At 45.8% G+C, this 72,089-nt stretch overlaps 1 protein-coding gene and 1 long non-coding RNA gene across 2 annotated transcripts; one reads left to right on the top strand and one right to left on the bottom strand.

Moving 5' to 3' along the window:
* Positions 1 to 12,368: 12,368 nt before the first annotated feature.
* On the top strand, positions 12,369 to 28,470 carry LOC140189071 (uncharacterized). Its single transcript, XR_011883440.1, has 3 exons — positions 12,369 to 12,409; positions 24,508 to 24,722; positions 28,256 to 28,470. It is a non-coding gene; the product is annotated as an uncharacterized lncRNA (long non-coding RNA).
* On the bottom strand, positions 24,107 to 43,276 carry LOC140189070 (zinc-binding protein A33-like). Its single transcript, XM_072245776.1, has 6 exons — positions 42,866 to 43,276; positions 40,326 to 40,421; positions 39,796 to 40,029; positions 38,421 to 38,443; positions 38,215 to 38,333; positions 24,107 to 24,732 (listed from the first exon to the last, which is right to left on the bottom strand). Exons 1-6 carry the CDS (start codon positions 43,274 to 43,276, stop codon positions 24,203 to 24,205), a joined length of 1,413 nt encoding a protein of 470 aa, XP_072101877.1. The 3' UTR covers positions 24,107 to 24,202.
* Between the last annotated feature and the right edge of the window lie 28,813 nt (positions 43,277 to 72,089).

The following is a 72,089-nucleotide window of genomic DNA, read 5'->3' as shown; positions in this document are numbered from 1 at the left end:
CCACAATGGGCTTCCTAAAAGGTGTAAATACCAGATACCAGGTAGTTTGACCTGATAATGTAGTTTCGAAGGCAGTATCACCACACCTATACATTATAAATATTAATTGTATTAATTGTCTTCTATGTTAGCACTGGAAATGTCAAATAAATGTATCGAAGACTTAATTTACATTTCAAAAGGCTGTAGATACCAACTCAGACATGTTGGCGTCGGGAGGAAAGGATAGTGTGAGATTTTGTATGTAGCTTCAATAAGAAGCATTGTCTATGCATTGTCTGTAACTTTTTTAAATAGCGATTGCCTTTGTGTTTAGCATATAAATGTCGAGCCCACATTTAGCTAGCAGACCTTTCTGCGGATAGCGTCTCGAGATGCCTGCTGTACCTTGTTGTGTCGAATAAAGAAGCTGCTTTGTATCTACCATTGACTCTGTCTCTCCGGTAATTTCATCCACGCTACAACATTTGGTGTCAGGAGTGGGATACCTTCGTGACCCATCGTGTGGCCTGCGTTCTTAGCAGTCTCAGTTGGTGAGTATTTTTCCAAAATCACACTCACACTTGGATCTGTTCGGTCGGTGGACACACGGGAACACGAGGTATCACGAGCGCGGAGAGCTGAACTGGTAGATATTAAAGTAGTGTGTGCGTGTGCATGTCTGTTTATATAAGTGAGGAATCTTTCCATGTTAACTTAGTTAACTTGGTGAGAGTTGGACCACCAGTTAGGAAAGGTGGTAACCAACGGTACGGTTCGAGACACCGGAGGGGCGTGTATACTCGTTCGGCAAGCTGCATTTTAGTGTATGCGTGAGCAAGTGTGATGCGAGGGAATACAGCAGGCATCATGAGTTCGGGTACCCAAAATTGGCAGATTGTGGAATACATACTGCATGGTTTTAAGTATGTACTGTTTAACTGCTGCCCATCTATGATATTTTGCGTAGTTTTGGGAATTAGTGTGGGGATATCTCAGGGAGAGGTTTCACCCAGAGAGATCTACCAGAATGGCACCTATTGAGGTCAGGCAACATCAGGTTGAGAACACTGAGGATCCGAGCCAGCCCTTGACTTGATTACGACTATTCATAAGCCCTTCACCCCCGGGGAGAAACAGAGCATTTTGTCCGAGTTGCCCTCGCTTAAAGTCGCCTGTGGGAATTTAGAATTCTCGACGAAATGGTTGAAATTCACCAGATGCCCCCTAAAGATATACGTGTGTTAGTGAAAGCCAAGTGCCCGAGGAATATGTGGGACAGGATGGCCCAGAGGGTGCAGGATGGTACATGGACAACTACTGGGAGTGCCAGTAATGAAGAAAGGGGAAGTGAGGCAGCGCCTGGAGGGAGGCGAGAGTAGCTGGGGAACGATAATGGCAGTGATTCAGAAGGCTGACGAGACAGCCATGGATTACGCAGAACGTAAATACCTAGTGTACGAGGAGTATTCAGGGTTGGATAATGCAGGGAGGGACATCCCAGTGTTCCTAATAATGCTGAAGGAAGGCCTGAGCTCAGCCCACCAGGAAGTTTTCGATTTAGGCATAACAGTAGGGTCCAACTACTCTGAGATAGTTTCGTGGGCCAGTGAGATAGACCAAAGAAAAGGGAAGAGAAATCGTAAAGAGGGTATAGTGGATGCAGCTGCTGTGATGTCCCGGAGGGCTTGTTTTGCTTCTTGCCAGCAGACAGGGCCCTTTGCAAAGAACTACCGGACCAGGTATAAGGCAGTGAAGGAGTTGATATGCTCCAGCTGTGGCCTATCGGGACATGGCTGGAGAGAGTGTCCAAAAGGGAGGGGAAAAACCCAGGCGAAGGTCACAGCAGATACCCAGTCACTCACCCCATTAGCAACCTGTCCGACTGTCGATCAGATCAAAGAGTTAGTGACAGCGCCTCTTAAGGCAGAGAAGGATGTGGCGGCGGGTTCTACGGCCAGCTCTGATGACTCACAGATGTAAATAACGGCATTGTTAGGGGGACGGCAATGCAATATGTTAGTGGACACAGGAGCATCGGTATCGATAACAGACTTACCCTTACCAACAACCGGACAGGCCAGTTATATCAGGAGTGTAGGAAGAAAAACAGTAAAAGCAGAAAGAAGCGAGAAAAAAATAATAGAAATCCGGGGGGTGCAGCTTCCAGGGTATTTCTGGGTATGACCAAATAATGAAGGCACGATCCTTGGAATAGACATACTAAGGGAAGCAGGAGCCATTATAGATTCGGGAAAGGGAGAAATAATATGGACGAGTCAGGGGCAGTATAACCAACAGAATACATGGCCTGGCTGGCATAGGCGCAGCTGCCCCGATCATTAGAGACTGGAGCCAGGATGGTGTCTATGGGTTACCTTGTCAGTAGTTCCCAGCTGTGAGGGCTACACACAAGCAAGATTGTGGGCAGGTGAAGATAAACCCAGTTAAAATAGAGGAGGGTCTGTATAAACCCCCTAAGCAGGACCTTATACAAACTGACATACTGACCGCTGTTCAGGGTATAGCGAAGGAATGAAAACACCAGGGAATACTCAGAGAGACTGCTGCCACTCCAGATCATAAAGTTTTCCCAGATCCTCTGAGGGTAGACAATACTGCGAATAAGGCAAGAGAGGAACAACAGGCAACTGAAATTGCAAGTGTACAGGAGGAAACGACATAAGCCAGCTTAATAAAATTATATGAAGAGGTAGAGGTAGCAGAGAAGGGAAAATGGAGGAGAAAAGGAGCAAAGAAGGGACCAGGCGGGTGCTGGACACATGGGGATTTTGAGAAATTCTGCCACCGTTGTATCATTTGTGCCCAGCATAACCCTGGTAAGGGCAGAAAGCTACAGCTGGCAAATTAGCCTTGGCCGAGGGGACCCAGGGAAAACATCCAGATAGACTTCACAGGGCCCCTGCACAAAAAGCAGGGCGAAAGGTGACTGTCAATTTAAAGTATTAAAGGACTGAGCGAAACAACAACAGCGAATCACTGATCAGAAGGAGCCAGAGAGAGAGGGGATAGTTGTTCCACAGCCCGGCGACCAAGTTATGGTGAGGGTGCTGCCAGAAAGGCCGGGGTTTGCCCCCAGGTGGATAGGACCACAGACGGTACTCTTAACGAATGATACGTGCAGACTCGGCAGGGCAGCCAGTGGAAAAACAGGACTTAGGTTAAAGCATACAACTCACCCTCTTGTTGCTCCCACAGACGGAGTGGGGAACCAAGTGTACCTGGTAACCATGTAATTACAGAGAACCTAAGAGAGCAACACCAGCCGGCCATGCCAGACCTGACCACAGCTGATGAAAACATACCCGGAGAAAACACAAAGGCAGAAAACGCTGAGAGCGTGGCAGAGGACACTGATAACGTGTTGGAAAACCATGAATATCCTGCTAAAGTATGATGATGATGGTAATCTGTAAAGAAGGCTGGTTGCTGAAGGTGGATGATTAATTTTATAGCATAGTATAGAAAATTATTTGGGAAATAGAGGGGGAGGGATTTTTGATTAAAGCAGAGATGGCAAATTCCACCACCTCGATGACATTTCAGACTGCTAAAATGTTTACTAAGATGTTACTTGGGTTTCATCACCTAAGTTACAGAGAAATGTTGAGTAAGTTAGGTCTTTATTCTTTGAAGCGTAGAAGGTTGAGAGGGAACTTGATAGAGGTATTTAAAATTATGAGAGTGGATTGATAGAGTTCACGTGGATGGGCTTTTTCCACTGAAAATGGGGAAGATTCAAACAAGAGGACATGAGCTGAGAGTTAAAGGACAAAAGCTTAGAGGTAACATGAGGGGACACTTCTTTACTCAGAGAGTAGTAGCTGTGTGGAACGACCTTACAGCAGAAGTGGCTGAGGCAGGTTCGATGTTGTCATTTAAACTTAAATTGGATAGATGTATGGACAGGAAAGGCATCGAGGGTTATGGGCTGAGTGCAAGTGGGTGGGACTAGGTGAGAGTAAGAGTTCAGCACGGACTAGAAGGGCCGAGATGGCCTGTTTCTGTGCTGTAACTGCTATATGGTTATATGGCTAAACAAAAGGATAGGTATGTTCCTTGTGGGAGAGATTTCGACAAGAACTAAGAAGCTTAAACTGGGAACACATATTCTTTGGCAGCTTCACATTAAACATGCGCGGCATGAATTGCACATTAAAAATAAATTGCACAGAATACGGGAAATAAATGTTCTTGTGAAAAAAAAGAATAACGGGGGTGGATAGATAAGAGAAAATTGGACATCGAAAGTTATCCAAAGGAGAGGTGATTGATTTAGTCAAGAAAGATCAGGAAATGTATGTAAATAGTCACACTTTATTGACCCCGGGGGAAATTGGTTTTCATTACAGTTGCTCCATAAATAATAAATAGTAATAGAACCATAAATAGCAATATGTAAACTATGCCAGTAAATTATGAAATGAGTCCAGGACCAGCCTATTGGCTCAGGCTGTCTGACCCTCCAAGGGAGGAGTTGTAAAGTTTGATGGCCACAGGCAGGAATGACTTCCTATGATGCTCTGTGCTGCATTTGGGAGGAATGAGTCTCTGGCTGAATGTACTCCTGTGCCCACCCAGTACATTATGTAGTGGATGGGAGACATTGACCAAGATGGCATGCAACTTAGACAGCATCCACTTTTCAGACACCACCGTCAGAGAGTCCAGTTCCATCCCCACAACATCACTGGCCTTACGAATGAGTTTGTTGATTCTGTTGGTGTCTGCTACCCTCAGCCTGCTGCAATTCAGAGGTTTGGATGAAACGAAGCACACTAGGGATATAAAGAAGCCGGAAAAGATCTAAAAAAGAGATTGGAGATAGGATGACGCCTTGGCAGACGCCGCGATGCTGGTGCACCCCAGAATCGACATTCCAACCGCACTCACAGTGGACGCATCCAACACAGCAGTTGGTGGGGTGCTGGAGCAACTTATCGAGGGGCGCTGACAACCCCTGGCATTCTTCAGGAGGCACCTTCGGCCACCCGTACTCAAGTACGGTGCCTTCGACCGGGAGCTGTTGGCACTACATCTGGCAATCCGGCATTTCAGGGACCTCTTAGAAGGTTTGTTCATGGACCACAAACCGCTGACCTTCGTGTTCGCGAAGGTGTCCAATCCCTGGTCGGACCGACAGCAGCGACATCTGTTCTACGTCTCCGAGTACAAGACATACATATAGTATGTCTCGGGAAAGGACAAAGTCATGGCGGACGAACTCTCCAGACCAGCTACCCAGGCCCTCTCCCGGGGGTGGACTATGCAGCACTGGTGGACGCGCAGCAGGCAGACGACGTATCTGATGCCCAGTTAAAATACCGCAGTCTCAGGTTTGAAGCTGCAACACTTCCTTGTAGGCCCAGGTGAGAGGACCCTCCTGTGTGACGTGGATACCAGCCAACCTCGTCCCGGCAGCATGGCGGCGGCAAGCTTTCAACTCCATACACGGCTTAGCGCACCCATCTATCAGGACAACCGTCCGGTTGGTCTCCAGCAAGTTCGTGTGGCACGGACTTCGCAAACAGGTCAGCGAATGGGCCAAAACGTGCACGCTGTGCCAAACAGGCAATGTGCAGCGGCACACCAAAGCCCCGCCACAGCAGTTCGAACCAACCTGCCGGAGGTTCGACCACATTCATGTGGATATCGTGTGGCCCCTGCTAGTGTCGCGAGGAGCGCGGTGCCTCCTAATTATGGTAGACCGGTTCACGAGATGGACAGAGGCAGTCCCGCTCACCAGCACCACCGCCGATTCCTGCGCCCGAGCGCTGATTACAGCCTGGGTAGCACGCTTCGGGATACTGGCCCACATTACCTCCGACATAGGCACCAAGTTCATCTCCAGCCTGTGGTCGGTTGTGGCCAGCCTGTTGGGAACACAATTACACCACAGAGCTGCCTAGCCCCACAGTCGAACGGACTAGCGGAACGCTTCCACCGTCACTTAAAGTCGGCTCTCATGGCCCGCCTGAAAGGGCCTAACTGTGTGGACGAGCTTCCCTGGGCCCTTCTTGGAAGCCGCACAGCACCCAAAGAAGATCTGCACACCTCGTCAGCCGAGCTGGTGTACGGCACACCCCTTGTCGTCCCAGGAGAAATCATACCAGCCTCAAGGGAGCAAGAGGCAGAACCTGCAGCAGTTTCGAACAGACTACACAAAGGCTCGGCAACCTGATCCCCGTACCGACTTCGTAGCATGGTTATATCCCGACCTGCATACCCAAAGACCTGCAGAACTGTAAGTTTCTTTTTGTACGACGGGGCGGACACCGGCTACCGCTACTGCGGCCGTACGAGGGGCCGTTCAAGTTGATCAGGAACAACGGGTCCACGTACGTTCTGGACACTGGGGGGAAAGAGGAGGTTTTCAGTGTGGACCGACTCAAACCGGCCCATGTGGACTTGGCGCAGTCGGATGAGGTTCAGGCACCGCGGCGCAGAGGCAGAACGCCCAAACAGAGACGATGCTGAGGATGTTCTACGAGTCTGTGGCGGCCAGTGCGATCATGTTTGCTGTTGTGTGCTGGGGCAGCAGGCTGAGGGTGGCAGACACTAACAGAATCAACAAACTGATTCGTAAGGCCAGTGATGTTGTGGGGATGGAACTGGACTCTCTGACGGTGGTGTCTGAAAAGCGGATGCTGTCTAAGTTGCATGCCATCTTGGACAATGCCTCCCATCCACTACATAATGTACTGGGTGGGCACAGGAGTACATTCAGTCAGAGACTCATTCCACCGAGATGCAACACTGAGCGTCATAGAAAGTCATTCCTGCCTGTGGCCATCAAACTTTACAACTCCTCCCTTGGAGGGTCAGACACCCTGAGCCAATAGGCTGGTCCTGGACTTATTTCATAATTTACTGGCATAATTTACATATTGCTATTTAACTATTTATGGTTCTATTACTATTTAATATTTATGGAGCAACTGTAATGAAAACTAATTTCCCCCGGTATTTATAAAGTATGACTATGACTATGACTATCCAGACTGTGGACATTGAGAGGTCCATCGCCCATTCTGGGGGCGAGCGGTGTTATGTGGCGACCCACTTTCTACGCTGGCGAAACGGCTCAAAAATGGCGCGCGTCGGCAGAGAGGCCAGCCCCAAAACAGCGCTGGGCCTTCTTCTTCACCAGCAAGGGGAGAAAGCCCACGCGTGGGAAGAGACTTCTGTAATGCACCTCTCACGTCATTTCCGCCCGGAGAGGGCGGGAACGGAACTGCAGTAAAACCCAGTGCCACAAAGTTGGAATAAACTAGTCTTGAGTGCAACTTACAGACTGCGTGTTCAGGGGGTCAGTGTGGGCATGGTGGAGGATTACAAATACCTGGGGATAAGAATTGACAATAAATTGGACGGGGCTGGAGACTACTGAGACGATATTTGAGGTGTCGCTCCTCCAACCTGAGTTTAGCCTCGTCATGGCAGTAAAGGAGGCCATGTACGGACATATCTGAATGTTAGTGGGAAGCAGAGTTGAAGTGGGTAGCTACTGGGAGATCCTACCTGTTTTGGCAGACGGAGCGGAGGTGCTCGACGAAATGGTCCCCCAATCTGCGTCGGGTTTCACCAATGTAGAGGAGGCCGCACCGGGAGCACCGAGTGCAATAGCTGACCCCAACAGACTCACAAGTGAAGTGTTGCCTCACTTGGAAGTACTGTTTGGGGCCCTGAATGGTGGCAAAAGATAATCTCCAGCCCCTTGGTGTGAACATAGAATTACTTCCAGTAATTCCCTCCCCCTCCCTTCCCCTATCCCTATGTCACTACCCCCTCCCCCAGCTGCCTATCACTTCCCTCATGATTCCGCCTCCTTCTGCTACCCATTGTGTTTTCCCCTATTCCTTCTTCACCTTTCCTGCCTATCCCCTCCCTGCTTCCCTTCCCCCACCCCTTTATTTTTCCCCTCACTGGTTTCTCAGCTGGAACCTACCAGCCTTCTCCTTCCCACCCTCCCCCCACCTTCTTCATAGGACCCCTATCCCTTCCCCCTACAGTCCTGACGAAGGGTTCCCGCCTGAAACGTCGACTGATCGTTTCCATGGATGCTGCCCGACCTGTTGATTTCCTGCATCGTGTTGTGAGTGTTGCTTTGACCCCAGCATCTGCAAATTATTTTGTGTTTACGATGTTGAGGATGTTCTACGAGTCTGTGGTGGCCAGTGCGATCGTGTTTGCTGTTGTGTGCTGGGGCAGAGGCTGACGGTAGCAGACACCAACAGAATCAACAAACTCATTCGTAAGGCCAGTGATGTTGTCGGGATGGAACTGGACTCTCTGACGGTGGTGTCTGAAAAGAGGATGCTGTCTAAGTTGCATGCCATCTTGGACAATGTCTGCCATCCACTACATAACGTACTGGGTGGGCACAGGAGTACATGCAGCCAGAGACTCATTCCACCGAGATGCAGCACGGAGCATCATAGGAAGTCATTCCTGCCTGTGGCCATCAAACTTTACAACTCCTCCCTTGGAGGGTCAGGCACGCTGAGCCAATAGGCTGGTCCTGGACTTATTTCCTGGCATAATTTACGTATTACTATTTAACTATTTATGGTTTTATTACTATTTAATTATTTATGGTGCAACTGTAATGAAAACCAATTTCCCCCGGGATCAATAAAGTATGACTATGACTATGACTATGATTTATAGCTCTGTGTGTAGCACATCGCTACAACATAACTTTTCATTATAAAATATACACATTTTCCTCAAGATTCTGTAGCAGGTCCTTCCAGAACTACTATGAACATTAAATCTCATAACCATTCAGACAGACAAGTTGAGGACAATCAAACCGTTAACAGCATTCCACAAACAACCCCACAGTGAACTATGTGCGTTAAAATCCCCACACCATACAATCTGTAGTGAGCGAGATCTACATATACTTTCTCACAAATCAGTTGAAAGTTTTCCACAAGGGTTGTAAAAGCTAACCACTTTTGTACACCTACCTGCTGAATCAAATATTTCTACTACAAGTTACTCATACGTTTCATTTACTTTCACAACTCTACACCCTGCCCCTTCCATTATAAATCTGGCAACACCACTTCTCTATCAACTAACCCATCACAACCACTGACAACATAACCCTATACAGAAAAACACTGATATGTGCAAATATCAGGATTCCTCAATACATATAACATCGGGAGAATCTGACTGACAAATCAGAAATAAACTTGTTAAAGTCTTGAACGTTATAAACCTGGCTTCTCGCATCGCACTGCAATATCGTTCATCCCATTATGTACCTCCACAAGGTAGACGGGGATATAGGAACCCCACCCAGCAGAGCTTTACTTACAGCTTCACACAGAACACCGGTTACACCGAGATACATTTCTGCAGCTTTCAAAATAATTTTAATTTCCTCAGTGGGATGAGATGTCTGATCAGTACAATTCATCCCATCCGTTATAAACATCGGAAGCTTCATTTTATCCAGCAGTAAAGTATCCTTAGTGAGATAACTGTGATGACGATGTATATATGCACTAACATCACAGTCTGTTCTCTGAGTGGGAACAGTTTATCCAGTTTACCTGTTCTGCTTGCTGTACTTGTCCTTAAACTGGCCCTTCTGCTCACTGTGGTGTTCTGAACCAACTGATCTGGTCATTTCATGCCTAACTAAACCAATCCCTCTGCCTACATCAGGTCCACATCCCTCCACTCTCCACATATTGATGTGATACCTCATGGTCTCTATCACATCTGCCTCCAGCACCACCCCTGACATTCATTCCAGACACTCAGCACGATGGATATGAAAAACGTAACTTGCAATGCGAATCTCCTTTACAGATTCTGAAACAGGTTTTTAACATCATTGTCTATTCTAAGTTGTTTTTCTAAAAGCGACTGTGCAGAGAAAAGATCCAAAATTATACTAAATTACAAAATCCATAAATAGTGAAAACAGGACCAGTGATGTGATGTCCTGAGTGCATGCCCTGCGGCAGTGGACATTTCCTCCTTGGAGAAAAAATACCGGCTGTGGCTCTTACGTTCCTGTAAAGGTCTATCAGACCTCCCTGAGCCTCTGCAGCTCCAGTGAAAATTACCCGAGATTGTCCAGTCTCACTTTATCCAGGCAGCATCCTGTTAAGCCTCTTCCACTTACCATCCAAAACCTCCGCATTAGTCCTACATTAGGACGCAGTTCTCCAGATGTACCATAACTGCCTGACACTGGATCCAGTATCTGGAGCTGTGAACTCGGATTCCAGGATCCCTTTGTAGATCAACACTGTCCAGTCTTGCCCCATGAATATAACTGCAAGGGGATAATGCTTAGCCTTTAGAAGACGCTAGTCAGACCACACTTGTAGTATTGTCAGTAGTGTTGTTTCCCCATATCTCAGAAATAATGTGTTGTCATTGGAGAGAGTCAAAGGACGTTCAGAAGGATGATTTTGGGAATGAAGGGGTTAACATATGAGGAGCATTTGGCAGCTTTGATCCTGTACTCACTGGAATTCTGAAAAATGCAGAGGGGATCTCATTGAAACCTGTTGAATGTTGGAAGGACCAGATAAGGTGGATGTGGAGAGGATGTTTCCGATGGTGGGGCTATCAAGATCCGGAGGGCATATCTACAAAAAAGAGGGGCCACCTTTTCGAACAGAAGTAAAGTGGATTTTTTTTTATTAGCCAGGGAGTACTGGATCTGTGGAATGCTCTGCCACAGACTGCAGTAGGGGCCCAGTATGTGTGTATATTTAAGGCGGAAGTTGATTGCTTCCAGACCAGTCAGGGCATCAAAGGACACGGCGAGAGGTCAGGCGTATGGGATTGAGTACTATCCGGGATCAGCCTTGGCAGAAAGGCAGCAGATTCAATGGGCTGAATGGCCTAATACTGTTCCTATCACGTATGGTCTTATGGACACAAGCCCCCCAATCATGGAGGATCTCCTCTGCAGTCTTCCAGCACAAACATTCCTTTGTATAGAATGCTAAGCAGAACTGAATGCAATTTTTCAAGAACTTTGGCAAGTCCGGAAGCATCTATTGAGGGGAATAGAGTCGATATTTGGGACCGAACTCCTCCCTTACAGCACTGACACAGGCCCTTCGGCTCAACCGTTCCATGATGTCCTGGTGTCCATTGAAACTAATTCCTCTGCCTGCCTTTGACATAGAACAGAAAAATCTACAGCACATTACAGGCCCTTCAGCCCAAAATGCTGTGTCGACCATGTAACCTACTCTAGAAATACCTCGTATTTCCATCTCGTATAGCCGTCTATTTTCCTAAGCTCCATGTACCTATCTATGAGTCTCTTAGAATATCCTATTGTATCTGCGTCTGCCACTGTCGCTGGCAGCGCATTCCAGACACCATCCACTCTCTGTGTGAAAAACTTACCCCTGACATCCCCCTTGTACTGACTTCCAAGCACCTTAAAACTATGTCCCCTCGTGTTAGTCATTTCATTCCCTCTTTCGTATCCACATTCGTCTTGTAGTGAGGTGACCAGAACTGAACACAGTACTGCCAGTGGGGACTAAATGGCTCCTAATATAGCTTCAACATTACCTCAGAGCTCTTGAACTCAGTCCCGTGGTTGATGAATGCCATCACACCAGACGCCTTCTTAACAACACTGCCAACCTGCGCAGCAGCTTTGAGTGTCGTATGGACACGGACCACAAGATCTCTCAGACCCTCCAAGCTGCCCAACAGTCTTGTCATTAATGTTATATTCTGTGTTCGAAATTAACCTGTCGAAATGAACCTCTTCACACGTATCTGCGTTGAACTCCATCTGCGACTTCTCAACCCGGTTCTACATCCTATCTATCTCCTGCTGAAATCTCTGACAATCCTCCAGACTCTCCACAAAACCCACGACTTTTGTGCCACTTCTCAGCCTGGTTCTGCATCTATCTATTTCCCGCTGTAAATTCTGCCAATCCTTCAGACTCCCCACAAAATCTGCAACTTTTGTGTCATCAGCGGGGCCTTCTGGGAGTTGTAGTCTATTTCCTCCCTCCCCTTCGATCCGTATAAAAAAAAGAAAATTCTCAGCCACCACAGACTTCGCCTGAATGGACTCACGGAGGCGTCGAAGGAGAACCGCCCACGTCCTTGTGGACGCCGAGCAGTGAGTCGCTTAAATCCGCCATGGCGCTGAGGTGGAAAAGGAGGGGCTGAACATGGGGCAGATTTGCACCAGCCTATAGTCAGTCAGACACACCGCTGACCCATACTGTCTTTGGCTTCAGTGCCTGTTGGTAAAATGAGATTTCACACGGTGATTAGTTAATGCGAACGTCAGTTAACCTTCCTGTCTTCATGAGCTTGAGTTTGGATTTATATCGGGACAGAAAGCCAATTGTAGACGGTGGAGTATTTGGTAAAGCAAATTGGGAGAAATGTAAGTTTTTATGTGATGATGCATCCGTCTCCGAGTGACATTATTCAGAATAAAAGGGCACATGCCGTGGTGAGGAAGGCGGTGATTTTCTGGAGGTCATATTGAGATAATATTTGAAGGGATATTTAACTTGGAGATGTTTGGGGTATGATTTAGAAAATGAGGGGATTTAAAATGATCTTGAAATTTCAGTTTTGAATAATGAGGGCAAAATGATTTTTACTGAAACAAGGAAGGTTGTGTTACTGGCTGGGTCATTTGCTGCGATTGATAATCAAGATAATTTAAATGATGAAGTTAAACAATGTACGGATCTATTTCCAAGTGAATACCCCGATATGTTGCAAGTCAGCTGTAACAATGATAGTATCATTCACGTAGAATCTTCTTTGTACGAATTTAAAAAGCAATGCAAATCAAGCGTCCCCAGGAAAAGGTGATATATGTAATTGTAAATGTATGCAATTTTCTTTTGTGAAAATATTAACATTTTTGTATCGTGTTTGGAGACTGGGCCACCTTCCTCTTTCGTAGAATACGGCAGCAGTATTGCCTCTTCTGAAACCTGCCAGATCCCCGTCTGATCCTTCTAGTTATGGGCTTGTATCGTTAATGTCTCGTTGATGTAAACTGATAGAATGTATGGTAATTGAGCGCTTGAGTTATATTTTGGAAAGAGCGGTGATATAGCTTTTTATTAGAACGGATTTTGGAAGGGTAGAAGGACATTGGATTCAGTTTTAGTCTTGGAAGTTGATAGGATGAAAGCACAGTTAAGTAAGTATTTTATAATAGCAGTATTTTTAATATTGTAAACGCATATGATATGTTTGTCATTGTCCGGTCCGTGAATCCGTATTCCGGTTCACGCTCTGGTCCATCGACCCTTGCTCCAGGTTTTTCTAATTAAGTCAGCTGATGCCTGTTGGGTCTTGCTGCATAAATAGCTCCATAGAGCAGGGTGTGGCCGCTGCATTGTTCTTGTCCTTACTCCCGGTATCCCTTGCTCTGTCTTCCGGTAACTCGCCTAAAGCCCAGCCTTGATTTGCCGGTAACTCTGGCCTCGCCTGAAGTTCTCGTCTCGCCTTGCTTTGCCAGAAGCCTTGCCTTGTCTTGCCGGTAACTCTCGCCCCGTCTCGCCTGCAGTCTTGTCCTGGAGCCACCCTGTACCTAGCTCCCTTCCTGTCCCTTGCCTCCGCCCAGGTAGCCAGGACGTCTTGCCGTTACCTGGGGTTGGTTCTGTCCCTTCCTGCCCCTTGCCTCTGTCGGGTGGTGATTCGCGCCCTGCCCAGGTGTACCGCGCCCTGCCAAGGAGGAGCTTCAAATCTCCTGCCTCCAGCCTCGCCTCGCCTCAAGTCTCTTGCCTCCAGCCTCCAGCCAAACCTAGCCTCAAGCCTGAAGTCTCCAGCCTCTTGCCTCTAGCCTCAGGCCTGAAGACTCCAGCCTCTTGCCTCTAGCCTCAGGCCTGAAGACTCCAGCCTCTTGCCTCTAGCCTCAGGCCTGAAGACTCCAGCCTCTTGCCTCTAGCCTCAGGCCTGAAGACTCCAGCCTCTTGCCTCTAGCCTCAGGCCTGAAGACTCCAGCCTCTTGCCTCTAGCCTCAGGCCTGAAGACTCCAGCCTCTTGCCTCTAGCCTCAGGCCTGAAGACTCCAGCCTCTTGCCTCTAGCCTCAGGCCTGAAGACTCCAGCCTCTTGCCTCTAGCCTCAGGCCTGAAGACTCCAGCCTCTTGCCTCTAGCCTCAGGCCTGAAGACTCTAGCCTCTAGCCTCAGGCCTGAAGACTCCAGCCTCTAGCCTCCAGCCTCAGGCCTGAAGACTCTAGCCTCTAGCCTCAGGCCTGAAGATTCCAGCCTCTAGCCTCAGGCCTGACAACTCCAGCCTCTAGCCTCTAGCCTCAGGCCTGACGACTCCAGCCTCTAGCCTCTAGCCTCAGGTCTGACGACTCCAGCCTCTAGCCTCTAGCCTCTAGCCTCAGGTCTGACGACTCCAGCCTCTAGCCTCTAGCCTCAGGTCTGACGACTCCAGCCTCTAGCCTCTAGCCTCAGGCCTGACGACTCCAGCCTCCAGCCTCTAGCCTCAGACCTGAAGACTCCAGCCTCTAGCCTCTTACCAAGCCAAACCAAGTCTCCAGCCTCTAGCCTCTTACCAAGCCAAACCAAGTCTCCAGCCTCTAGCCTCTTACCAAGCCAAACCAAGTCTCCAGCCTCTAGCCTCTTACCAAGCCAAACCAAGTCTCCAGCCTCTAGCCTCTTACCAAGCCAAACCAAGTCTCTAGCCTCTAGCCTCTTACCAAGCCAAACCAAGTCTCTAGCTTCTAGCCTCTAGCCAAGCAAAGCCAAGGCTCTAGCCTCTAACCTCTTGCCAAACCAAGCCAAGTCTCTACCCACTAGCCTCAGGCCTGTAGATTCCAGCCTCATCCTGCCTGCTTGCCAAGCCTTGTCCTTGCCTAGTTCTGGGGTCCGAGCCAGAGAGGAGACCCAAGTACTGGGTCCTTGTCCAGTCTCTGGCTTGGAGTCCAAGCCCGGGCTGCTAGCTCTCTTGCCCTGTCCTATTCCAGGTTCCTGGTTTTCCTGTCCATATCCTTGCCATTGCCCTGTATCCTCGTCCTGTCCCTAGTGCTTCAGTCTCTGGGTCTTGCACTTGGGTCCGTTCCCAGCCACCGCCTTATGACAGAATAATCCAGCCAACCGTGGAGCCAGTGACACAGACACTGTCGTTTTCTTCTTGCCACTCGGGGTTCCTTCCTGTTACATATCCTCCCACCCAACCTGGTCGTACATAGTCTGGATACCCTGTTTGGTCCACAGGAGTCTCCCGTAGAGAGGGATACTGACATGGTCTGGTCGTTGAAGTCCGAATTCCTGTTCATGGTCCGGTTCATCGACCCTTGCTCCAGGTTTTCCTGTCTAACCTGTTTCTGTGACTGTTAAGCACTAATTAAGGCAGCTGATGCCTGTTGGGGCTGGCTGCATAAATACCTCCAGAGACCAGGGCGTGGCTGCTGGATTGTCCTTGTATCCCTTCCCCTGCCTTCTGTTTCCTCACCTGAAGCCCTGCCTTGTCTTGCCGATAACTCTCGCCTCGCCTGAAGTTCTCGTCTCGCTTTGCTTTGCCAGAAACCTTGTCTTGTCTTGCCGGTAGCTCTCGCCTCGTATCGCTTGCCGTCTTGTCCTGGAGCCACCCTGTCCCTAGCTCCCTTCCTGTCCCTTGCCTCCACCCAGGTAAGACAGGCCGTCTTGCCGTTACCTGGGGTTGGTTCTGTCCCTTCCTGTTCGTTGCCTCTGTCAGGTGGTGATCCGTGCCCTGCCCAGAAGTACCACGCCCTCCCCAGCAGTAACATGCCCTGCCCAGGAGGAGTTACAACTCTCCTGCCTCAAATCTCCAGCCCCACCTCGCCTCAAATCTCCAGCCTCCAGCCTCGCATCACCTCGTCTCCTGCCGCCAGCCTCGCCTCGCCTCAAGTCTTCTGCCTTCAGCCTCCAGCCTCGCCTCGCCTCAAGTCTCCTGCCTTCAGCCTCCAGCCTCGAGTCTCAAGTCTCCAGCCTGCTGCCAAGCCTAGCCTCAGGCCTGAGGACTCCGGCCCCCTGCCTAGCCTCTTGCCTGAGGACTCCGGCCCCCTGCCTAGCCTCTTGCCTGAGGACTCCGGCCCCCTGCCTAGCCTCTTGCCTGAGGACTCCGGCCCCCTGCCTAGCCTCTTGCCTGAGGACTCCGGCCTCCTGCCTAGCCCCTTGCCTGAGGACTCCGGCCTCCTGCCTAGCCCCTTGCCTGAGGACTCCGGCCTCCTGCCTAGCCCCTTGCCTGAGGACTCCGGCCTCCTGCCTAGCCCCTTGCCTGAGGACTCCGGCCTCCTGCCTAGCCCCTTGCCTGAGGACTCCGGCCTCCTGCCTAGCCCCTTGCCTGAGGACTCCGGCCTCCTGCCTAGCCCCTTGCCTGAGGACTCCGGCCTCCTGCCTAGCCCCTTGCCTGAGGACTCCGGCCTCCTGCCTAGCCCCTTGCCTGAGGACTCCGGCCTCCTGCCTAGCCCCTTGCCTGAGGACTCCGGCCTCCTGCCTAGCCCCTTGCCTGAGGACTCCGGCCTCCTGCCTAGCCCCTTGCCTGAGGACTCCGGCCTCCTGCCTAGCCCCTTGCCTGAGGACTCCGGCCTCCTGCCTAGCCCCTTGCCTGAGGACTCCGGCCTCCTGCCTAGCCCCTTGCCTGAGGACTCCGGCCTCCTGCCTAGCCCCTTGCCTGAGGACTCCGGCCTCCTGCCTAGCCCCTTGCCTGAGGACTCCGGCCTCCTGCCTAGCCCCTTGCCTGAGGACTCCGGCCTCCTGCCTAGCCCCTTGCCTGAGGACTCCGGCCTCCTGCCTAGCCCCTTGCCTGAGGACTCCGGCCTCCTGCCTAGCCCCTTGCCTGAGGACTCCGGCCTCCTGCCTAGCCCCTTGCCTGAGGACTCCGGCCTCCTGCCTAGCCCCTTGCCTGAGGACTCCGGCCTCCTGCCTAGCCCCTTGCCTGAGGACTCCGGCCTCCTGCCTAGCCCCTTGCCTGAGGACTCCGGCCTCCTGCCTAGCCCCTTGCCTGAGGACTCCGGCCTCCTGCCTAGCCCCTTGCCTGAGGACTCCGGCCTCCTGCCTAGCCCCTTGCCTGAGGACTCCGGCCTCCTGCCTAGCCCCTTGCCTGAGGACTCCGGCCTCCTGCCTAGCCCCTTGCCTGAGGACTCCGGCCTCCTGCCTAGCCCCTTGCCTGAGGACTCCGGCCTCCTGCCTAGCCCCTTGCCTGAGGACTCCGGCCTCCTGCCTAGCCCCTTGCCTGAGGACTCCGGCCTCCTGCCTAGCCCCTTGCCTGAGGACTCCGGCCTCCTGCCTAGCCCCTTGCCTGAGGACTCCGGCCTCTAGCATCAACCCTGAAGACTCCAGCCTCTAGCCTCTTGCCAAGCCAAGCCAAGTCTCTAGCCTCAAGCCTGTAGATTCCAGCCTCGCCCTGCCTGCCTGCCAAGCCTTGTCCTTGCCTAGTTCTGGTTTCCCAGCCAGAGGCAAGACCCAGGTCCTTGTCCAGTCTCTGACTCGGAGTCCAAACCCGGGCTCATAGCTCTCTTATCTAGTCCTGTTCCAGGTTCCTTGTTTTCCTGTCCATGTCCTGTCTCTAGTACTTCAGTGTCTGTGTCTTGCACTTGGGTCCGTTCCCAGCCACCGCCTTATGACAATGTTATGGAAGGAAGGAATTTTGATTAAATTTTGGAAATTAGGATTGAGAGGAGATTGTATAATTTTCTTGAGTTTTTTTATTTGGACGCACTGTACAGGAATGGGAGGGCATGTTAAGTTTGTGTTGCTATGAGATAGAGAATGGGACCCCACAATGCAGTATTTGTAGCCCTTCATTATTTAAAATTATGATGAGTGTTATTTTCTCTGAGATGGGTACTCTGGTGAGGAAATCACTTTATGCAGATGATGTAGCTTTGTAGATTAGAGGCAGTATTTCAATGTCACTGTAAATAGGAGGCAATTTCCAATTAATAGGACAAACAGTGGGCAAATAGATGAAGATTTTATGTTTAGAGTCGCTAAAGCACGTTATGTGGTTTACAAACAGGATGTATAGACCTGCACCTGATTTGAAATTATATGGTCAAGCTCCTGAAAATATGTCAGTGGTAAGATTTCCAGGCAAGTGGATGGATCATACGTTGACATGGAAACACCATATCAGTAAAATAATTGATCAATCTAAAGGTGCATTAAATATCTTCAGTCCTTTGTGTGGGTTTTCTTGGAGTGCAATATAAAAATCTTTATTTTCGAATGTTTGGAGATTGAACATTGTATATTCATCATTATCCAAGTTACGCTAATGTGTTATTTCTCTTGACCCAAAAAAGGGATTTGATAGAGTTGAATGGACATATCTGTTTAACGTATTAGGAAAAAAAAATGGCTTTGGTAGTAATTTTAATAAGTGGATTAAAATGATCTCTAAGAATCCTATTGCTAAAGTTATTATTAGTAGGTTCACGTCGGCATTTTTCACTCTCACGATGTACTAGACGGGGATATCCATTAAGTCCTTTATTATTTAATGTTGTACCGCAGCCTTTGGCAATAATGCTCCGTGAAGCTGAAATTATTCATGGTATCTCTATAATTGGGACGATACATAAGATTTCTCTTCACGCAGATGATCTTTTGCTTTATATTTCGAACCTAAAGAGTTTACTTCTAATATTTTGAAAATATTAAATGATTTTTGAAATTTTTTAGGATATAATCTTAAATTAGATAAATGTGAATTGTTTCCATTAAAGGCTCCTGTTTTATATATAAAGATATTCTATTAAGAACAGTGAATTCTATCAAATATTTAGGTATTGTGATTACTAAAAAAATAAAGATCTTTATAAAGCTAATGTAGTTCCTTAAATGGACTCTGTGAAACAATTATTTTCTAGATGGAACCCACTTAGACATTCTTTAATAGGTCGTATTCATGCCGTGAAAATTATGAATTTACCTAGATTTTTATAAATTTTTAAAAATATACCTGTCTTTTTAACTAAAAGATTTTTGACCAAATTGAATCTATTATTTCATCCTTTATTTGGAATAATAAAAAAAGAATTAATAAGTATCATTTATAAAATCTAAAAAGGATGGTGGGCTTGCACTACCTAATTTAAGATTGTGTTACTGGGCTGTTAATATTCAACAATTATGTTTTTAGCTATATTAGCTCGACAAGAAACAAAAACCAACTTGGATTGATTTGGAATTAAAAGCTGTCAAACAATTCCACTTAACCTCATTATTAGGAGCTCCGTTATCTTTGTAGCTTGCTAAAATTGCTAATTTATATCTCTACCCTTTTATTAAACAGTCCTTATGGATTTGGTTACAGTTTCGCAACTCTTTAAAGTTTAATCAATTTAAATTGTTTAGCTCTTTATATCGAAATTTTCTATTTAAACCTTCAATAACCTATCCCATTTTTCTCTTATGGAATAATAAGGGGATTTGCTTTTTGCAGATTTATTTTGTGATGGTCGATTGATGACTTTTGAAGAGTTAATTAGCAAATATTCTCTCTCTCATGCACACTTTCTGCAATATCTTCATGTTAGACATTTATTACAAAAGTACTTATCGATGTATTCATATATGCAAGAATCTGATTTGTTGGATACTATTTTGAATATGAACCCTTTAGTGAGATGCTCCATTGGTTGAATTTATAATTTACCTTTACTACAAAAAGATAACCTCTCACTAAAGATTAAACAAAATTGGGAGAGAGAACTTAATATGACCTTTGTTATTGAAGTTTTGTTGCGAGTTCTGAAAATTGTGAGTTCTTCGATATGTGCCAATCACTGTTTAATTCAACTTAAAATTGTTCACCGTTATTATTTAACAAAGGAGAGACTATGCAAAATATTTCCTAACATAGACAACTATTGTGATAGGTGTAAAACTGAAGTAGCCATTTTGTCACACATGTTCTGGTCATGTTCTTCATTAAAATCTTTTTGGATTTTTATTTTTTATTTTCTACAATTTCTTGAGCTCGGAAAGTTAATTTACAACCTAATACATTGACATCATATTCAAGGTATTTCATTTTCAGACCAACATATAATTGCACTTGTTACATTGCTGGCAAGAAGGGCTATTTTATTGAAATGGAAAGATACCTCTGTCCCTACATTAATTCAATGCTGGTCCCAAGTAATGTTATGTCTTAGTTTGGAAAAAAAAATAGAATTAGAACTTTTGATCCTCAATCGGATTTTGAGAGAAGATGGGGCTCTTTTACCAAATATTATCAGTTAATTTGAATTAATTTATAAGGTTTCCTTCCAATCTTATTCTATTTTGTATAACGTGAATTGGTGTTTGATGATTTTTCGTCTTTATATATATATATAGTTGATTGTAAGACATATTGCTCCGGGAATTTGTTCCTAACTTTTTTTCTTTCTTTTTCCTTCTCTTGTAGTTAGTGTGTTTTTTTTTTTCTTTTAGTTAGTTGGGGTTCTCTCTTTTTCCTTTATAAAAATATTTGTTTTCATTATCATACATTATTTTTTTTGATAAGTTTTCTTTCAGCTTCATAACTATATATATTGAAGTTTTGTATCACTTTATAGCTGTAGAAGATTATGCGTTAATAAAAAGATTTTAAAAATGAAAATCTTTGTTGACCATTTATATTTGTTTAATTCAATCTGGTTCTTGATTCTGGCTGTGTGGCTTATGGATCAGTTCCATGTTCAAATTTAAAATGTTCGGGTGTGATACAAGCATAGCCCTTAAGATTGTGTTGTTGTGCAGTAAGGTCATCCCCTTTTTAGGCTTTACTGGTTGAAATGGCACAATTGCCCTTACAGGGACAGAGGTTGCAGTTGATGTTAACAAATTGGATTAATGAGGGAGCAAATAATTTATCATCCTGTGCTAGAGGACAGTTGGGAACATCAGAAGAAGATTGTTTTAATTTTAGGTGGCAGGGTTCATATCACGCTGGGAACATGGTGTCATAAGGTGGGCTCTGGTGGCGGACACAAATGCAAGACCCAGACACTGAAGTACTAGGAACTGGACTAGAGTAGAGACAGGACTGAATGCAGACTAGGAGCTGGAACAAGAACACAGACTTGGGCTAGGACTTGACTAGGGAAGCGGGACCTGGACGAGAAACTAGGAATTCGGAACCTGGACAAGGATTCCGAGCCAGAGACTGCATAAGGTCCCGAAACCTGGTTCTTGACTCGGGCTCGGGCCCTGGATCTAGGGGAGGACATGACGTGGCTACAGGACTGGACTAGGCACATGGTAAGGACGAGAACACAAAGCCTTAACGTGGACAGGAATTACACGAGACGAGGTTCTTGAATGTGGCTTGGACTAGACCAGGTTCTTGGACGTGGCTTGAAATAGACCACGTTCTTGGACGTGGCTTGAACTAGATGAAGTTGTTGGATGTGGCTTGGACTAGAAGAGGTTCTTCGACAGGATGAGAGACTCCATCACAGGATGAGGGAACTCCAGCACCGGGCTGGGCTAGAACACGTAACCTTGATTTGGTCGAGGGACAGAGAGGAACGTAGAGCCCAGTACCTTGGTAATCTTGGGAGACAGGAAGGCAGGACACAGAGCCTTGGTCTTGAGAGACAGGAACATGGAACACAGAGCCGGGACCCCTCCTTGGGAGCAGGATGTAAGTCCAGGACTCAGACACAGAACACACAGCCGGGACCCCTCCTTGGGAACAGGACGTCGGGCCGGAACTCATTCACAGAATGCTGAACACGACGAGACGGTTCCCAACACTAGGTAGCGGCAAACGTTCGGACCTACCAAGCGAACGCGTGGGCACAGAGCCGGTTCAGAACAACGATAGACAGTTCCTTATCTTTCTCCAGTGGTTGAACTTGACAGCAGTGCAGGCAAAGGGTGGAGGCGAGGCAAGGCTTCAGGCGACGCAAGGTGAGAAAAGGGATCAGGCAAAGCAAGGCGAGGCACGGCTTTGGACTCGGGTTGCAGGGCAAGGCTTCAGAGGAAGGGGCAGAGAGGGGATTCAGATAGGGAGTTGGGCAGGAACAATCCAGCAGCCAAGCCCTGGTCTCCGTAGGTATTTATGTGTCTGCCCAAACAAGAATCATGTGCCTCAATTAGATCATCCGACAGAACAAGGGAGAACCAGAAAACCTGGATTACGTATCGATGGACCGGACCTTAAAGCGGAATGCGGACTTTATGGACCGGACCATGACACATGGATATACTCGCTGATACAATATGTCCCACTGTAGCTTTCTCGGGAACACCACTTTGTTTTTTTTTCCCAATGACTTTAGTTAATATTAGGTTAATCAACTGGATTCTGTTCTACCTGAGATTCTGTTGGATTAAAACATAATTTAACTGGGAATGTTGGTGTGGCTGTTTTCTTTTAGTGTGTGCCTGAATTTCAGGTAATGATAAAGAAATCACTTACCAGCCATTTATGGGCATATGAAGCAGAATTCTTTCCTATGATTTTAGGTTTACAGTGTGTGGAGAAAACTGGTCCTCGCAGAATTGTGATTTGTGCAGAATCCTTTTCGGTTTTGATGAACCTGGAAACAGTTCATTCTAGCAGTGGGTCATGTTGACTGTTGGAAACTCATTAAACAATATTTCTCTGCAAAGTTTGGTTTATATGTCTGAACCTTATGGGCCCTACACAGAGCAGAGTTGAGGGAAATGATGGGGTTAACTGTTTAGCAACAAAACCTGTTAAAAGTTCAACTGTGGATATAGACTTTCCACTTCGCAATTCAGAAGGGAAGGGGTTGGTAGGGTTAAGAATTAGGGACTTGTAGCAAGACTTGTAGGAAAATAGATATAATGACAGACATCTTTTAAGAATGCAAAAACTAGTTGGGTTTACAGAAATAGGGCTTAAAACCAGAAGGGAAGGAATGATATTGACATGACTTAGAAATGCCCAGACTATGCTGAATTATGCCTTGTATCTAATTAGAAAACTTCATTCTGTGCCATGTACATTTTGTCATTATCAAACTGCTAAACAAATACTATTTCAGTGGGAAGCAGATATGGCTGAAAAAAAATCAAATGCAGTCTTTTGTACAATCTTTGGGGGGCTGATGCTTTTCAGATAAAAAAAATTATTAAGTTATGGGTCTGACTTTAAATTAATTCACAGTGTTGACCGGGCATATAATAATGGTGGTAACGTCGCAAATGTATCGGGGGATATCAATATGCAAAGGGTTCGGAAAATCAGGTTGCTGTTAGATCACGATAGGACATTTGTTGAATGCCTACGAGATGGCTTTTTAAAGCAGCTTCTGTTTGGACATACTTGTAGCAAAGGCCATTTTGGATTGGGTGTTGTGCAATAACCTTGATCTTATTCGGGACCTTAAAGTAAAGGAACACTTGGGAGGCAGTGATCATAATATAATTGAATTCATACGGCATTTTGAGAAGGAAAGGCCTAAGTCACATGCATCAGTCTCGCAATGGAATTAAGGGAATTGCAGAGGCATGAGAGAGGAACTTGCCCAGGTGAATTGGAGGAAGATACTGTGGGGATGATGGCTGAACAGAGGAGGCTGAGGTATCTGGGAATAGTTTATAAGGCGCAGGAGAGGCATGTCCCACTGAAGAATTTCTCAAATGGCAGAGGTAGGCATCTGTGTCTGACAAGGGAAGTTAAGTACTGTGTATTACCTAAGGAAATGGCATATAAGGTAGCAAAGGTCAGAAAGATGTTGGATTATTGGGATGTTCTGAAAATCCAACAAAAGGCAACGAAGAAAGCCACAAGAATAGTAAAGAAGAAATAAGAGGACAAACTAACCAATAATATAAATCAGGATACAAAACATTAGTTTTCAGTTACATTGAGAGTGAAAGGGATATGAGAGTTGATATTGAACCACTGGAAAATGACGTTGGTGAGGTGGTGATGGGGACAAAGAAACGGAAGATGAACTTAAGGAACACTTTGCATCAATCTTCACTATTTTTAACTAGTCAGCACCGCACCCACTTGTCCCATTTAACCTGTCTCATTGCGGGTGGACTATAGGACCCGGGGGAGCTCAGGACCCGCCGCCCGCGTTTGCTGCTGAATCCGCGTTTTTTTTCTGTTCTGTTGTCGGATGCAGTGAACGGGTTAAAATTAATGGAGTGACATTTCTCATCTCGTTTTTATTTCACTCTCCGCACATTTATATTTACAGGGACTTTACTCCTGAAGCCGGTCCCGGGACCCCACTCGTTTACAGACCGGTAGCGGAACCGGATCACATACTCAGCCACTGGTTTTCATCCCCAGTCGCGAAGAAAGGATAAAGTTTCTCGCTGAATTTATTCCCGGTGAAGGTGTAGAGATGGGACTTGGTCTCCGCGTTGTAAAATGAAACTGTCCCGGACTCGTAACTGAGATAAACTCCCACCTTCCCGGGGATGGGACCGACAGGCAGTCGGGACTCAGGGGAGGTGCGAACCTTCATCATGTCATAATTCCTATGTAAGAAGTCATAATACCGCCTGATCACCCAGAATCCGGTCTCCGGACACAGACTGACCCCTCTCTTCCTCTCCACAGATTCTGCGGCGACTCCTAGATACCAGTCCCGATTCCTCGTCATCTTTACCTCCCAGTAATGTCTCCCCGATGTGAATCCCTCCCATCCCAGGACACAAGCCCGGTTTGTGAATCTCTTCCCGGTGTCAGGGAGATCCCTCCGGCTCCGGGTACATCTCACTTTCTTCCGATCTTCAGACACCTCGAGCCACGGACTCGCCGTTTCCACATCCAAGGTGACAGAGACTGCGGGGAGAAAGAGAGAATTAGAGAGTCCCTAGGGATCGGGAGAAGACTCGGGCAGAGCGACCCAGGGACCGGAGGAAACTCGGGCAGCGCTGCCCCGAGGACCGGGGGGAGTCTCAGGCAGCGCGGCCCTGGGACCGGTGGAATGGCAGCTGGGGTTAAGACGCAGTAGGGTGGCCGACAAGGCACCCTTTCTCGGTAAAGAGGGTGGACAACTACTATCTCCCCAAGATTTTTCTGCTGGACGGACACAAAATTCAGCAGAGGAGGACAAAGGGCTTAATTAGAAAGGAGAAAAGAGATTATGAGAGAAAACTGGCAGGGAACATAAAAACGGACCATAAAAGTTTTTATAGATATGTAAAAAGGAAAAGACTGGTAAAGACAAATGTAGGTCCCCTGCAGACAGAAACAGGTGAATTGATTACGGGGAGCAAGGATATGGCAGACCAATTGAATAATTACTTTGGTTCTGTCTTCACTAAGGAGGACATAAATAATCTTCCAGAAATAGTAGGGGACAGAGGGTCCAGTGAGATGGAGGAACTGAGCGAAATACATGTTAGTAGGGAAGTGGTGTTAGGTAAATTGAAGGGATTGAAGGCAGATAAATCCCCAGGGCCAGATGGTCTGCATCCTAGAGTGCTTAAGGAAGTAGCCCAAGAAATAGTGGATGCATTAGTGATAATTTTTCAAAACCTGTTAGATTCTGGACTAGTTCCTGAGGATTGGAGGGTGGCTAATGTAACTCCACTTTTTAAAAAAGGAGGGAGAGAGAAACCGGGGAATTATAGACCGGTTAGCCTAACGTCGGTGGTGGGGAAACTGCTGGAGTCAGTTATCAAGGATGTGATGACAGCACATTTGGAAAGCGGTGAAATGATCGGACAAAGTCAGCATGGATTTGTGGAAGGAAAATCATGTCTGACGAATCTCATAGAATTTTTTGAGGATGTAACTAGTAGAGTGGATAGGGGAGAACCAGTGGATGTGGTATATTTCGATTTTCAAAAGACTTTTGACAAGGTCCCACACAGGAGATTAGTGTGCAAACTTAAAGCACATGGTATTGGGGGTAAGGTATTGGTGTGGGTGGAGAATTGGTTAGCAGACAGGAAGCAAAGAGTGGGAATAAACGGCACCTTTTCAGAATGGCAGGCGGTGACTAGTGGGGTACTGCAAGGCTCAGTGCTGGGACCCCAGTTGTTTACAATATATATTAATGACTTGGATGAGGGAATTAAGTGCAGCATTTCCAAGTTTGCGGATGACACGAAGCTGGGTGGCAGTGTTAGCTGTGTGGAGGATGCTAAGAGGATGCAGGGTGACTTGGATAGGTTGGGTGAGTGGGCAAATTCATGGCAGATGCAATTTAATGTGGATAAATGTGAAGTTGTCCACTTTGGTGGCAAAAATAGGAAAACAGATTATTATCTGAATGGTGGCCGATTAGGAAAAGGGGAGGTGCAACGAGACCTGGGTGTCATTATACACCAGTCATTGAAAGTGAGCATGCAGGTACAGCAGGCGGTGAAAAAGGCGAATGGTATGCTGGCATTTATAGCGAGAGGATTCGAGTACAGGAGCAGGGAGGTACTACTGCAGTTGTACAAGGCCTTGGTGAGACCACACCTGGAGTATTGTGTGCAGTTTTGGTCCCCTAATCTGAGGAAAGACATCCTTGCCATAGAAGGAGTACAAAGAAGGTTCACGAGATTGATTCCTGGGATGGCAGGACTTTCATATGAAGAAAGACTAGATGAACTGGGCTTGTACTCGTTGGAATTTAGAAGATTGAGGGGGGATCTGATTGAAACGTATAAGATCCTAAAGGGATTGGACAGGCTAGATGCAGGAAGATTGTTCCCGATGTTTGGGAAGTCCAGAACGAGGGGCCACAGTTTGAGGATAGAGGGGAAGCCTTTTAGGACCGAGATTAGGAAAAACTTCTTCACACAGAGAGTGGTGAATCTGTGGAATTCTCTGCCACAGGAAACAGTTGAGGCCAGTTCATTGGCTATATTTAAGAGGGAGTTAGATATGGCCCTTGTGGCTACAGGGGTCAGGGGGTATGGAGGGAAGGCTGGGGCGGGGTTCTGAGTTGGATGATCAGCCATGATCATAATAAATGGCGGTGCAGGCTCGAAGGGCCGAATAGCCTACTCCTGCACCTATTTTCTATGTTTCTATGTTTCTATGTTTTCTAAAATGCTGGGGTAACTGAGCTGGTCAGGCAGCATGTGTGGAGAGAGAATAACAGTCTACGTTTCAGTTCCACATCTTCCCTCAAGAATAGAAACAAAGAGGGGAGATATGCAGCATAAACGAGTGTGAGAAAAGGGTGGATTAAGATGGGAAGAAGGTGAGTGAATGGATTTAAACTGAAGGTCACAGAGTTTCTTCACCCCAGCTTGTTCGTGCTGACCAACTTGCTTTACCGAGCTAGTCCCATTAGCTCATTATTCCTTTCCACATTTCTTATGCACATACCTGCCAAGATGCATTTTAAAACATTGTCACTGTACCCATCTCTACAGTTGATCAAGTGCCCAGTGCAAACAGACAAAAGCCCCTTCATTGTCCACTATAACATGAGCTTTAGTGCCACCCAGAAACCTACCAACTGGGCCACGTACATTCTCATCCAAATCATTTTTATGAATAACAAACAACCCCGACCCCAGCACCGACCTCTGCACGTCACAAGCCTCCAGTCCTCTGTGTTGAAGAGACACTTGGACAAACACTTCAATAGGCAAGGCACAGAAGGATACTGACCTAATGCCGGCCAATGGGATGAATGTAGATGGCTAAATAGGTCAGCACAGAGGTGATGGGTGAAAGGGCACATTTCTAAGCTGTGCAGCTATGGCTCTGTGAACTGGCTGGCTAAGAACCCCCAAACCCCCTCCCTCCGTGCTGAGAATTCCAAATAGACAGTGACCCCTGACACTTGACACCTCAGAGAGGGAAAACATCCTCCCTGTATCCTGCCTGTTAACTCCTGAAAGAATTTTGTGTTTCCCTGAGATCTCGTCTCATTCTTCTGAACAGGGAACAGAGAACATAGAACAGTACAGCAAAGGAACAAACCCTTTATTCAGTGTCAACATTCAATCTTGAGTGTGAAGTGTGAAGCAGGGAGGTTGAAGGCTCAAGACAGTGAAGAAAGTAATAATGCTAACCAGTCAGGGAGAGGTGAATGGTAGATTGAACCAGAACCTGCTGAGGGAGGGTGGAAAGCCTATGGGTGAGCTGTGTGTGTAGATGTAACAAGAATAAGATGGGACAAAATGAGTATCCCTTTGTTCCCTTTCCCACACCCAGTTGCCCACAGCCCCTCATTAGGACAGGGGATGAACATGCAGAGACCCTTAAGCAAAACAGCTCCTGATGACTTGTTTCAGCCCGAGCCGTCGACTGTTTACTCTTTTCCATACATGCTTCCTGACCTGCTGAGTTTCTCCAGCATTTTGTGTGTGTTGGTCTGCTTTAAATATATTTAGTTATTTGTCTTCCACAGCTGTCGGTGACAGATTCACTATCCTGGGTCTAAAGGAATTTCTCCTCATCCCTGTTCTAAATGAACATTCTCCAGGCGGAGGCTGTGCCATCTGGTCCTCGACCCACTGGCCAAAGGAAACATCCTCCCGACATCAACTCTCTCCAGATAGGTGCCAGGGAGATCAGGCGAGACCCTTCATCAGGACCCGTGTTGCTTGGATTGCCAGCATCTGCAGATTTTGTGTGATTTTTAAAGCAGAAGTTGACAGGTAAACTGCTTGATTAGTCAGGGCGTCAAAGGTGAAAGGGAGGAGGCAGGAGAATAGGGATGACGGGGAGAATAAATCAGCCATTCTTCTAAACTCCCATGAGTACAGGCCCAGAACCATCAAACACTCCTCGTATGTTAACTCTTTCGTTCCCGGAATCATTCTTGTGAACCTCCTGGACCCTTCCCAATGCCAGCACATCTTTTCCGATATAAGGGACCCAAAACTGCTCACAATACTCCAAGTGTGGTCTGACCAATCCCTTAGAAAACCTCATAATTACATCCTTGCTCTTGTATTCTAATCTTCTCAAATTTGAAGAATTTGAAGAAATGAGAAAGGATCTAAAAAGCGTGGATTGGGACAGGTTGTTCTCTGGCAATGATGTGATTGGTAGGCGGGAAGCCTTCAAAGGGAAACTATTGAAAGTGCAGAGTTTCTATGTTCCTGTCAGGATTAAAGGCAAATTGAATAGGAATAAGGAACCTTGGTTCTCAAGGGATATTGCAACTCTGATAAAGAAGACGAGGGAGTTGTATGAAATGTATAGGAAACGGAGTTTAATCAGGTGCTTGAGGAGTATAAGAAGTGCAAGAAAATACTTAAGAAAGTAATCAGGAGGGGTAAAAGAAGACATGAGGTTGCCTTGGCAGTCAAAGTGAATGACAATCCAAAGAGCTTTTACAGGTATATTAAGAGCAAAAGGATTGTAAGGGATAAAATTGGTCCTCTAGAAGATCAGAGTGGTCGGCTACGTGCGGAACCAAAGGAAATGGGGGAGATCTTAAATAGGATTATTGCGTCTGCATTTACTAAGGTAACTGGCATGAAGTCTATGGAATTGAGGGAATCAAGCAGTGAGATCATGGAAACTGTACAGATTGAAAAGGAGGAGGTGCTTGCTGTCTTGAGGAAAATTAAAGTGGATAAATCCCCGGGACCTGACAGAGTGTTCCCTCGGACCTTGAAGGAGACTAGTGTTGAAATTGCGGGGGCCCTGGCAGAAATATTTAAAATGTCGCTCTCTACGGGTGAGGTGCCGGAGGATTGGAGAGTGGTTCATGTTGTTCCGTTGTTTAAAAAAGGATCAAAAAGTAATCCGGGAAATTATAGGCCGGTGAGTTTAACGTCGGTAGTTGGTAAGTTATTGGAGGGAGTACTAAGAGACAGAATCTACAAGCATTTGGATAGACAGGGACTTATTAGGGAGAGTCAACATGGCTTTGTGCGTGGTAGGTCATATTTGACCAATCTATTGGAGTTTTTCGAGGAGGTTACCAGGAAAGTGGATTAAGGGAAGGCAGTGGATATTGTCTACATGGACTTCAGTAAGGCCTTTGACAAGGTCCCGCATGGGAGGTTAGTTAGGAAAATTCAGTCACTAGGTGTAAATGGAGAGGTGGTAAATTGGATTAGACATTGGCTCAATGGAAGAAGCCAAAGAGTGGTGGTAGAGAATTGCTTCTCCGAGTGGAGGCCTGTGACTAGTGGTGTGCCACAGGGATCAGTGCTGGGTCCATTGTTATTTGTCATCCATATCAATGATCTGGATGATAATGTGGTAAATTTGCTGATGATACGAAGATTGGAGGTGTAGTAGACAGTGAGGAAGGTTTTCAGAGCCTGCAGAGGGACTTGGACCAGCTGGAAAAATGGGCTGAAAAATGGCAGATGGAGTTTAATACAGACAAGTGTGCGGTATTGCACGTTGAAAGGACAAACCAAAGTAGAACATACAGGGTTAATGGTAAGGCACTGAGGAGTGCAGTAGAACAGAGGGATCTGGGAATACAGATACAAAATTCCCTAAAAGTGGCGTCACAAGTAGATAGGGTCATAAAGAGAGCTTTTAGTACATTGGCCTTTATTAATCGAAGTATTGAGTATAAGAGCTGGAATGTTATGATGAGGTTGTATAAGGCATTGGTGAGGCCGAATCGGGAGTATTGTGTTCAGTTTTGGTCACCAAATTACAGGAAGGATATAAATAAGGTTGAAAGAGTGCAGAGAAGGTTTACAAGGATGTTGCCGGGACTTGAGAAATTCAGTTACAGAGAAAGGTTGAATAGGTTAGGACTTTATTAGGACTGGAGCGTAGAAGAATGAGGGGAGATTTGATAGAGGTATATAAAATTATGATGGGTATAGATAGAGTGAATGCAAGCAGGCTTTTTCCACTGAGGCAAGGGGAGAAAAAAAATGGAGGACATGGGTTAAGGGTGAGGAGGGAAAAGTTTAAAGGGAACATTAGGGGGGACTTCTTCACACAGAGAGTGGTGGGAGTATGGAATGAGCTGCCAGATGAGGTGGTAAATGTGGGTTCTTTTTTAACATTTGAGAATAAATTGGACAGATACATGGATGGGAGGTGTATGGAGGGATATGGTCCATTTGCAGGTCAGTGGGACTAGGCAGAAAATGGTTTCGGCAAAGGCAAGAAGGGCCAAAAGGCCTGTTTCTGTGCTGTAGTTTCTATGGTTTCTATGTTTTCTATGAACGCTAACTTTGAGTTTGCCTTTCTAAGCACTGACTCAAACTGCAAGTTAACCTTTAGGGAATACTGCACAAGGACACCCAAGCCCCTTTTCACCTCTGATTTTTGCATTTTTTTCGCTGTTTGTTTGATATATCGTCTATGCCTTAATTCCTTCTACCGAAGTGCATGCACGCTTTCCCTGATCCATAATCCATCTATCACATATTTGCCCCTTTTCCTAATCTATCTATGTCCTTCCCCAGACTCCGAGATCCTGCAGCAGTACTTGCCCCTTCACCTATCTTCATATCATTGCAAGCTTGGCCACAAAGACAACAATCCTGAGACCCTATTCATCCTTTGTCTATCTGAGCTTTGTGCTCCTCAAAGAATTCCAACAGATTTGTCAGACAAGATTTCTCCTTCAGGGAAGGAATGTTGTTTTTGCCCTATTTTTATGCGCCTCCATGTACCTAAAAGCTCGTCCTTAATACTTGACTCCAGTATTTTCCCAAGCACACCGCATCCAGATTAACTCATCTATAATTATCTTTCCCCAGCTGCTCTGCCTTCTTAAAGACTGAAGTGACCTTTTCCGGTCGTCTTGAATGACCCAGTGATTCTAGAAAGATCATTACTAATGCCCCCATATTCTCTTCAACTAACTATTTCCGAAGAATGGGGTGCAGGCCATCTGCTCTAGATACCGTCAGACCTTCGATCGTCCCAGTTTCTCCTTTGTAATAGCAACAACACTCATTTCTGTCCCGTGTCACTCTCACATTTCAGACATACTACTAGTATTAATCACAGTGAGGAGTGACACAAAATATTAAATAAGTACTTCTGCCATGTCTTTATCTCACATTTATCCTCTCCAATGTCATTCTCTAGTGTCATCCTCCCTGTTTAATACATGATTTTACCAATCTACCTGTATGTTGAACTCCCCCATTCCGATCGTCACCTTGTCCTTTTCTTTCTATCTCATGGCGTAATTTGCATCCTCTTTCTATCCTGGCTACTATTTGGAGGCCTATATATACTGGAACTTCCATTACGGTATTTTTAGCCTTGCAGTTTCTTAACTCTACCCAAAATGAAACTTCCAATCCTATATCACATCTCTCTAACGATTTGATTTCATTTTTTAACCAACATATCCTCTCCAGCCCCTCTGCCTACCTGCCTGTCCTTTGAATTCAACGTGAATCCTTGAATGTTGAGCTGCAATCCATGATCTCATTCCAGCCACAACTCAGTGATGTCAACAGTGCTGTAGCTGCCAATCTCTACCTATGCTACAACATCATTTACCTCATTCTATATACTGGTGCCTTCAAATAAAACACCTTTAGTCTTGTATTCATCAGCCTGCTCGATACTTTGTACATGAACATAAGTAAGGTCTTTGATCTCGATGATAGACCACACTTGCGGTATTGTCTACACTTACGTTTCGTCGAATATGAAGAGGATGTCGTTACACTGTAATGGAAGCTTCAGGAGGATATTAACAGGACTGGGGAGCATGTTTTAAAAGGAGAAAGTTGATAAGCTGGGGCTATTTCCCTGGAGTGTAGGATGTTGAGGGATGACCTTTACTTAGAGGTAAGTCAATTCATAAAGTGCTCAGATAAAATGAAAGTCTTTTTACTTGAAAAAGGAGTACAGAACAAGAGGGCTCAGATTGAAAGTGAGACGGAATTTTTTAATGACAGAGATATGGGGTAACATTCTCACAGAGAGTTAGGTGGGCAGATGGAATTTGCTGTCAGATACTTCAGAAACAGGTATAATTAAAATATTTTAAAACAACATTTAGGCAGTTACAATGACAGGAAATGGTGAGTGGGAAACGGGACGAGATACACAAATGGAACTTGTTCAGGAAGGCGTCTTAGTCTTGCAGATATATGAAGTGGGCTGTGGGTCCAACATCTGCCAAAACCCTCCAGAGATCATCCTTCTGAAGAATCTCACCCCGGAGTCTGTCTGTGAACTGTGGATGTGCTGACACATCAGAGAGCAGCTCAGTGAAACAGAACAGACAGACTGGGTAAGAACGGCAGATTTCATTCCTCATGACCGTGTGTCACAATCTGATAGTACGTCTAGGTTGTGTTTCTCCGTGTGTGTGTGTGTGTGTGTGTGTGTGTGTGTGTGTGTGTTAAATATCAGAGGGTGTGTGTAGACATTGAAGTATATGTATGTTACAATGTGTCATCATATGTCTAGTGTCTGCTGACAATGTGTGACACGTGAGTGAGTTGTATAAATAAATAAACTAATGTGCCTAAAGAGAATGGTTCAGGTTACTGAGGGAAATAACAACGTATATCGCCGAGGCTCTCATCACCACCTGTCATTCCTTCTTGTGTATGTGTGTGAGGAACTTAGACAAGCCGGTTATGCTATGTGTGCTTCTCTTGAGATGAAATTTTGACTGGTATCAATGCTGATTAGTATGTCTGTGTTCAATCTCACATTGGTTCAATGTGGTGATTTGATAACCATAAGACCAGAACGCAGGGGTGGCCAAAATTTTACATTCCATGCGTCAAATTGTTCACACACGAGTTCTATATTAACATATTTTTAAAAGAATTGAATAGGTTACAAGTGTTGTATATTGGATCTGAACTCGTGAGTGAAAAAATGATGCATGGAATGTAAAAGTTTGGCCACCCCTATCATGAGGCATAGGAGCAGAATTAGTACATTTGGCCCATCTGGTCTGCTCTACCATTGAATAACGGCTGTTCCTTTTATCCCCTCCTCATCTCCACTACCCGGCTTCTCCCCATAACCTTTGATTCCATAGTGATTAAAATCCCATCAAGCTCTGTCTTAAATACACCCAACGACAGCCACCACAGTTGCCTGTGGTACCAAATTCCACATATTCACTACCCTTTGGCTTAAGAATTTTTTCCGCTTCTGTTTCCTCTATCTTGAGGCTGTGGCTTCTTGTCCTGGACTCTCACACCATGGGAAACATCCTTTCCGCATCTACTCTGTCTTGGCCTTTCAACATTCAAAATATTTCAATGAGATCGCCCCTCTCCCCAACTCCTCATCTTTCCAAATTCCAGCGAGTACACATCCGGAGCCATGAAACATTCCTTGTATGATAACCCTTTAATTACTGGAATCATCCTTCTGAACCTTTTCTGAATCCGCTCCAATCCCAGCACATATTTTCTAAGATGAGGAGCCCGAAACTGTTCACAATACTCAAGATGAGGTCTGACCAATGCCTTATGAAGCCTCAGCATCACATTCCTGCTCTTCAATTCTAAACCTCTTGAACTGAATAGTAACATTGCATTTTCCTTCCTCACTACTGAATCTACCTGCAAGTTACCCTTTAGGATTTCCACAGAAGGACTCCCAAGTCCACTTGCATCTGAGAGTTTTGGATTTTCTCTACAATTAAAAGATAATCTGCACATTATTTCTCCTACCAAATTGCATGAACTGGCAATGTCCAACATTGGATTTCATTTGCCACTTTCTTGCCCATTCTCATCATCAAAGTCCTTGTGCAACCTACCTCTTTCCTCAACACTACCTTCCCCTCCACCAATCTTCGTATCATCTGCAAACTCGGCAACAAATCCATCTATTCCATTATCTAAATCATTGGTACACATAAAAAGAAGTGTTCCCAACACTGACCCCTGTGGAACACGACTAGTCACTGGCATCCAACTAGAAAGGATCCTTTTATTCCTACTCGCTGCTTCCTACGAATCAGCCAATGTTCTAACCATGCCGATCACTTTTCTGTAATGCCATGAGCTCTTAACTTAGTAAGTGGTCTCATAGGTGGCACCTGTCAAAGGCCTTCTGAAAGTCCAAATATATAACATAGAACGTAGAACATAGAATAGTACAGCACAGTACAGGCCCTTCAGCCCACAATGTTGTGCCAACCCTCAAACCCTGCCTCCCATATAAACCCCCACCTTAGATTCCTCCATATACCTGTCTAGTAGTCTCTTAAACTTCACGAGTGTATCTGCCTCCACCACTGACTCAGGCAGTGCATTCCACGCACCAACCACTCTCTGAGTAAAAAACCTTCCTCTAATATCCCCCTTGAACTTCCACCCCTTACCTTAAAGCTATGTCCTCTTGTATTGAGCAGTGGTGCCCTGGGGAAGAGGCGCTGGCTATCCACTCTATCTATTCCTCTTATTATCTTGTACACCTCTATCATGTCTCCTCTCATCCTCCTTCTCTCCAAAGAGTAAAGCCCTAGCTCCCTTAATCTCTGATCATAATGCATACTTTCTAAACCAGGCAGCATCCTGGTAAATTTCCTCTGTACCCTTTCCAATGCTTCCACATCCTTCCTATAGTGAGGTGACCAGAACTGGACACAATACTCCAAGTGTGGCCTAACCAGAGTTTTATAGAGCTGCATCATTACATCGCGACTTTTAAACTCTATCCCTCGACTTATGAAAGCTAACACCCCATAAGCTTTCTTAACTACCCTATCCACCTGTCCATCTAATGAATCCCCTTTACCTATCCTACTTGTAACTCCTCAAAGAACTCCAACAGGTTTATCAGGCAAGATTTTCCTTTGAGGAATCCATACTAACTTTATCCTATCTTGTCCTGTATCACCAAGTATTCCATAACCTCAAACTTAACAATTGACTCCAACATCTTCCCAACTGCAGAGGTGAGGCTAATTGATCTATAATTTCCTTTCTGCTGCCTTCTTACTACAAGAGTGCAGTGACATTTGCAACTTTCGCATCCTCTGTCACCATGCCAGAGTCAAATAATTTTTTGAAAGATCATTTCAAATGATCCACGATGTTTACCGCTACCTCTCTCAGAACACTAATGTGCAGTTCATCTGGTCCCGGTGACTTGTGTACCTTTAGGTCTCTCACCTTTTTGAGCACGTTCTCCCTTGTAAGAACAACTGCACTCACTTCTGTTCCCTTGCACCCTTCAACATGTTCCACGGTGAAGGCCAATGCAAAATGTTGACTTATTTCATCTGCTATCTCTTTGTCCTCCGTTATTATAAATCCAGTTTCATATTCTACCTCCACTCTCATCTCCTTTATTTTCTTTACATAATTGAAAATAAACTTTTACTATCCACTTTGATATTGTTTGCTAGCTTGCTTTCAAATTTCATTGTACTCCTCCCAATGATTATTTTAGTTACTCTCTGTAGGTATTTAAAGCTCCCCATATTCTGTCTTCCTTTTAATTTTTGCTTTGTTGTATCCCCTCTCTTTTGTTTTTACATTAGCTTGTCTTCCCTTGTTTGCCACAGCTGTACTATTTTGCCATTTGAGTATTTAGTTATTTTTGGAATACATGTATCCTGCACCTTCCTGATTTTCCCAGAAACTGACCCCATTTCTGCTCTGCTGTCATCCCTGCCAGCATCTTCTTCCAATTTGCTTTGGCCAACTCCTCTCTCATACTACTGTAATTTCTTTTACCCCACTGAAATGCTACAATATCTGATTTAACTTTCTCCTTATCAGATTTAAAGTTGAACTCAGTGATATTGTGATCTCTGCCTCCTAAGGGTTGTTTTCCCTTACGTTTCCTAAGCACCTCCAGCTCAATACGTAACTCCTAACCAAGTCGAGCTGATCCCCTGGTAGGCTCAACAACAACCCGCTCTAAAAAGCCAACACATAACATTCAACAAATTCACTCTCTTGAGATCCATTACCACCCTAATTTTTCCAATTGACCTTCATGTTGAAATCTCCCATGACTATCATAACATTGTCCTTTTGATCGGCCTTTTCTATTTCCATTTGTAATCTGTGGTCCACATCCAGCTACTGTTGGGATGCCTGTATATGACTGTCATTAGGGTCATTTTTATCTTTGCAGTTTCTTAACTCAAACCACAAGTTTCAACATCTTCCAATGCTATGTCACAGCTTTCGACTGAATTACCAGCAGAGCCAGGCCATCCCCTCTGCCTACTTTCCTATACCACCGATAAATTGTAAAACCCTGGATATTCAGCTTCCAACTAAAACCGTCCTTCAGCCATTATTCAGTGATGGACAAAACATCATACCCTGCAATTTGTAATTGCGCAACAAGATCACGCACCTTACTTTTTATCCCCTGTGCATTGAGGTATAACACTTTGAATGCTGTGTTTGCTAACCATTTAGATTCTACATCCCTAATGCTCTGATACTGTCCCTGCTGGTTGCAATTTTGTCTTCACATCTACCAACCCTTCTTGACAGTCTGTTTGCACCCTATCTTTGTTTTTTTTTTACCATTAGTCCTATCCAAAGTCCCTTCACTCGGTTACAAGGACTGCCAAGTCTTTAAACCCTCCCTAACAGCTCTAACAAACCCTTCTGCAAGAATATTGGTCCCCCTCAGGTTCAGGTGCCATCCATCACCTTTGAACAGTTCATACCTCCCCCAGAAGAAATCCCAATGATCCCAAAACCTGAAGCCCTTCCCGCTCTACCTGCTTCTTAGCCACGCATTAATCTGCCTAATCATTCTGCTTCTACCCTCCCTGGCGTGGTACAGGCAACAATGCAGAAATTACAATCCTGGAGGTACTGCTTCTCATCTATCTCACTAAACTCTATTTGCCTAACCTCTTTGCTTTTACTTTTATGTCATTGGTATCGAAAAGTACCAAGATATCTGGCTGTTTCTGCTCCCTCTCTAAAATGATGTGGACACGACCTGACCCTGGCACCTAGGAGGCAACACACCATTCGGATGTCCGGTTCATGCCCATAGATTCTCCTGTCTGTTCCCCTGCCGATGGAGTCCCCTATCACTACTACTCCCCTCCTCTGCCTCTAATAACAGACAGAGCTGGGGAACCAGAAGGGGAGGGCCAATTAGATTCAGCACTCACAGCGCACGTAGGGCTTCTGTATTTTTCTGACAATCCTGGTAAGCACAATTATACCCGAATTATTCCCCACAATATCATCAAGTCAGTTATAATTTCCGAGCTTCTGAGGAAAGATTCAAAATCATGTTAGTGCAATGTGCCTGGGATCGTTAGTGCAGTGTGTTGGTGTGTTCAAAGGTCTGAAATCTGCAGCTGACCGTGTGAGGGTGACGCCGCCCAGTCGGTGGGGTTGATGTGGAATAAATTTCAGTTCCCCTTCAGCCATTATATAGACAGCCTTTGCTTCAAACTAGAACTTATTTGAACAAGGAGAAATGTATCTTTGTAAGTTTTACCTCGATTAATGGCATCAAGTATTTCTCTCAGCACTGTGTTCAACAAATAGAGATGATCGAATTTTTCAACAGGTAGGGCCTCATCTGTCACTGACAATTCCTGGACATCGTCATTAATCCTATAAATATTATACTGCTGGTTATAATCTGGAATTCTGAACTATTTTACAAATCCATACAGGGTTTCAGTAAAGAGGATGTCCTACCTCCTGTTCCGAACAGCTTCCTCCTGTAATAAATATAAACGCAAATCTGATTAGATTTGAGCTTACTGTCCACATCCTGAATTTCAACCAAATCATTACAAGGTGTTGAAAATTCCCACTCCCACAGTCAGTCACACATAGGCAATACAGAACCACGAGGTAAATTCAAAAAAAAAAAGTTTCTGAAAGTTAGAACATCACTGAGAGGAAGTCAGGACAGGTTGTGAATTTTCATCTGAATATGACGTCAGGGTGATACGATGGAGGAATTTAAGATCAGTGATGGATTTGATTGTGTGCAGGTGTGCAGGAAGCTTGTGGGGAGATGAAATTCCAGATAGATTTTAATAAATCCCATAGGAAATTTACTGAAGGGTATGTGGAACTCACTGCCGCAGGAGTGGTTGAAGCGGAGCAACAGAGATTGAATATCATGGGGAAACTGGATGGACACACGAGGGACCATGGTGTTCGGGACACTATTGCTGGGTGTGATAAGTAGGTTGGAGGAGGCTTGTGAAGCAGGAAAATTGATAGGAGAGAATGGAACGAATAGCCTCCTTATGATGGAGAATGGGACATAATCCCATATGAAATTTATCTGAAAACGGAAAGAAACAGTGAAAGTTTCCTTCATCTGATGGAAAATGGATACAGAGGATAGGTCTGCTGTTCGCGTCACGTTATGTGTTCTCACTGATTGACAGAGAGACCTTCCCACTCACCACACCAGACACACTCACGACCTATGATTGAAACTGGGTGTTAATGTGAGTTCCAGAGGATATTTAATGTGGTAAGCAGCAGCTCTTGTGTTATGATCAGAGTAAATTATTTCAAAAAAATTGCGTTCTGTCCTGAGATGTATAGAAGTTGTGGAAGTCCAGTTTTGGGACAACAACAACCCTGTATAGTTGCATGAATTGTCTGGTCAGAAGCAATTTACAGCCACTTGTAAATGTTGTGTGTAGGCGCAACGCATCTGTCTGCATTGTATTCTGTGATGCGTAATCGGTCACGTGAGTGGGGCGTGGCAATAGCGAAAGGAAAAGAAAAATATGCATTCGAGCTTTGTTCTGGGCTGTTTCAAGCTGGGGACGGGCGGATATCAAATCATCTGATAACGGCTTATTGCAGCTTGAATTACGATTAATTACGTTGAGGTTTCATCGATTCAAGATTGTATGTTGCTAGCAAAGGATCGAATATATACCCTCGACATTTTGCAACGTCATTATTAAAGTGATTCAAACGAGTAGAACAATGCGTGGGTAATTGATAGTTTAGAATTAGGCGCTGTGCTGTTCTTATTATAAATATACCACTCTTCATTTAGTGCCCTTTGATAGAAACAAATTGAAATACAATCACTCACCTTGAGAAATATCACACTGTCTTTTTGATCCAGCTGTTCCTTTATCATTGAGATCTCTTCCATAATAAACCTTATATTCTTTTGAATCTTCTGAAGATTTTTCTCCATTGGATTTAGAATCCTCTCCTCTTCCTTCCTGACCTCCCTGAGTAAGCTCTGCTCTTTCTCAGTGATGATCTGGCGCAGTTCAGCAAACTGGGATGTGATGTGGGTCTGAACGCTGTGTGACTGTTCCTGTCGAATGAAAGGTGAAGATTAATTTAGTGTATTCTTGTGTTGTGTTTCTTTAAGATATTAAGGTGACCATTCGATCCATTAAAGTCCATTTATTTCTCAGAGTATTCCCATCAAGCCCATTCTCTCACGTTTTCCTGAAACCCATTCTCCCTTACTGACCCATTAACTTCCAACTGGCAGCACCAGGGATCAGGACCGAACCCAGAACACTGCAGCCGCGATACTCTGCTATTCTGCATTAAAGGGAGCAAAACCACACAGTAATATAAGAACCTCCGCTCAGGAAGCCTCACCCGAACTTCGGAAATTTTCTCTGTCTGTCGTTGCTCCTTTTCCTGGAAGTCTGATTTCTTTCTTGTGACAGAGTCTAAGGAAGATTTCAGCTGATCCTGAAAGTCAGAGGGCGGTAGAAATATAAAAAAAACGGATCAAAATAAACAATCGATCAAACCCAATTATTGTGCACAAAATGTTGGAGGAACTCAGTGAGTTAGGTAGCATCTATTCAGGGGAAATAAACAGTTGACGTTTCGGGATGAGACCCTTCACTAGGATTGGGAAGGAAAAGGGACAGAAGTCAGCATAAAAAAGTTGTGGTGAATTGATTATGGGGAGCAAGGACACGGCAGACCAATTGAATAATTACTTTGGTTCTGTCTTCACTAAGGAGGACAGAAATAATCTTCCAGAAATAGTAGGGGACAGAGGGTCCAGTGAGATGGAGGAACTGAGTGAAATACTTGTTAGTAGAGAAGTGGTGTTAGGTAAATTGAAGGGATTGAAGGAAGATAAATCCCCAGGGCCAGATGGTCTGCATCCTAGAGTGCTTAAGGAAGTAGCCCAAGAAATAGTGGATCCATTAGTGATAATTTTTCAAAACTCGTTAGATTCTGGACTAGTTCCTGAGGATTGGAGGGTGGCTAATGTAACCCCACTTTTTAAAAAAGGAGGGAGAGAGAAACCAGGGAATTATAGACCGCTTAGCCTAACGTCGGTAGTGGGGAAACTGCTGGAGTCAGTTATCAAAAATGTGATAACAGTACATTTGGAAAGCGGTGAAATCATCGGACAAAGTCAACATGGATTTGTGAAGGGAAAATCATGTCTGACGAATCTCATTGAATTTTTTGAGGATGTAACTAGTAGAGTGGATAGGGGAGAACCAGTGGATGTGGTATATTTGGATTTTCAAAAGGCTTTTGACAAGGTCCCACACAGGAGATTAGTGTGCAAACTTAAAGCACATGGTATTGGGGGTAAGGTATTGATGTGGATGGAGAATTGGTTAGCAGACAGGAAGCAAAGAGTGGGAATAAACGGGACCTTTTCAGAATGGCAGGCGGTGACTAGTGGGGTACCGCAAGGCTCAGTGCTGGGACCCCAGTTCTTTACAATATATATTAATGACTTGGATGAGGGAATTAAATGCAGCATCTCCAAGTTTGCCGATGACACAAAGCTGGGTGGCAGTGTTAGCTGTGAGGAGGATGCTAAGAGGATGCAGAGTGACTTGGATAGGTTGGGTGAGTGGGCAAATTCATGGCAGATGCAATTTAATGTGGATAAATGTGAAGTTATCCACTTTGGTAGCAAAAATAGGAAAACAGATTATTATCTGAATGGTGGCCGATTAGGAAAAGGGGAGGTGCAACGAGACCTGGGTGTCATTATACACCAGTCATTGAAAGTGGGCATGCAAGTACAGCAGGCGGTGAAAAAGGCGAATGGTATGCTGGCATTTATAGCGAGAGGATTCGAGTACAGGAGCAGGGAGGTACTACTGCAGTTGTACAAGGCCTTGGTGAGACCACACAGTTTTGGTCCCCTAATCTGATGAAAGACATCCTTGCCATAGAGGGAGTACAAAGAAGGTTCACCAGATTGATTCCTGGGATGGAAGGACTTTCATATGAAGAAAGACTGGATGAACTGGGCTTGTACCCGTTGGAATTTAGAAGATTGAGGGGGGATCTGATTGAAACGTATAAAATCCTAAAGGGATTGGACAGGCTAGATGCAGGAAGATTGTTCCCGATGTTGAAGAAGTCCAGAACGAGGGGTCACAGTTTGAGGATAAAGGGGAAGCCTTTTAGGACCGAGATTAGGAAAAACTTCTTCACTCAGAGAGTGGTGAATCTGTGGAATTCTCTGCCACAGGAAGCAGTTGAGGCCAGTTCATTGGCTATATTTAAGAGAGATTTAGATATGGCCCTTGTGGCTACGGGGATCAGGGGGTATGGAGGGAAGGCTGGGGCGGGGTTCTGAGTTGGATGATCAGCCATGATCATAATAAATGGCGGTGCAGGCTCGAAGGGCCGAATGGCCTACTCCTGCACCTATTTTCTATGTTTCTATGAAACAGCTGACAGGTGACGGGTTAGGCAACGTGGAAGGGAGAAACGTGGGGGAATTTAATGAATTAAGAAGCTGAGAGTGGACAGGTGGAAGAGGTAAAGAGCTGGAGAAGAAGGAATCTATTGCGAGAGGACACTCGACCACGGAAGAAACCGGATGAATTGGGGCTGGTTGGTGCCTTGAATGGTGACGTGGCCGAAGGTGTAGGAGTCAGGGATAGCACTTGTCCCGCTGGAGAGGAGAGGAGCAAGTGGAGAGGAGCAAGTGGTTAGGGAAGTTACATAGAGAGCGGAGAGTTTTCGGAGTGAGGTGGCGGTGGGATGTGGTAGGGAGAGATGTGTTTGGTGGTAGAATCCTGTTGCAGATGGCGAAAGATGCGGAGAATGATACATTGGTTCTGGAGGCTCATGCTGTGGTAGTAAGGAACTTGGAGATTCTGTTGACGACGGAGTCAAGATCAAATTAACGTTAGTTTTACCTTGTAGATTTTAACAGCTTCTTTAATCGGCATGAAACGGTGCTCTCGGTGTTCCTGCGCAACTGCACAGATCAGACACAGCAGTGTCTTGTCCGTTTCACAAAACAGCTTCAGTTCTTCCTCATGTTCCTCGCAGTGAAGTTTACTTTCATTCTCTTTCGGAGTCAGGTTTAGATTTCGAGCTTTTTCGGCAAGATTTGCTAAGGCCCAACTGACTCTGAGGGTGGAGTCAGCAAACACCGCTCTACATTCCGGGCAGGTCTTTCTCTCCTCCCTTTCCCAACACCGTGTGATACAGGAGCGACAGAAGTTGTGCCCACATTCTAGTATCACAGGATTGGTGAAGAAATCCAGGCAGACGGAACAAATTACCTCCTCGTCCCAATTGTCTACCGGTCCTTTCGAAGCCATGTTAACTTCCAGCACTTCCAGATTCAAAAGCTTTCGCTTTTGGGGAGCTGCTGATCCCCTGCAGTACCGCGATTGTCCACTACACGCGCTGAGTAAATAGATGCAGTTATTTCCATATCAGAGTTGGATCAGAAACATGTTAAACAGGTGGGAGTAGTAATGACAACTTGGCCATGGACTGCCCAGGCCCGGCTGCGAAAGGAGGAGTGTTGGGCATGGTGCTAGCAACAGCAAACCGTGAAAAAGAAACACAGTGGTGTAGAAATGTCAACTGAATTTTCAAAGACCTCATCCCTGGGATCGGAAGGACCATCCTTAGGAAGACGATTGATGTCGTGTGGCGAATGTAGAAGCGACAGGGCCAATCAACCGTCAGCCCTGGACAGGGTACTCTGGCGAGCTGCTGTTTGCTTCATGGGCTAAAGAAGAAGCAGAACAGAATGAAGCCGTATAGAAGAGCCTGTTAAGTCGAAGGCAGTACTGAAAGGGACACGTTTCTGAAAAGATAGGGACAAAAGACTGACGATGCTGGAATCTGGAATAAGAAACATAATGTTGGAAGAATTGTCGTGAGAAATGTACAATCGCATTTCTGGGTCAAGATCCTACATCTGGAAGTTCTCAACCCAAAATGACAATTGTCCATCTCCCTCCACAGATCGTTGCAGATGCTGCCTGACCCGTTGAGTTCCTCCAGCAGCTTTTTAAAAAATTTTTCTCGAGGAATAAATAACGAGAACATGAAATAACTGCAGCGGCTGCTGATGGATCTCTGGTGCTCTCACCGCAAAGGCAAACTCGTGCTTCAGAAAATAAGAAACAGGACTATGCGTAGCCATTCAGAACATGCCTGACCTTTCACCTCAGCGCCGCTTTCATGCAAAGTTCCCAACATCGCTGAGACCCTAAATTTGATTTTTTTTTTTCAATTTTGAAACGTTGTGGAGAAAATTCCAAATATTTACCGCACTCTGCGTGAGAAATTTTCTCCCCATCTCTGTCCTGCTGAGGTGACCTCAGATTTTGAGTCTGTGACCTCTGGTTCTACACAACAGCCGGGAAATATCATTCCTACCGCTACCCTGTCAGTACCCTGTGACTCTGTGTCTGTCTCAGTAAGATCACTTCCAATTTTGAGGCAGGTTTAGTCCGTGTAATCCTCCAAGGACACATCCTTATCCCCCCCCCAAAAAAAATAATCGCACTGGGAAACCTTCTCTTCATTCCCTTCATCCCGCAGGCTGACTCTGGGAGGGAGACCAGACCTGTGTACAGTGTTCCATGTACGCGCTCACCAGGACCCCATATACCTTTAGGTGAGATCTTTATGCTTGCATTTAAACCTCCATTGCCATTAAATGCTCTTCATTTAATATAGAAGTCAAACAATGAACAGATACAACATACCCTCGCCATGTATTTAAAGGGTAGGTGTTGCAACAGTTTGAGCTTCATACCGGGGTCTTGGAGCAAGCAGGGAGTCCCAAAGGGAGGAAAGTGGGAGCGTTGTATGTGTGAGCACAGCTGTGTGTGTTTGCGTATTAGAATCAGGTTTAATATCACCGGCATATGCGGTGCAATTTGTTGTTTTGTGACAGCAGCACATAGTAATAAAAACTGTACATTACAACAGGTATGCATAAAATTATATTATAAAAGATAGTGTAAAAAGATAATGATGTAACTTGCCTCGTACGCGGTTCCCCGTTACATCAGGGAAGGGTGGAGAGAAATCGTCCGCCAACCGTCGAAATTCCGGATGTGACATACCTTTCCTTTCAGTGTAAAAAGAGAGGGAAAATACTCAGGAAGCGCTCATGGGCTCATTGTCCATTCAGAAATCTGATGGTGGAGGGGAAAAGGATGTTCCTGAAACGTTGATTGAGTCTTTAGGGTCCTGCACGACTTCCTTGATGGTAGCAATAAGAAGGAGGCATGTCCTGGATGCTGGGGTCCTTAATGATGGATGCCACCTTCTAGTCGCATCATCTTTTGAATTTGTCCTGGATGCTGTGGAGTCCAATGTCCAAGAAAAAGCTACCTGAGTTTACAACTTTCTGCAGCATTTTCCGATTCTACGCATTGGCCACTACATACCGATATAACATCTAAACTAACGGTCTATCACCTTTCTCACTTTTCCTTGGTTAAGGATTGGCACAATTTACTAAAATTGGGTAGTGTATTAATTAAAAATAAAGGATCTCGCGCTTTCCCGGCGTTGTTTAAATAACATTTAAAGTCTTCTCGGACATCTAACCGGGAACAACAGGAATTCTGCAGATTCTGGAAATTCAAGCAACACACATAAAAGTTGCTGGTGAACGCAGCAGGCCAGGCAGCATCTCTAGGAAGAGGTGCAGTCGACGTTTCAGGCTGAGACCCTTCGTCAGGACTAACTGAAGGAAGAGTGAATAAGGGATTTGAAAGTTGTGGGGGGGGGAGGGGGAGATCCAAAATGATAGGAGAAGACAGGAGGGGGAGGGATGGAGCCAAGAGCTGGACAGGTGATAGGCAAAAGGGATACGAGAGGATCATGGGACAGGAGGTCCGGGAAGAAAGACAAGGGGGGGGGGGGAACCCAGAGGATGGGCAAGGGGTATATTCAGAGGGACAGAGGAAGAAAAAGGAGAGTGAGATAAAGAATGTGTGTATAAAAATAAGTAACAGATGGGGTACGAGGGGGAGGTGGGGCATTAGCGGAAGTTAGAGAAGTCGATGTTCATGCCATCAGGTTGGAGGCTACCCAGACGGAAAATAAGGTGTTGTTCCTCCAACTTGAGTGTGGCTTCATCTTTACAGTAGAGGAGGCCGTGGATAGACATGTCAGAATGGGAATGGGATGTGGAATTAAAATGTGTGGCCACTGGGAGATCCTGCTTTCTCTGGCGGACAGAGCGTAGGTGTTCAGCAAAGTGGTCTCCCAGTCTGCGTCGGGTCTCGCCAATATATAAAAGGCCACATCGGGAGCACCGGACGCAGTATATCACCCCAGCCAACTCACAGGTGAAGTGTTGCCTCACCTGGAAGGACTGCTTCGGACCCTGAATGGTGGTAAGGGAGGAAGTGTAAGAGCTGGTGGGGTGGTAGGTGAGGACCAGGGGAACCCTATTCCTAGTGGGGTGGCGGGAGGATGGAGTGAGAGCAGATGTACGTGAAATGGGGGATATGCGTTTAAGAGCAGAGTTGATAGTGGAGGAAGATATCTCCCTTGTCCTAGAATGAATAGCCTCATCCTGAGAGCAGATGCAGCGGAGACGGAGGAATTACGAGAAGGAGATGGCGTTTTTGCAAGAGACAGGGTGAGAAGAGGAATAGTCCAGATAGCTGTGAGAGTCAGTAGGTTTATAATAGACATCAGTGGATAAGCTGTCTCCAGAGTCAGAGACAGAAAGATCTAGAAAGGGGAGGGAGGTGTCGGAAATGGACCAGGTAAACTTGAGGGGAGGGTGAAAGCTGGAGGCAAAGTTAATAAAGTCAACGAGCTCTGCATGCGTGCAGGAAGCAGCGCCAATGCAGTCGTCGATGTAGTGAAGGAAAAGTGGGGGACAGATACCAGAATAGGCACGGAACCTAGATTGTTCCACAAAGCCAACAAAAAGGCAGGCATAGCTAGGACTCATACGGGTGCCCATAGCTACACCTTTAGTTTGGAGGAAGTGGGAGGAGCCAAAGGAGAAATTATTAAGAGTAAGGACTAATTCCACTAGACGGAGCAGAGTGGTGGTAGAGGGGAACTGATTAGGTCTGGAATCCAAAAAGAAGCGTAGAGCTTTGAGACCTTCCTGATGGGGGATGGAAGTATACAGGGACTGGACATCCATGGTGAAAATAAAGCGGTGGGGGCCAGGGAACTTAAAATCATGGAAAAGTTTAAGAGCGTGAGAAGTGTCACGAACATAGGTAGGAAGGGATTGAACAAGGGGGGATAAAACCGTGTCGAGGTATGCAGAAACGAGTTCGGTGGGGCAGGAGCAAGCTGAGACAATAGGTCGGCCAGGACAGGCAGGTTTGTGGATCTTGGGTAGGAGGTAGAAACGGGAAGTGCGAGGTGTGGGAACTATAAGGTTGGTAGCAGTGGATGGGAGATCCCCTGAGCAGATAAAGTCGATGATGATGTGGGAAGCAATCGAGGGGTAAATAAGAGGAGGTATCCGCGAGCTGTACTTCCATCCCCCATCAGGAAGGTTATGTTCGTGAGACTTCTTACGCTCTTAAACTTTTCGATGATTTTAAGTTCCCTGGCCCCCACCGCTTTATTTTCACCATGGATGTCCAGTCCCTATATACTTCCATCGCCCATCAGGAAGGTACCGCACCTTGTCCCCATTCCAACCTCACTCCTTCGGAACACTCTGCTCTCCACTCCCTCTGCACTAATCCTACCCTTATTATTAAACCCGCCGAGAAGGGGGGTGCTGTTGTCCTCTGGCATACTGACCTCTACCTTGCCGAGGCACAGTGACAACTCGCGGATACCTCGTCTTATTTACCTCTCGATCGTGACCCCACTGAGGAGCACTAGGCCATTGTCTCCCACACCATCACCGACTTTATCCGCTCAGGGGACCTTCCATCCACTGCTACCAGCTCTGCTCTTAAATGCACCTCCCCCATTTCACGTACATCTGCTCTCACTCCATCCTCCCGCCACCCCACTAGGAATAGGGTTCCCCTGGTCCTCACCTACCACCCCACCAGCCTCTGGGTCCAACATATTATTCTCTGTAACTTCCGCCACCTCCAACAGGATCCCACCACTAAGCACATCTTTCCTTCCCCCCCCCCCCCGCATTCCGCAGGGATTGCTCCCTACGCAACTCCCTTGTCCATTCGTCCTCCCCATCCCTCCCTACTGATCTCCCTCCTGGCACTTATCCGTGTAAGCGGAACAAGTGCTACACATGCCCTTACACTTCCTCCCTTACCACCATTCAGTGCCCCAAACAGTCCTTCCAGGTGAGGCAACACTTCACCTGTGAGTCGGCTGGGGTGATATTCTGTGTCCGGTGCTCCCGATATGGCATTTTATATATTGGCGAGACCCGACGCGGACTGGGAGACCGCTTTGCTGAACACCTACGCTCTGTCCGCCAGAGAAAGCAGGATCTCCCAGTGGCCACACATTTTAATTCCATATCCCATTCTCATTCTGACATGTCTATCCACGGCCTCCTCTACTGTAAAGATGAAGCCACACTCAGGTTGGAGGAACAACACCATATATTCCGTTTGGGTAGCCTCCAACCTGATGGCATGAACATCGACTTCTCTAACTTCTGCTAATGCCCCACCTTCCCCTCGTACCCCATCTGTTACTTATTCTCTCACTCTCCTTTTTCTCCCTCCGTCCCTCTGAATATACCCCTTGCCCATCCTCTGGGTCTCCCCCCCTTGTCTTTCTTCCTGGACTTTCTGTCCCATGATCCTCTCGTACCCCTTTTGCCTATCACTTGTCCAGCTCTTGGCTCCATCCCTCCCCCTCCTGTCTTCTCCTATCATTTTGGATCTCCCCCTCATGCTCCAACTTTCAAATCCCTTTCTCACTCTTCCTTCAGTTAGCCCTGACGAAGGGTCTCGGCCTGAAACATCGACTGCACCTCTTCCTAGAGATGCTACCTGGCCTTCTAACCGGCTATAGGTATCGATTTTAATTAACATATCAATACCAAAAACTGCATCTTCGTCAGGGATGATGCCTGGGCATGTCTACTCGGGGCGGTTGACGGGGATATATATACCACTGGACTAGACATGCCCAGGCATCATCCGCGATGAAGGTGGCAGAGTTTATAATGGAAACATCGATTGCAATTGTTACCTGTACCCAGCTGGAAGAAAGAGAAGAATTTATTTGCCTGTTAATTAATTCATCATCATCTAAGTAAATTCCTTCATCTTACTGTAGAAGTGATAGATTTTTTAAGAAGCGCCGACTTTTTGCCTTACACTTCTTGCTGTCGGTTCTCAGCTGCTTGATTAGTTTTCTGAGTATTTGTATATTTCTTTGTACTTAAAGATAAACTGAAATTTTGAAATTAAAGTCACCAGTTATTTTTGACTCCCGGAAGAACCCTAAAGATTAGAAATTAAACAGAGTTTCCACAGGAGAAGAAATCAGTCATGATGGGATGGGTCTAATGTTCTAATTATGCTACTTATCTCATGGCCCTTCGGTCTATGAACGTGTGCAGCCTCATTGACCATAGGAAACCAGAAGAGACAGGAGCAGGATTCGGCCATTCTGTTTATGACGGAGAGCGCTCGGTTAACACACACTTACACACGCAAACATTGTCTTGTCGTTCTGTTGTCATTCGGCTGAATGTATACCCTTCAATGTCTTCCCTGTTATATTTTGTAAAGTGTTTTAAATCGAGTAGATACGCTCGAATTGGCTTTGTGGTGCCTTTCCAAACATACACGGAGGAATATTCAATGTCTCTGGTGATGGGGCTGTATAAATGTGTCTGTGTTGTTTGCATACTGGATACAGATAAATTATTCTGTTTATTTTGTAACATGATTGTAACTACATTGTGGGGTGCTCCATGGTCTGATTTAGGTGCAGTCTTCAATAAAGTGTGTGGGTAATTAAAGATGGTGTTTCCTGGTGCCCACTAAATGGTGCTCATCTCTCTTGCAAAAATGTGAGGAGCGATTTCAGTCATTTTTTGATTGATGTGCCAAAATTGAAGGTGAGATGGGGAACATTCACTCAGGTAGTGAGAGTGTGGAACGAGCTGCCAACGCAAATGGATGCGGCTTCGATTTCAACATTTAAGTGTAATTGCACTTATGAGGGGCAGGATTTGGGGAGCGACACATTAGGTCGATGGGGCGAGACAGCATGGTAGTTTGGCATCCAATAGGTGGGATGAATGGCCTGTTTTTGTTTCTATAATTCTATGTTCATGGTCTGTAGCGACTCTTTAACAGTGTGTACCATATTTCTCTCCTCTGACGCTGATTTGCCCAAGGAAAAACGGATATGATTCAGTGATCAACGATTCGGTGCGATTTGGCTATTTTAAATTGCTTTTGAAAATTTGCCTTTCTGTCATTTAAATATGAGCATGGCTCCTTCATCACAATGGTAGGATTTCTACTGATGATCAGTCCTCCACCCTAAGTGTGGCTAGTCTCACAGGGAACAACAATCGAGCTCATTATCGAAGAAGATATTGACCACAGCATTACTGTACGGAGATGGCCCCGGAATAAACCCTAAGGATCAGAAAACAAACAGAGTTTGCACAGGAGAAGGAATCAGTGATGATGGGATGGCAGACAGACGCGATGGGTCGAAAGTTCCCATTATGCTGCTTTATGTCATGGTCTTTCGATCTATCCACTTGTGTAGCTGTTCTGAGGGAATCGTCTAATGTCTTCACATTCAGAAGTGTAGGACTGTGCCGAGGGTGAAGAAGGGTTAATGTAGAACTGTCTCGTCTACGATGGGGGATGTTTACATTCCAGCAGCTTATCTGACTGTATGAAGTTTAAGTTCCAGTTTACCGTCATTCAGCCGTACACCAGCACAGCTAAATCAAAACTGCCCGGGTAAATCTCCTACTCACCCTCTCCAAAACTTCCACGACTGTCCTATCAAACGGAGACCAGGACTGATACAAAATTCTCAATGTCATCTAACTAGACATTTAGAGAGCAATATGGCCCTTGAGATAAATGCTCCGACTAATGAAGGCGAACACACCATACATATTCTTAAAATCCCTACCAGCTTCATTGTAAGGATGCGATGATGCGGGCAGCAGGGAAACTATCCCTCTATGTTTATCGACTTCCTAGTGGATATAACGTATCGTGCCAATTTAAATTGTCCCAAGAATTCATTATCCAGGTCCCACACGTGTCCTTATTGGGAGCTTCCTCCTTGTTAAACCCATTTTTAAGATTGATATTACCTATATGTTCATGCGGTGGGGTTATTACTGTTAGAATGGGAGAAACAATTCAGTTTCATCCTGTCCTATGGCTTTCTCAGGGGAATGTGCTCTTAGGCGTTCACACGGGCTCAGGTTAAAGTTGGGAGTCTGTACCTCCTCCTCCGGGAGTGCTCTTCCGGACCCCCAATAGTCCTCGGCATTGTTTTTCCAAACCTATCTGAATGCTTCGGCTGCAGGTCCTTACTGTTGCTAGGATACAGACCTTCTGTGTTTGCCCAGTTTGCTTGAGGTATTGTAACTGGAAACGAGAGAATCTGCAGATTCTGGGAGTCGTAGCAACACAAATAAAATGCTGGAGGAACTCAGCAGGCCAGGCAGCATCTATGGGAAAGAGTACAGTCGATAGTTTGGATCTTCATTGGTGGATCGACTCCCAGTAACACATTCAGAAACACGAAGAGAAATGAGGAATAACCAGATATTGTCTGAAGTCTATGAAATCACCATGCAAGGATGGCCAGCTCATAGGTAACCCTGTGTTTCCAGAGCTCTCACTGAGATGAGACCAACTGTCGGTATGTCAAGCAACGCTGATGTGTTGCTCTCGTGCTGTGGTTCCCTCTAAACTGTGCACCGGAGTGCTGGGAAATTTACATGAAAGACACCTGGGTACAGCGAAGGTGAAGAGTCTTGCTCGGAGTTACGTGTGCTGGCCGGTAATGGATAGATAGAAATGACCCTTGAGGCTACGAGGGTCAGGGGGTATGGAGGGAAGGCTGGGGCGGGGTTCTGAGTTGGATGATCAGCCATGATCATAATGAATGGCGGTGCAGGCTCGAAGGGCCGAATGGCCTACTCCTGCACCTATTTTCTATGTTTCTATGTTTCTAAAACTTAGACAAAAGCTGGTTGGAATGCCACAAAACTCAGAAAACACCTCCACAGGCACCGTTACACCTGTGGGAATGGCCGTCTCATCATGGAATAACGTGTATATTACCTTGGCCTGTCCATTCATGAGCTCCATGTTTCTGATTGCTGTAGGTGCTCATTCGAACTGGCCAGATGTCATATCAATGAAGTCGACCACATCAGCAAAGACTGTATCCGTTCTGAGAATTACCTTCTCCAGAAGTAGTTTATGGTGAACAAATTACGAATGAACACTTCAGAAGAGTTTCGACTATTCATGCAGGAAAATATTATATATATTGCAAATGAGGTCCCCACGACACAGAAACGAACCTTCAAGCATTCGAATAAAACTATGGACAAGGAGGACATTTTTCTAAAGCACAAGGTGGACTGCTTTCTTTTTAGTGCATTGCAACTCTGTTTTGCGACGACAAATCAAACACCTGCAGTGATGATCATGAACAGGAATCTGAGATCTTGCATAGACATCCTGAAACCAGACCTGTGGAGGGAAGTGTGGACACAGTACAGACGGACACAGTACAGCCACTGGAGTTACATCTCAATGTGATGATGTCAGCAAAAGCAACGTGACTCTGGCAGCCGAGAACATTGTTGGTTACAGGAAGACTTAATGAAGTAACAGACTAGGTCTAATAACTGAATGAAATAATTATGCACAAGTCTAACAGCAAAGCCAATTTTCTATGACAACAACCGAGAAACAGTATAATATCATCAGTGAAGTTCCTGGCATTGGGTGTCGTCACTGGTGCATCCATGTCTCTACAGCTCTGCAGGTTCCTTTCACATTACCATCTTTTATTTAAACACCTCAGCACACAATAGGCCAGTTAGCCCGTCAAAGCCTTGTCGAGCTGTACTGGACCCTCCCACACATGCAGTCATCCAAAACTCTCATCAATGTTGAACTTCTGTGGGAACTCATTCCACACACCCACCACTCTCTCAGTGAAGATGTTCACTTAAAATTTTCACCTTTCGCCCTTAACCTATCATCTGCGCATGTAGCTCACCCATGCTCACAGAAGAACTTAGTCAACCTATCTATACACCTCGTAAACTATACACATCTATCAAATCACCCCCATTCTTCGACCGGAAATTAATCCATTAAATCTTTCCCTTTTACCAAGGCTTCACGTATCAGTAACATCTTTGTAAATATCGGGATTGAATTCTTTGAGGATGTGACAAAGTGTATTAATGAAGTTAGAGCAGTGGATGGGGTGTATATAGACATTAGCAAGACATTTGATAAGGCTCCTCATGGTGAGCTCATTCAGACAGTCAGGAGGCATGGGATGCAGGGAGACATGGCTGTTTGGATAAAGAATTGTCTTGTTCATAGAAGGCAGCGGCTGATTGTAGGTGGAAGGCATTCTGACTGGAGAACAGTGACATGCAGAAAACTGCTCTGGGACCATCGATCTTTGTGATTTTTATAACAGCGTAATACATACCAACTGCTGGAGGGACTCAGCAGATCAGGCAGCATCTATGGAGTTGAATGATGAGTCGACGAATCAAGTCGACACCCCTCTTGCGGACTGGAAAGGAAGGAGGCAGAAGGAAGAATAAGAATGGCGTGCGAGGGGAAAGAGTACAAGCATCAAGTGAAAGGTGAGGAGAAAGTTGATTGGGAGGGGGAAGGGAGATGAAGTAAGAAGCTGAGAGGTGATAGCTGAAGAAGCTATCTGACAGGAGCAGAGTGTGGACCATGGGAGAACGGGAAGGAGTAGAGGTACATAAGAAATGAATGTGTGCAGAAAACAGGAGGTGAGAGGGGAGCCAGAATGGATAATGAGAGAAGGAGGAGGGGGAGAAATTCCCAAAACGTGCGGCAAAGAGTGTTCATGTTGTTAGGTTACAGGCTAGGCGACCGGACTATGACGTGTTACTCCTCCACCCGGGGAGTAGTGTCATGGTGGCGGTAGGGGAGGCCATGCACGGGCATGTTGGAATGAGAATGGGAAATGGAATTACAATGTGTAGCGAACAGAATATCCTGTCCGAAAGACCAAAAGACATAGGGGCAGAATTAGGCCATTCAGCCCATCGATTCTGCTCCATTTCACTGTCCTGGATTCCACTCAAACCCATGCACCTACTTTCTCGACATACCCTTTGATGTCTTAACCAATCAGGAAACTCTCAATTTCCGCTTTAAAAACAAGCACAGACTTGGCCCCTACCGCACTCCACAGATTAACTACTCTCTGGCTAAAATATTCCTCCTTAATGCTATTCTAGGTGGTCGCCCCTCAATCATGTGGCTATGTCCTCCAGTTCTGGATACCTCCTTCATTGGAATTATCCTTTCCACATTCAATGTATCTAATCCTCTCAACATGTTGTAGGTTTCAATGAGATTACCCTAGCATTCTTCTAAATTCCAGTGAGTTTAGTCCAAAACCTGCCAAACTCTTCTCATATATTAACCTCATCATTTCTGGAATCATTCCTGTGAAACGAGAATCATCCGTTGTTTTCAACAGAGCAAAAGTACTGAAGAAAACACATCCCCATAGGTGTCAGTTTTCGCGACTGCACAACAGACTGGACGCCATCGGTGACCCCAACAAACTCACAGGCGAAGTGTCATATCATTTGGTGGGGACTGTATGGGATCTTGAATATTGATGAGGTGAATGGGAAAGTGTAACATTTGGGTCATTGCTCAGAACCAGCGGAGAATGGAAGTAGCAATTGGCCAAATTTGTCTTGTGTTCTCTGGAGCTGCAGAGGCTGAAGGAAGAATTAACCAATGTTTGTAAGATTGCAGAGTCATAGATAGAAAAGACAATTGGTTTTGTTGTCACAGGATTGAAATGTCACAGACCAGGTGGCGTGCATTTACACTCAGAGGGTGAAGTTGAAAGAAGATATGCGGAGCACGTTTTGTTGAACATTATTTTGGATGCATGAAATGACTTTGCAAGTGCGAAACTCGAGACAAATAGAACAGAGGGGATCAAGAGGCTCTTAAGTAGGTACATGGATGTGCAGTGAATAGACAAGTGGGGACATTATATTGTCAGATGGCATTAGTTTAGTGGGGCATTAAATGATATACTAATAATATGTTTCTGGTCTGTATTGTTCAGTCTTAGATGATCATCGGATTGTTGTTCCACCCTTAGAATGGATACAGCAAATCTGGCTGATTATATCAGTTCTTGTGAAGTTTTCATCACCATCCACACCCTTATAGCAATAAATGAAACCTACAATTTGTCTTTATAGTTCCAGGTACATTTATTATCAAAACACGAACAGGTTACCACATACTTCGCGGAGATTCAAAATCCTTCAGCCGTTCGGAAGAAAAAAAAGAACACAACAGAATGTATTAAAATATGCAAGAGGAGATAAAGACAAGAGATAACTTGAGCTCAGTGTTAATGTTGGAGTCGATTAGTAAGGATGAGGTTTCAGTGTACTTGGAGGCGCATGAGAAAATAGGCCAATGCCTGGACTGTTTCCATGAGGGAAAATCATGCCTGACAAAGTAGTATTGGTAGATGTAATGTACTTGGATTTTCAGAAGGCCTTTGAGGATGGTCAACAAGATAAGCATGCAGGGTATGACAGGAATGATAGTTGCATGAATAAAACATTGCCTGGTGGGTAACAAACAAAGAGTGAGATTAATCAGAGCTTTTCCTGGTTAGCTGATAGTGATTGCCGTGTTTCACAGGGGTCAGTGTGAATATCGTTTCCTTTCGTGTTATCTGTAAATTAATTGAATGATAGATTTAATGCATTGATGACCAAGTTTTCAGAAAATATGAAGGCAAATGGAGGAGCAGGTAGTGTGAGGGAAGTAGAAATATTTGGGGAATGAGCAAAGCGGTGGAAAATAGACTACGGTGTCGACAGGTGTATGATCATGCATTTTGGTAGAAGGAAAGATAGTGCAGACTACTTTTCTAATCAGATACAAAATCCAAAAGTCCGTTGTGCAACACGACACCTGTCCTCGTGCAGGTTCTCTAAAGGTGATATTGCAGGTTCAGTCAGTGGTGAGGAAGGCCAATGTATTCTTAATATTCATTTCGATAGTCTCATCCAAGGTAAATGGAAACTTTTATTCACCTTATCTGGATCCCTGATAAGCTATGCACACCTATCAAATCTTCACTTCCACTTCCCCCCACCCCTCATTCGGCGACCTCAAATTAGCCCATTCCGTGTTTCCCTAAAAACCCGGGTCTTTGTAAACAGCTGGATTGAATTATTTGATGATGTGATGAAGTGTTTTGATGAAGTTAGAGCAGTGGGTGGGGTGTATATGGACATTAGCAAGGCATTTGATAAGGTTCCTCATGGTAAGCTCATTCAGACAGTCAAGAGGCATGGGATGACGGGAGACAAGACTGTGTGGATACAGAATTGGCTTGTTCATAAAAGGCAGAAGGTGGTTGCATGCAAAGGGTATTCTAGTTGTCAGTGACACGTGGTATTCTGCAGTGATCTGAGCTGGGACCATTGCTGTCTGTTTAATAAACATAAAATGCTGGAGGAACTCATCAACATGGTTCTTCAGATAAATACCCCGACTAAAGAAGGCAAAAACATCATACGCCCTCTTTTACACCCTACCAGCTTCATTGTAAGAATGTGATGATACAGACAACGGGGAAAGTATCACTCTAGGTTTGTCGACCTCCTATTTGATATACCGCCTCCCTTCACCCTGCCACTTTGACCTGACCATGGCTTCATTATCCAGGTCCCCTACTGGTCTTTATTAGATCTTCCTCCTCGTTAAACACATTTTAAAGTTTAAGATTACCTGTATGTTCTGGCGGTGGGGTTATTACTCATGGACTGGGAGAGACTATACAGTTTTGCTCTTTCCTCTGAATTTCTCAAGGGAATCTGCTGTTCGCCCCTCATACGGTTGGGCTTCTGTGTCTCCCCTCCCTGAGTGTCCTGGCCAACCCCCAACAGTTCTTGGAATTGTTATACCAAACCTGTTTGTCTGCTTTGGCTGCAAGTCCTTACTGTTGCTAGGATATCGGTTTGCTGTGTTTGTTTAGTCCGCTCGAGGTATGTAAGGGGTTCAGGTTTCTAAATGCAAATCGACGGGATGTTGGTGAGGCTTAATCTTAATGCTGATAATCGTTCAGGACCCCCTGTGTAAGAAAGTGTACAGTAGATTAACATTGAAAGCGGTCCAATAGATTGATTGTTCACAAGCAAAAACAACTAAAACAATTAGCTCCATATTTGCAACACACACAAAATGCTTGTGGAACGCAGCAGATCAGGCAGCATCTATGGGAAGAGGTAAAGTCGATGTTTCGGGCCGAGACCCTTCGTCAGGACTAACTGAAAGAAGAGATAGTAAGGTATTTGAAAGTGGGAGGGGAAGAGGGAGATCCAAAATGATAGGAGACAGAAGGGTGAGGGATGAGCTAAGAGCTGGCTGCATTACGTTGACTTCATTAACTTTGCCTGCAACTTTCAGCCTGCCCTCATTACCTGGTCCATTTCCGACACCTCCCTCCCCTTTCTTGATCTTTCTGTCTTTATCTCTGGAGACAGCTTATCTACTGATATCTACTATAAATGGACGGACTCTCACAGCTAGCTGCACTATTCCTCTTCCCACACTGTCTCTTGCAAAAATGCCATCCCCTCTCGCAATTCTTCCGTCTCCATCGCATCTGCTCTGAGGATGAGGCTTTTCATTCCAGGACGAAGGAGATGTCTTCCTTTTTTAAAGAAAGAGGCTTCCCTTCCTCCACCATCAACTCTGCTCTGAAACACATTCTCTGATTTCACACACATCTGCTTTCACCTCATCCTCCCGTCACCCCACGAAGAATAGTGTTCCCCCTGTCCTCACCTAACACCCCACTAGCCTCCGGGTCCAACATATAATTCTCCGTTACTTCTGCCACCTCCAACGGGATTCCACCACTAACCACATCTTTCCCTCCCCACCTCTTTCTGCCTTCCGCAGGGATTGCTCCCTACGCGAGTCCCTTGTCCATCCATTCGTCCCCCGCATCCCTTCCAACCGATCGACCTCTCGGCACTTATCCTTGTAAGTGCCCTTACACTTCCTCCCTCTCCACTATTCAGGGCCCCAGACAGTCCATCCAGGTGAGGCGACACTTCACCTGTGAGTCGGCTGGGGTGATATACTGTGTCCGGTGCTCCCGATGTGGCCTTCTATATATTGGCGAGACCCGGCGCAGACTGGGAGACCGTTTCGCTGAACACCTACGCTCCGTCCGCCAGAGAAAGCAGGATCTCCCAGTGGCCACACATTTTAATTCCTCGCCCCTTTCCCATTCTGATGTGTCTATCCATGGCCTCTTCTACTTCAAGTTAAGGCCACACTCAGGTTGGAGGAAAAGCAACTTATATTCCGTCTGGGTAGCCTCCAACTTGATGGCATGAACGTTGACTTCTTTGACTTCCTTTGATGATCCTCCTCCCCTTCTTACCCTATCCATTATCTATCTATCTATGTATCTATCCGTCTATCTATCTCCCTACTTATCTATTTATATATTTATTTATTTATCTATCTATCTACCTATCTATCTATTTATTTATTTCCTTTTTTCTCTCTCTTTTTCTTTCCCTCTCACAAAAACTCCTTGTCTGCTCTCCATCTTCCTCTGGTGCTCCCCTCCCCTCCTTCTTTCTCCCTAGGCCTCCTTTCCTATGATCCTCTCCCTTCTCCAGGAATTGTATCCCTTTTGCCAATCAACTTTCCAGTTTTTAGCTCCATCCCTCCCCCTCTCACTTTCAAATCTCTTACTATCTCTCCTTTCAGTTAGTCCTGACAAAGGGTCTCAGCCCGAAACGTCGACTGTACCTATTCCTCTCGGTGCTGCCTGGCCTGCTGCGTTCACCAGCATTTTGTGTGTATTGCTTGAATTTCCTGCATTTGCAATTTCCTCGTGTTTGAGCCCCATATCCTTGTGTCATTTAGCATGGTTGTCGATTTTACCGAGCCGTACAAAATCCCACTGGGACATGAGTGTGAGTAGACGGAGTGATTCAGGTTGCAGAAATAGAAAACGTGGAAACACCCACTCCCCTGTCCGAGTGATGCCGGGTACTGTCAATAATCCTCAGGGTCATTTGGAAGATTGTCATTCGACCATACTCCTGTATACGAGACGGCACGGTAACATAGTGGTTAGCACAACGCATTACAGTACAGTGTTCCATATAGTACGCGGCCAGTAAAAGGGTTTGTACTTCCTCCCCAAGGCCGTGTGGGTTTCCTCCGGTTGCTCCGTTTTCATCCCACAGTGCAAAAATGTACTGGTTGTTCGAGGGAATTCCGTGACGTTCCCTAAGATATTTCTTAATTCCACAATCTCTGGGTTGCTTGGTCTGCAGAACCAGGGAACTAGCCCATTCGGCTATTTATAGACTCCAGTCTATATTTATAGACTTTAGGTCTGCGGTTGGCCCGACCCCAAGGAGTAACAAACTCGAAGTTAGACCAACACCTGAGTACCAGCGCTCTTGACGGGAGACCAATTCTACCAGGAAATGTCTCAGAGTCCTTGTGCCTCCCAATAAATTTCACCTTATCTATTCCCCTGGAGTCTGCCGAGAGCTTGGTTTTCATAACAAGGTCTCGTTATGGTCCTGAGAACCCTCTTGTGATTATAATAGGTCCAAAACTTGGAAATGGCAGTACCCTGGGCTGACTTCCAGAAGCTCACGGAGTTCAGGAGACTGTAATCCGTGTTTCCGTTCCTGCCCCTGACAATCCCAAGTTTGCGATCTATGATGATCAAAAGAAGTTTCCCAGGAGGATTTCTACCTGCTTGAGGTTTTCAGTAAACGCATTACAAATGCACACATCGCCCCATTGGCGCTATTTTTGTGTCATAAAGTCATTATCGGGACCTGCTCACGACATGGAAGACTATTTTTCCCTCTCAGGAACCGAAATATATTTGGTCATGCTATTCAAAAGTCTCTTGCCTCTGGGTTTATCAGATCCTGCACCTCTCCAACGGAAGCACGGTTCTTTTTGTAACCAAAAAGATGTGCGTCTCAGACTTTGTATAGATTATTGGGGCACTAACAAAATAACAGTGTGCATCACTCCCCTTTGCCCATAAATAACACAAAGTCTGATTTGCTACAAGGGGTAACTATTCTCACAAAACTCAACATGAGGAACGCTTCTAACTTAATTCGTATTCATGAAGGGGACTAGCGGAAGACAGCTTTTAATATCCCTATAAGTCATTATGAATACTTACTCATAATATCCAGTTATGCTTCAGACATTTATTGATGATAGTCTGGGGGTAATGCTTGACAAGTTCGTGTTTGCGCACGTTGATGACATTCTGATTATTTAAAAACTCTTGTGGGGAGCATGTAACACATGTAAGTCCAATTCTTCAGTGCCTCTGTGAAGAATCGCCTGTTTGTGAAGTTAGAGAAGAGTGTGTTTCACGTCTCCAGTTGGGATTTTTCATGTCCCAAGGAAATCTTCTTATGGACCCTGAACAAATGCGTGCCGTGCGGGACATCCCTCCACAACCTACAGCCATAACACTGAAATGCAATATTTGAATTGGTAAGAAATGAATAAAAGCGATGCTTCATGTGTGCGGGCGGGGTAACTCTGTAGGAGACTAAATATCGCAGATATGATGTGCCCGACGGACACGTGGAGATTGGAAACGGGATGGCGAGGAACATGTGTCCAACAGCAGAAACTCCTTTTGCACTGGTATTATATTTTATGTTCTTTGACTCTTCATAGGTCAGGAAAGCTTAGTTGGCGGACTGAAAGCCGCCACTTGTCCATTGTCTGCACAATCATGTGCTTACTTACGAGCTTCCTAGTCCTCTCTGTTGTACTTGCCTCGAGTATTACCCCTGGAAGCGCATTGCATGCACCCAGCACAATATGCCAATAAAAACTTGCCTGGCACCAATCCTTTCTAATTAAGCACTTTCTTAGTTTATGATATTTCACTCCTGGGACAACAAAACCAATTGTCTATGTTATCTGTGGCTCTGTAATCCTACAAACATTTGCTGGTGGGAGTTGTGTACAGGCCACCTAACAGTAGTCGTGAGGTCGGAGATGGCATTAAACAGGAAATTAGAAATGTGTGCAATAAAGGAACAGCAGTTATAATGGGTGACTTCAATCTACATGTAGATTGGGTGAACCAAATTGGTAAAGGTGCTGAGGAAGAGGATTTCTTGGAATGTATGTGGGATGGTTTTTTGAACCAACATGTCGAGGAACCAACTAGAGAGCAGGCTATTCTAAACTGGGTTTTGAGCAATGAGGAAGGGTTAATTTGTAATCTTGTCATGAGAGGCCCCTTGGGTAAGAGTGATCATAATATGGTGGAATTTTTCATTAAGATGGAGAGTGACATAGTTAATTCAGAAACAAAGGTTCTGAACTTGAAGAGGGGTAACTTTGAAGGTATGAGACGTGAATCAGCTAAGATAGACTGGCAAATGACACTTAAAGGATTGACGGTGGATATGCAATGGCAAGCATTTAAAGATTGCATGGATGAACTACAACAATTGTTCATCCCAGTTTGGCAAAAGAATACATCAAGGAAGGTAGTGCACCCGTGGCTGACAAGAGAAATTAGGGATAGAGTCAATTCCAAAGAAGAAGCATACAAATTAGCCAGAAAAAGTGGCTCACCTGAGGACTGGGAGAAATTCAGAGTTCAGCAGAGGAGGACAAAGGGCTTAATTAGGAAGGGAAAAAAAGATTATGAGAGAAAACTGGCAGGGAACATAAAAACTGACTGTAAAAGCTTTTATAGATATGTAAAAAGGAAAAGACTGGTAAAGACAAATGTAGTTCTCCTACAGACAGAAACAGGTGAATTGATTATGGGGAACAAGGACATGTCAGACCAATTGAATGATTACTTTGGTTCTGTCTTCACTAAGGAGGACATAAATAATCTTCCAGAAATAGTAGGGGACAGAGGGTCCAGTGAAATGGAGGAACTGAGCAAAATACATGTTAGTAGGGAAGTAGTGTTAGATAAATTGAAGGGATTAAAGGCAGATAAATCCCCAGGGCCAGATAGTCTGCATCCCAGAGTGCTTAAGGAAGTAGCCCAAGAAATAGTGGATGCATTAGTGATAATTTTTCAAAACTCGTTAGATTCTGGACTAGTTCTTGAGGATTGGAGGGTGGCTAATGCAACCCCACTTTTTAAAAAAGGAGGGAGAGAGAAACCAGGGAATTATAGACCGGTTAGCCTAACGTCGGTGGTGGGGAAACTGCTGGAGTCAGTTATCAAAGATGTGATAACAGCACATTTGGAAAACGGTGAAATCATCGGACAAAGTCAGCATGGATTTGTGAAAGGAAAATCACGTATGACGAATCTCATAGAATTTTTTGAGGATGTAACTAGTAGAGTGGATAGGGGAGAACCAGTGGATGTGGTATATTTGGATTTTTAAAAGGCTTTTGACAAGGTCCCACACAGGAGATTAGTGTGCAAACTTAAAGCACACGGTATTGGGGGTAAGGTATTGATGTGGATAGAGAATTGGTTAGCAGACAGGAAGCAAAGAGTGGGAATAAACGGGACCTTTTCAGAATGGCAGGCGGTGACTAGTGGGGTACCGCAAGGCTCAGTGCTGGGACCCCAGTTGTTTACAATATATATTAATGACTTGGATGAGGGAATTAAATGCAGCATCTCCAAGTTTGCGGATGACACGAAGCTGGGCGGCAGTGTTAACTGTGAGGAGGATGCTAAGAGGATGCAGGGTGACTTGGATAGGTTGGGTGAGTGGGCAAATTCATGGCAGATGCAATTTAATGTGGATAAATGTGAAGTTATCCACTTTGGTAGCAAAAAGAGGAAAACAGATTATTATCTGAATGGTGGCCGATTAGGAAAAGGGGAGGTGCAACGAGACCTGGGTGTCATTATACACCAGTTATTGAAAGTGGGCATGCAGGTACAGCAGGCGGTGAAAAAGGCAAATGGTATGCTGGCATTTATAGCGAGAAGATTCGAGTACAGGAGCAGGGAGGTACTACTGCAGTTGTACAAGGCCTTGGTGAGACCACACCTGGAGTATTGTGTGCAGTTTTGGTCCCCTAATCTGAGGAAAGACATCCTTGCCATAGAGGGAGTACAAAGAAGGTTCACGAGATTGATTCCTGGGATGGCAGGACTTTCATATGAAGGAAGACTGGATGAACTAGGCTTGTACTCATTAGAATTTAGAAAATTGAGGGGGGATCTGATTGAAACGTATAAAATCCTAAAGGGATTGGACAGGCTAGATGCAGGAAGATTGTTCCCGATGTTGGGGAAGTCCAGAACGAAGGGTCACAGTTTGAGGATAAGGGGAAAGCCTTTTAGTACTGCGATTAGGAAAAACTTCTTCACACAGAGAGTGGTGAATCTGTGGAATTCTCTGCCACAGGAAACAGTTGAGGCTAGTTCATTGGTTATATTTAAGAGGGAGTTAGATATACCCTTGTGGTTACGGGGATCAGGGGGTATGGAGGGAAGGTCGGTGCAGGGTTCTGAGTTGGATGATCAGCCATGATCATAATAAATGGCGGTGCAGGCTCGAAGGGCCGAATGCCCTACTCCTGCACCTATTTTCTATGTTTCTATGTTTCTATATTAATTTATCCTTCAGCATCCGCAGCTCTAGAAAAAGCAACTCGTTTTCCCAATCACTGCTAATTATCTACTTCCCGACTCGAGAAGTGTTACACCTGGCCATCACCTCCTCACATACCTATATTCAAGGTCCCAACGAGTCCCCTCAGTGGAGGTAATAATTCGCTGTGAGTTCGTCGGGGTCACCGACTGTATCCAGTCTCTTCTGCAGTGATCAGACCTGACAGCTCTGTTGAGTACTTTTGTCCTTTCTGGGTGATTCCAGGTTCACGAGGATGATTGTGGGAATGAAAGAGTTAACACATGAAGAGCGTTTGGCAGCTTTAGACATGAGCTCAATGGAAAGTACAAGAGTGCGGGCGGTCTCATTGAAACCTATCTAATGTTGACGTTTCGGGGTACTTGGAGGCACATGATAAAATAGGCCAAAATCTGCATAGTTTCAGTAAGGGAAGCTCCTGCCTGACCTATCTATAGGAATTGGTTGAGCAAACAACAAGCAAGGTGGACAAATTAGTGTCCGTGGATGTTGTGTCCTTGGATATTCAGAGGGGATTTGACAAGGTGAGGCTGCTAAACAAGATAAGAGTGCATTTCTCCATTTATTTGTGCACGACAGCACACAGCAGACCATTCAGCCCGTCTAGTTATTGCCGAACTATTATTCTGCCTGGTCCCACCGACCTGTACTGGACCATACCCCTGCTACACATGTAGTCATCCGAACCGCTCAGCAATGCTGAAATTGATCTTCTACTGGCAGCTCATACCACACACCCACCATACTCCCAGTGAAGAAATTTCTTTAAATTTTTCACATTTCACACTTGAACTATCATCTATAAGTCTAGTCTCACCCAAGCTCAGTGGAAACTTTTCATCCTATCTAGACCCCAGATAACCTTTGTATATCTTGCATATCCCCCTTCATTCTCTGATCTCAAATTGACACATTCAATGCTTCCCTCTAACCAAGAGTTTCAAGGATCAGTAATATCTTTGTAAACAACGAGATTAAATTTTCTGAGGAGGTGACAAAGTGTATTGAAGTTAGGGCAGTGGATTGCGTGCTTTCAGAGCGTCAGGTGGCGTGGGATGCAGGGAGAAAAGGCGGAGTGATACAGAATTGGCTTGTCCATTGAAGGCAGAGTGTGGTTGTAGATAGAGGGTATTCTGCCTGGACATCAGTGACGTGTGGCGTTCTGCAGGGATCTGCGCTGAACCATTGTTCTTTGCGATTTTTATAACAGACAAATGCACACAAAATGCTGAAGGAACTCAGCAGATCAGGCACCATGTATGGAGATGAATAATGAGTTGATGCTTCAGGTCGAGACCCTTCTTGCAGACTGGAAAGGAAGGGGGCACATGAGAAAATAAGAATGGCGTGGGTATGGAAGATGTACAAGCGGGCAGACATTAGGTGAATTGAAATGTGAGTGGTTGGGTGAAGGGAAATGATGTATGAAGCTGGGAGGTGATAGGAGAAGTGATAAACGGCTGAAGAAGGAATCTCGTTGGGAGAGAAGGGTGGAATGGATCAATGGGAAGGAGGATGGTTACCTGAGGAAGGCGATGGAGATTTGAGGAGAAGACAGCAGGTGACAGGGGAGCTGCAATAGAGAAAAAGGAGAAGGTGGAGGCGGGGGAAAATTCCCATAAGTTGGAGAAGTCAATGTTCATATGCTGGAAGGTTGGAGTCTTAGCATCTGGAGTATGATGTCACTCCTCCACCTGGGGAGACCATGGACAGGCATTTTTTTAATGGGAGTAGGGAATTAAACCAAATCAGGCAGCATCTATGGAGATGAATGATCTCTCGACGGTTCAGGTCAAGACCCTTCTTGAGGATTGGAAAGAAAGAGGGCAGAATGGAAAATTAGAATTGTTTTGGAGGGGATGGAGTACAAGCAGGCAGGTAATAGGTGAGTAGGTGAAGGAAGGGAAATGAAGTAAGAAGATGGGAGGTGATATGGGGAAGAGATAAACATCTGAAGAAGGAATCTGAGAGGAGAGAAGTGCGGAAAATTGCAGAACCGTAAGGAGGAGAGGTACCTGAGAGAGGTAATGGAGATCTGAGTAGAAGACAGGCGAGAGGAGAGCCAAGATGGAGGAGGGGAGAATTTTCCGGAAGTTGGGAAAATCAATATTCATGCTATAAGGTAGGCAGCCGGAGTATGATGTTGCTCCTCCAACAGGGTAGTAGTCTCATCGTGGCAGTAGTGTAGGCCATGGACGGGCAAGTTGGAATGGGAATGGGATGTGGAATTACAATGGGTAGCCAACAGGAGATGCTGTCCATAATACCACATGGTATAGGAGCGGAATTAGCCCATTTAGCCCATCGAATCTACTCCGCCAGTCCTTTATGCATGATCCCCAATCCCAATCAACTGAAATACGTCTGATTGCTTGCCGTATCCTGTGAAGTCCCCACCAGTCAGGAAACTATCAACTTTTGCCTCAAATCTACCCATGGACTTGGACTCCACTACATTCTACAGATTCATTACTCTCTGAGTAAAACAATAATCTTCCCCCCCCTCTGTTCTAAACGGTCTCCCTTCTATTTTGAAGTTCTGCCCTTTAGATCTCGATACCCCCATCACAGGAAACTTCCTCTCCATATCCACCATACTTCAACATTCGGTAGAAGCTGCCAAATGCTCCTCATACGTTAGCCCCTTCATTCCCATAATCATCCACGTGAACCTGGAATTATATGTGGCTGTGGAGAGAGCAAACGTACTGAACAAAGAGTTCCCCAATTGGTATCAGGTCTGGTCATTGCAGAGGAGACTGGAAAGAGTCCTTGTCCCCGACAAGCTCACAGGTCAAGTGTCACCTCTCTTGGGGTGCTGTTTCAGACCTTGAATACTGATGTGTGAGAAGGTAAATAGGAATTTGTAGCACTTGTTGAGACTGGACATTGATTACAAGCAGAGTTTGGCCAAACGTGTTGCTTTCTGCGGAGCTGTCGAGGTTGAAGGGAGATATAACAAATCTTTGTACGATTACAGAGTTATAGGATAGACAATTGACTTAGTTGTCCCAAGACTGAAATATCACAGACTAGCAGCCATGCAGTTACGCTGAGGGGAGTTAATTTGAATAGAATTATGCTGGACAAGTTTTTGTTCATATATTTTGGTGGGTGCATGATTTGTCCTTCCAGGGGTGATATTCAAGGCACGTATGATAGAGGGGATAAAGTGCCTTTTAAATAGGTGTTTCAATGTTCAGGGAATGGACAAGTGGGGGCATTATATCAGCAGATGGCATTCGTTTAGTGAGGCATTGAATGATAAATTAATGTCATGTTTCTGGACTGCTTTTTTAAACTGTTCAATGTTCACCGGAATGAGTTCCACCCTTGGACTGGATACAGTAAATCCGGCTGATCATATCATATCTTGTGCAATCTCCATCACTATTCTCACCCTTATAGCAATAAATCAAAACCACTATCCTTTCTTGACAGTTCCATGCATTTTTTTTTAACAAAAAACGCATACGTTACCACATACCACATGGGGAGATTCCATTTCTTGTAGCGCTTAGATGAAATTAAAAAAAACAACAGAATTTAATAAACCCTACGCAGGGAGAGTCCGAGATGGAGAAACAACTAATGAACTGGGAAAATAAGCTTGCAAATAAAAAAAAAATGGCGATGACATTGAATTGCAAACTCCTTGAATGTGAGTCTGTAGGTTGTGGAACGAGTTAAGGTTTGTTGGTGATTTCAGTTAGCCACAGTGGTCCTGGGACCTGATGGTTGTAGGGGAACAACTGGTCCTGAATCTGGTAGTGTCAGACGATAAGGGTCCAGTATTCCTCTGCCAGATGTAGTGGCGAGAAGACGGCATGTCCTGAATAGTGGGCGTCCTTGGTGATAGATGCTGCTTTCTTTTGGCAGTGGTCCATGTAAATGTATTCAATGGAGTGGAGAGGTTTGCCTGTGATGGACTGGGCTGTATCCACCCCTTTCTCTACACTTTCACTTCACTAGTTTGCTTAGGTAAACATGACAGGAGGTCCTCCAAGAATGCAATGCCATAACGTGAAGCAAATTGAAGAATTAGATGTGCAAAGGGAGTTGAAAGTCTAAAACTGCAAATGTCGCTCCAGTCTTCAAGAAGGGAAGGTATCACCAGCTGGGGCTCAGTCGTAGGGAAGATGTCGGAGCAAATTAGTCAGGATGAGATTTCGGGGTACTTGCAGGCAAATGAGAAAATAGGCCAAAGACTGCACAGTTTCCTTAAGGGAAAATCTTGCTTGAAAAAGCTTTCGAATTCGGTGAGGGATTAAAATGCAACGTGGACAAACTAGTTTCGTTATATGTTGTGTACTAGGAATTTCAGAAGGCCCCTGGCAAGGTGAGGCTGCTAAACAAGATAAGACAGCAAGGTGTTACAGGACCGATACCACCATGGATAAACAAATGGCTGATTGGCAGCAGACAAAAAGTGTGAAAAATGGAGTTTTTTTTTCTGCCGGTTAATAGTGGTTTTCCAAAGTTGTCAGTATTGGGACTGTTGCTTTTTACTTAACATGTCAATGATTTCAACGATTGGTTTAAGTCCTTGATGGTCAAGATTCTGGACAACATGAACTAGGTGGAGGGGCCGGTAGTGTTGAAGAATCAGGGCAGTAAAGCCTGATTTATAGTTCTGCGTTAACTCGATGCGGTAACCTACGCCAATGACCTACGCGCGTTGTGAGCATATACTTGTGCGTTGGTGTGTCTGCACCGCTCTGCAATTCGCGCACATCAGGGATGCGCACACATCTGCTCGTGCAAGGCTTCATGGTCATGGTAGGCTTTCTCGGGGTAAACTAGAAGCCAGCAACTTTTTTCGTAAACGCGAAATGTGCCTTCCATAATTTCGGAAATCTGGAAAGCTGAATGGAAAGCATTGCAACCAGAGTTCTTCCCTGTCCTTCAGTCGCCCAGTGAAAGCTATTGCAGCGTAGGGTGAAATGCAATGCTACCAAGCGGACCAATCACATTTTATATTTACTGCGTTGCCGCAACACGTGGTTACATTTTGCGAGAATGCACGTCGCAGCAACATGGCGCAGCCTTCCGCGGCGCAGATGCGTAGGGTTTGCAGCAACGCAGTACTTAGGGAGACTCGTTGACGCAGAATATAAATCAGACTTAAGGGTAGAATTGTCCTAACGGGCTGGCTGGGAACGGACCCAAGTGCAAGACCCAGACACTGAAGTACTAGGGACAGTACTAGGATACAGAGTGATGGCAAGGACAAGGACACGAAAACCGGGAACCCGGAACAGGACTGACCAGAGAACTAGGAGCCCAGGCTTCGACTCCGACACAGAGACTGGACAAGGACCCAGAACCTGGGTCTTGCCTCTGGCTCGAACCCAAGAACTAGGCAAGGACGTGTCTTGGCTGGCAAGCAGGACGAGGCTGGAATCTTCAGACTAGAGACTTGAAGCGAGCTTGAGACTAGAGACTTGAGGTGAGGCTTGAGACTAGGGACTTGAGGTGAGGCTTGAGGCTAGAGGTTTGAGGCTTGGGGTCTTGAAGATTGGCTTGAGACGAAGCTCGGCTAGGGACTTGAGGCTCGGCTCGGCTAGGGACTTGAGGCGAGGCTGAATACCACAGACTTGTGGCGAGTCTGGAGACCAGAGACTTGAGGCGAGGCTTGAGACCAGAGCTTAAGACTAGAGACTAGATGCTTGAGGCTTGGGGTCTTGAATATTGGCTTGGGGCGCGGCTCGGTTAGAGACTTGAGGACTTGAAGCTCCTCCCGGACAGGGCGCAGAAATCCTGGACTGGGTGCGGATCACCTGGGCAGGGCGCGGATCTCCAACCGATGGAGGCAAGGGACAGGAAGGGACAGAACCAACCACAGGGTAACGGCAATCTGGACTGACTTACCCGACGGAGGCAAGGGACAGGAAGGGAGCTAGGTACAGGGTGGCTCCAGGACAAGGCTTCAGACAAGACGAGGCGAGAGTTAGCAGCAGGACAAGCCAGGCTTCAGGCAATGCAAGGCGAGACAAGAACTTCAGGCAAGGCGAGAGTTAACGGCAAGAAAAGGCAAGACGTCAGCCGAGGAAACAGAAGGCAGGGGAAGGGATACAAGGAGTAAGGTCAAGTGCAATCCAGCAGCCACGCCCTGGTCTCTGGAGTTATTTATGCAGCCAGCCGCAACGAGAATCAGCGACCTCAATTAGTGCTCAAGAGGAACAGAAACAGGGTAGACAGGAAAACCTGGATCACGGTTCGATGTACCGGACCGTGAACCGGAATGCGGTCTTCACGGACAGGACCATGACAGTAACGCACCGACCCCCCCTCCCCCACCGGCAGCCACGGGAGTCTGCTGGCAACCAAACAGGCTATCCAGACTATGGACGACCCGGGCATTTGGGAGGGTATTTAACAGAAGGGAACCCTGGGTGGCAAGAGGAAAATGACTGTGTCTGTGCCACTGGGTCCATGGTTGGCTGGATTGTTCTGTCATAAGGGGGTGGCTGGGAACGGACCCAAGTGCAAGACACAGAGACTGAAGTACTAGGGACAGGACTAGGATACAGGGTGAGGGCAAGGACATGGACACGAAAACCGGGAACCCAGAACAGGACTGGACAAGAGAACTAGGAGCCAGGGCTTGGACTCCGAGACAGAGACTGGACAAGGACCCAGAACCTGGGTCTTGCCTCTGGCTCGGACCCCAGAACTAGGCAAGGACGAGACTTGGCTGGCAAATAGGACGAGGCTTGAGACTAGAGACTTTAGGTGAGATTTGAGACTAGAGACTTGAGGCGAGGCTGGAGACCAGAGAATTGAGTCGAGGCTGGAGACCAGAGGCTTGAGGTGCGGCTTGAGACCAGAGGCTTAAGATGAGAGACCTTTGAGGTTTGAGGTCTTGAAGCTTGGCTTGGGGCGAGACTCGGCCAGAGACTTGAGGCGAGGCGAGGCTAGAGACTTGCGGACTTGAAGCTCCTCCTGGGCAGGGCGCGGTACTCTTGGCTCTGCGCGGATTACCTGGGCAGGGTGCGGATCTCCACCCGACGGAGTCAAGAGACAGGAAGGGACAGAACCCACCGCTGGGTAACAGCAATCTGGCCGGACTTACCCGACCGAAGCAACGGACAGGAAGGGACCGGACCCAGTGCAGTGTAATGGCAATCTGCGCGAGTTACCAGCAAGACAATGCAAGGCGAAACAAGAACTGCAGGCGAGGCGACAGTTACCGGCAAGACAAGGCAAGGCTTCAGGCGAGGAAACAGAAGGCAGGGGAAGGGATACAAGGAGTAAGGACAAGAACAATCCAACAGTCACGCCCTGATCTCTGGAGGTACTTATGCAACCAGCCCCAACGAGCATCAGCTGCCTCAATTAGAGCTCAACAGGAACAGAAACAGGAACAGGAAAAACTGGAGCAAGGGTCGATGTACCGGACCGTGAACCCGAATGCGGACTTCACCGACTGAACCATGACAGGAGTATATATGAAAACCAAGCTTTATCAAGTCTCGGGGTAAATAGATAGTCTTACGATAATGAGTAAAGTTCAGTTCAGTGCGTGGTATTGAGTTGAGTAGTGATGGAGAAAGAGAGAGAGGGAGGAATTTGCGTCTTCAGGTGAGCTGATGCCGTCGATCTTCCTGTTGTCCGCCGAAATCCATTAAAAGTCACCGACTGTCACCACAACACAGCGACCATTTTGTTGTGCTGGAACTATCAACCCGGAAATGTGACAACATTCTAAAATCCATGGTGTGAATGGACCGCTCTGCCCTTGTGCAAGATTCTCTAAAGTTTCACGTGCAGTTTGAGTCAATAGTCAAGAAGGCCAATGCATTGTTTGCATTCATTTTGAGAGGATTAAAATACATAAGTAAGGAAGTAATGTTGAGGATTCATACGGCGCTGTGGAGGAGTCACTTGGAGTATTATAAGCGAGTGGGGAATCTCTGAAAGTCTTTCCCACAGTGGGCTAGGTGGAATGTCTGTCATGGTCTGGTCCGTTAAATCCGCATTCCAGTTCACGGTCCGGTCCATGCTTCTTATTCCAGGTTTTCCCCTTTTCCCCAGTTTCTGTTGAGGCAGCTGATTCTCGTTCGTGCTGGCTTCATAAATAGCTTCAGGATTAAGCGTCTGGTTGCAGGATTCTTCCTGTCCATACCCCACGTCTGAATCCCTTCGATTCCCCTTCCTTCCTTCCTTCTGTTGCATCGTCTGAAGCCTTGCCTTGCATCGCCTCGCATCATCTGAAGACACCAGCCTGCAGCCTCAAGCCTCAAAACACCAGCCTGCAGCCTTAAGTCTCAAGACCC

This window comes from Mobula birostris, chromosome 28 (genome assembly GCF_030028105.1).
Source record: "Mobula birostris isolate sMobBir1 chromosome 28, sMobBir1.hap1, whole genome shotgun sequence".
NCBI classification, from domain to species: Eukaryota; Metazoa; Chordata; class Chondrichthyes; order Myliobatiformes; family Myliobatidae; genus Mobula; species Mobula birostris.
Note: the sequence above shows the minus strand (reverse complement) of the source record. Positions and strands in the feature narration are given on the sequence as shown.

What these genes read in the sequence shown, in the direction of transcription:
- LOC140189070 (XM_072245776.1), bottom strand. Translation starts at nt 43,276, where the DNA reads ATGGCTTCGAAAGGACCGGTAGACAATTGGGACGAGGAGGTAATTTGT. An exon ending in AAGCTGTTAAAATCTACAAG is followed by an intron (nt 40,422 to 42,865) that starts GTAAAACTAACG and finishes TCTGACTTTCAG; the next exon opens with GATCAGCTGAAATCTTCCTT. An exon ending in GAAGCTGTTCGGAACAGGAG is followed by an intron (nt 38,334 to 38,420) that starts GTAGGACATCCT and finishes TAATATTTATAG; the next exon opens with GATTAATGACGATGTCCAGG.